Raw genomic sequence first — 60948 nt, 5'->3', positions numbered from 1 at the left:
CTATCCCCATAATAACTAATCTCCCATATAAAGGTCTGTTTTGATAGAATCATCAAATAATTTGATTGAAAGGGTTCTCTGGAGGTCCAGCCTCCTGCTCAAAGCAGATCTAACTTCAAAGCTCAATCAGGTGGGTCTGGGTCTGTCCATTTGAGTTTTTAAAATTTCCAGTGATGGAGAATTCACAATCTCTCCGAGTCCTGATCTAAGTCCTGGACCATTTTCATGGTGATTTTTTGGAGATTTTATTTCATGTATGCAGGTGGAATTTCTCTCAATGCAATTTGACTGTTCTTTCACTGGGCACCTCTAGGAAGAGTCCAGGTGTCTTCCATATGGCCCATCACGGGCATGGAAGTCCACAGCTTAACCACCCACCTTTACCTCCTCTTCTACAGGGAGAATAGTCCCAGCATTTCACAGATGACATGCTCCAGCCCCATCACCATCCTCCAGCCCCTCCACTGGACTCTATTTTGTTGGCATCTCTTGTACTGGGGGAGCCCAAGCTAAACACAATACTCCAGGAGGGGAACCAACCACTTCCCTCAGTCTACACACTGACTCATGATTCCAGGTTTTCACAGCTGCCCCCAGGCCCTTTTCTGCAAAGCTTCTTTTTATCCAGCCTATCTGCCCTCAATTTGGTTACATAGATGCTTTGAGAGACTTTGGCTAAAGCCAAAGAAAGTTACATCCACTGTTGTCCTCAGAGCCATGATAGAAGGTGATCACATTGGTCAGCCACAATCTGCCCTTCCTATGCTGGTTGTTCTGATTACCTTAATTTATCTCACATCATTAGAAATGGCTGCCATGAGGACTTGCATCAAATTTCCCAAGGACTGAGGTGAGACTGGCTGGCCTGTAGCATGCTGGACCCTCTTTTCTCACTTTTTTAAAAGCTAGACATAATATCAGGAATGTCCCTTGATCACCATGACCTTTCAAATAAGCCCGACAGCAGACCTTGCAGAAACAGAGGTGAAGAAGAAACAGTACCTCAAGTCTTTCTTTCTTTACCTGCATTACTGGGTCACCTACTCTGTTCAGCAGCAGACTCATGTATTATTTTTTCATGTTTCTTTACTGTTGCCGCACTTGTGCAAATCCTTCCTGCTGCCTTCACACCCATTGCTAGCTTCAGTTACAGCCAAGCTTCAATGTCCCCTGTACCATTCCTGTATTCCTGTGCAGTTCCACAGTAATCCCTTTACCCCATCCTCATTTCAACCTTCCATACAATTTTTTGAATATGAGCTCAGCCAGGAGTTCCTCAGCCAGCCATACGGTTCTGCTATGCTTATGCATTGCTTTGCACAGTGGAAGGAATTCTTTTGAAATGCAACCAGCTCTGTTAATAAAAAAGAGTATTTCTAACCAGACCTAGCTGGTACAGAACTACACAGAGCAATCGTAGATGCCCCTCTAAGACACTTGCTTCTCAGCTCACAGAAATGTTCCCATCTTTTATGACAGGGCTCTGGTTGTTAATTCTAACAGACATCTGAGGTGGGGTACTCAACTACATTAGGTCCTTCAGGGAGAAGCCTAATGTGAAATACTAAACACTATGGTTTGAATTGTACAGTGAAACAAGCATTCAAGAGAGCTTAACTTGTCAGTTATATTTAAATACCTCTAACAAGCATTTTTCATGACAACCCTCAAACCCCACAGAGTTTCCTGAATTCATCTAAATGTTAAGATTTTTGGTTCAAGAAGTCTCAAAGACACAATTTAGCCAGCATAATAGCTTTATTTTACAATTTGAATTATTATACACAATTCAATAAAAGCTCACAGGAGGAACAGCACGGAGACTTACCACTTTTTGGTATTTCCTTTAATTAGAGCCAAAGTGCAAGGCTTGCCATTAACTCCCAACGTAAGAGAACACACTCCTCTGCTAACAAAAGTCATGTTAACACTTAAAATATGTAATTAGTTTTTGAAAAGGCCACATCTTCAAATGTAATTAGAAATAATTTAATAAACTTTTTGCTTCTTTTGGTATGATAAATTGCCACATATCTTACAGCTAACAGGTAATGGAACATCGTGTTTTCTAAGACACTTAAAAAAACCAAACAACACTGCCTCTGCTTTATTCCACACACTTTAAAAATAAATGCCAGAAAACAATTGTTCCCAGGTGTTCATGTGGAATTTTATTTCCTTCAGATATGCTGTTGCTCCTAAAAAAAGAAAGAAAAAAGAAAAGGAAAAAAAAAAAAGGAAAAAGTAAAGAAAAAATACCAACCCAAACTTTTCATATATAGTATCTTGAGGCACAGGTTCCCCTATCCATAAAGGAATTTTTTACACAGGCTGTATCATATAACATTGTTGCTATTTGAAGTCTATGGCACATGGACTTTGTCGGTGAAAAAAATTCTCCTGTGTTCAGCTACTACAATATGGCACAAAGTTAAAAGTTAACAGCATGACCAAATATTCTGATGCTTTTTTGCTGGCTATTTTGGGGTGCACATAAATAAAAGGCACACTTTTTCTCTCCTCTCAAATCATTTATGTAATGTACAAGCCTAAGTTCCCAGCACTGCTCCAGGCCTGCTGGCCCAGTGCAAAAAAAGATTTAAGTCAGCTTCCAGTTATAGTAGCAGCTTTCTATGCTTAACCAATGGCTTTAGCTTAGCAAGCTACTTCCACTGTGGTGATCACTGATGACAGGCCAACAGTATTCCTGAAAAAAAAATTACAAAGTCTAAAAAAAGGAAAAAAAGTTAAAATTAAATTATTTATATTCACTTACATGTCTAGTTTCCAAATGTGTTCACAATGTTCAGAAAGTGCACATTTTGAAGTCTTGTTTCAGTATTACAAATGTCCATGACCTATATATTATAGCAGCGCCATGTACAGTATTGTTAAAGAACTGTCAACGTTTCCATTACTGACCCTGTTTTGCAAGAGTATATAGTGAAAATATAAGAATTTGCTCTTAGCTAGAACTTAGTGTCTGTAACATTTTCGGTATGGTATTTTTAAATATTTGCATTTAATTCTGTACAGCAGTCAGAATCTGAAAAACAGAGGGTTAAGTGGTTTCACTTTTTGGCGCTCATTTTTACTTAACAAGGATTTTCAAGAATGAAAGTAAGCTTACAGAACATGAAGAGCCCTCAATAATAAAAGCTCCACAAAGCATTACCACACTGTTAAAAACTTAAGAAAACCCATTAAAAACTTAAGAAAACCCAATAAGATTTAGTTAATGATTTGTGAATAAAATTACTTTTCGTGATTTAACAACAGATAACATTGATGAAATTATCATACATAAAAACAGCTTAGGTCTTAACATCAATGGTCTGACAAACATTTAAACAAGAATATTCTGAGTTAAGTCTAGTGCTAAATTTAGCTCCTAAATATGGCTAAATTTAGATTTAAGAGTTTAGATACTCTCAATTTGATATGCCTTTACAAAAGTTAAAGTCCAACTTTCAGAAGAGTCTGTAAAAGAGCAGTTTCAAGTAAGTTCGGAGTAATTAGGTATTGTGGCTAGAGTTACCATAAATATGTACTACATGCTGACTTGATAAAATTGTGTTAAAAGATGTGTAAGTTGAACCAGTACCTTTGAAGGTTCTTGCTTTGGTTATCTTTAAAAAAAAAACAAAAAACAAAAAACAGACTGTTAAAATAACAGTGCAAGTTCACTATAAAGCCACATGCCTCTTTCTTGATGTTCTCCTATCAACTGGTTTTTATTATGCCCACTGCCAGCAATGGACATTCGGCTTGGAAAATCCACCTCCTGCTGTAAAAGGTTTGGCTGAACCAAATGAAGAAAGTAATTCTGATATCAGACTCAAATGGGAACACACTATTTCATTTAGTTCTTGTAAAGAATATTTAAATGCCTTCTCCACCTACAGTCTTTTGAAACACAAGGCACAAGAGTAGGGAGTGGACATTCCAGCAAAAAGTGATTGTCTGAAATTAATAGTCCACAGCAGTCTTCTAGTCCAGCACAATGAAAGATATTTTGTTGTCCAATTCTATGCCACGTCTTCCAGATAATCTGCAACGTCACTTAACTGAGAAATGGTAAGGTCTTGTGTGATGCTTTCGAGCTAGAAAACAAATAAAATTGCAAACTCAGAAACCACAAAAACAGTATTATGTCATGCAGTCCTTCATATAGCAACCTATCCTTTCGGCCTCAAGCTCTTTCAGCGAGATTTCATAATCCTTTAGGAGATGCTCAGACAGATCTTGAGATAATGGGTTTAAGACTTTTGTATGCTGGGTACTAAACCAGCTTCAAATACATTTTATATGCCTAGAAAAAGACAGTGAATTGTGCTACTGAACAACTGTTGTGGGGTTGTGTTTTCCTTTAATCATTATATTATCTAACTTGGCAGGGAGACTAGGTGTAAAAATACAGAATGCAACAAATAATACAACCTTAGCATGTTACCTAGTAATGTAGGATTATAAAAATAATGCAGGCACATTATTTTTAACCTTCTGTGAAGTAAAGTCAAGATAAGATAAGAAGACTATCAAGAACAAAAATTTTGAAATAATCATACTTTATCACTGGCATTTGACTCTTCTGTTCCCACAGAAATTTCATCTATTTCTTCTCCGATACTGATATCACTTTTTTCTGAGCGGTGACTAGTACTAAAGAGAAAGAAAACCAAAATCATAGAAATAAGACTTCCTTTTCAAACACCCAGGTATGACATTCACTTTATACCTGACATTTGATTGGGATTTCATTTCCTAGCAAGTTAAATATGTAGTTACTTAAAACCCCATAACAACTAATGGCTTTCTACCTTGATGAAACCATGATAAATACTGAGAAGTACTTAGGCCTCTGTCATGCAGTTTACAACACCAATGCCTTCACATCATAAGGATGAGGTTGCTAAGTATTTATTACTGAGCACCCACAATGCTTTACTTTCCAGTTATATATTTCAGCATATAACAAAATCATTGACTAATAGCATTAATTAAAGTGTTAAAACACTGTTAAGTGCATGGTTCAGGAAAAAAATCTCAAATCCCTTTCCCAAAAAATGAACAAAATATTGCCTTAAAGTTAGCACTAGGTTTCTAAGGAACTCATTATCCCTATACAAAAAGTGACCTGTTCGTTGGTTTTTGAACTCGTAATTAAACCTATTAAAATAGCAAATTGAAGTTTAAAGGAATGCCGAAATACTGACAGACTCCAGCAATAGTGACTGCCTGAAATATTATGAAATAATTCAAATATGCTAGTGGGTATGCCGATAATGCTACTGAGGTATCATCCTTCTCTTACCTGTTGAAGTCATCAGCATATTCATCATCATCTCCGTTTCCTAAATAAGTTTTAAAAGCTATTAATCAAACAAGTTTTCTTTTTGGGAAATGCAAAAAAAAGAATCTATTCCTGCACCAAAATACATGGTTTGACGACCAGCAAAAGTGGGAGTAGATTAAATTACTTGTGCAGATTAGAAAGATATTTGTCCTTAATTAATCTCAATACTGTTAACACAAACTGTTTCAAAACTGAACATACATTTTCAGGATGCTGACTACATTGCTGAATACAAAACTTAAATACTTGGCAGCTCTATTTTGAAAGAATGTTGACTGTTCTTCTGTCACATCTTCTTCATATTGCACCTAAAGCTAACAAGGCAACTTTCAAAGATGTGGAGGGCAAATAAATATGCAGCTGAAAACCAGTAATACTTATCAGGCTATCTTTTACCACAAATATATACCCAATCTTTTTGTAGAAACCTAGACAACAAAATTCATCACTTGATATTAGCAAATGTTTGCACAGAATGAATCAAATTTTTTTCCATGTGTAGAACACTAATCCACAAGACACCAGTTATCCCTTTTCTGTATCCTTTAGATCACGTCTTGCTCTTAACTCCAGTCAGCTTCACAATGGTGCCAAACAGAATGTCAGAAGTAAAAGCTGAAGATTTTAGTTCAATGTGTATTTCAGTTTCTCAGATTGCTCTAAGAAGCTGGGCCAGAATTTACAATTAAAAATATCAGAGCTTCCTAACATCAGTTACTTACCTAATTCTAGTGATCCCAATTTTGCATTCACCAACCGCAGGTCTTTCAAAACAGAGTTTTTATTCAAATCTGTAAACAAAAGCATTTATATCAGAAATCTGACTTGCGACTCTTCAATAAGATCCCACTTAAACATACCAATCAACCATTTATAACAACTGTTTTTTTATAACAACCTTATATACTTTTATAGTATAGTATGGCAATATTATATTAAATTTTCAGGTCTGAACTCATAACATTTAAAAACACGAGTAGTAAACAGGGATAATTTCCCAGTACTCAGGATCAGGTTTTACAACATGAAAGCAAATACCCCTAAAGCACTGGTGCAAATAATGTAAGATAACAATACGAAGGAGTAAGTCAATTTTGCTTAAAAACAGAGCAGTAGAATTACATACTCATAAAAACTGCTTTATGTACACACAATAAAAGGAATGTAGATAAGTATTTCATGCTCCAAAACATAAAATGTCCCAATGTTAGCATAATATATCAAAACCAATATGCAATCAGTCAGTGAAGGAAGCACTACTTTAAAGCACATTACAACCAGAAGGGGGCCACATACTCTATCACATTTCCATCTGAATGTGTAGCTCACTCATTACAGGAAATATCTTCTACAATCATCAAAAGAAAAAAACACATGAAAACTTACTATCAGACTCCTTTATCAAAGGTGCACCAGTCAGGGAGCTTAACCCACTTTTTAGAGGCGGTGCATCAGAAAGGGATGCTAGACCTCCTGCTTTACTGGCTTCAGTTTTCCTAAAACAAACCAAATAAATAAGTACTCCACAGAGCTGTAAAATGTGCGCAGTTCATTTCTTTTCTATTATTAAATTTTCATAAAATAGAAAAGCAATATTACAGCAAAAAAGAGCAAGGGGACAGGACTATTCATTCTGCTATCTTAAAAACAGCAGGCAGTTTACTGACACAAGTGTCAAGCACAACATCCACTAAGAAAGTCACTTTCTCACCCATGCAAAGACTTCCTCCTGTCTTCTCCCACAGACAGAGCTCCTGCACCTTCATCAGCATCACTATTTTTATCAAGGGACCTTTCATTATCCCCACATGTAAATGCAGCCAAAAGAAGAAAGATTCAGGTATAAATCAGAACTTTAGTTTGTTTTACAACTAAAAGATATTATGTCTGATGAAGATATTAATTCTAAGAGCAGTCTCACTTACAGGAAGATAGATCTCATTATCACATGTTTAAGTTCACTTGGTTACTACCTAGTTCAAATCCTACTTGCAAGCAAAGGATGAAGAAACACAAATTAAAAGAGACCAAGACTTTCACATTTAGTATTGCCAGAACATTGCTGCTGTGATTCCATTCCTATAATAATGGACAACATTTGAATCACTCATTGTATCTAGATCACCAAAACATCACGTGTAACATCACACGTTAAAATGCTTCAAAATTTTGAACAACAGGTCAGAGATCTAGAGCCAATGAGTACTTGGATCATCTCTCATATTCTCCTTAGTAACTGCTTGCTCCCTTCCTCTCCAGTGCACTCATCTTAGAGGAACGGGTAAGGCTCCCATGAGGAAATTACCTTGTTGCAAACCAAGCGATGCCTCTCCTACTTATTTACCCCTTGGGACTCAGGCACACCAGCACAAGGTGCCACAGAGAAATTTCGCCTGAAGAGTATGTTCTTTTTTCTCCTCTAGAGGAGTTGTCAGGAGGGTAGAAGTGAAAGATTCAGGAGAGACAGCTCAGTTACAATCAGATTCTAGCTCATTTGCTATTAACATATTCAGCAGACCTTATTATGGGACCTTACTAGAGTACATACATCATAATAACATCATGCATTACAAATTACTACCTGGTGGACTGTGACTCTACTATAGACACACAAAATTCAGAAATTGTTCTTCCTGTAGGGAATTTCCCTACTAGGAAAAAAAGATGCTTACTTTAAAAAATAATTTAAGAGTCTCTTTCTTGGATGGTCTTTTAAAAGAAATACAGTTTACCTAGTTTCAATGTGAATTTTCTTTCTTGTCATATGAAAATTCAAACAATAAGAAATGAGTAAATATTATTATGCAGGAGTTTTTCCAGACTTTTCTAATTTTCCCAATTTATCATTTAAACTGCCTGCTATGATGCTTACTTTGGTTAAAGGCTAGTTAAATGAGCCCTTGAGTAAGGAGGAGTAAATGCAATCAGATACAGTTGTAATCTTGATATTAACAATAAGAAAAAGAGAAAATAAATACCAACAATATTTTCCAGAGAAAAATCACTGCTCTTTGAGGAAAAAAAATTTGCTTTGACTAAAGCTGTATTACAAATAATTTTTCTCAAAGAATCCATTTACTAGAAAGAGACCTAGTCTACCTGGCATGATTGCTTTGTGCTGTACCAGAAGGATCCCATTCTAAGATTAAGCATCTACTGAAGTAATAATACAAAAAAGCTTATGCTGGTCTGCCCACTATCAACATAGTTGGAGGGGAAAGCCAACATGAGGGGAGCTACTTCCAAACTGACTTACAAATGATTCTGTAATGTCTTCTTAATCTCTGCTAAGAGGGAGCAATTCTCTGATTATTTGAGCACAGCAAAAAGAACACCATGAAAAAATCCTGCATCATTACTCAAAAGTGATACCTAAACTAGGCTTCAAGATAACTCAACATGATAACACAAAGATAGGTTTTTCAGTTTTATAACAAAGTTGTTGTATAGCTCCTGTTTCAAATGATATTTTTCAGTCATCAGACTCCACAGATGAACAACAAAAAATGGGCTTCAGGTGCATCTGCAAAATTGGCATACGCAGAAGAAACAACACTTCACTGAAAATTTTACTGCACACAACAGGTGTTGTAACGTAAGAAGAAACCCTCAGCTGTGAGAAACTCTTATTATTATTACAGTTTATGGAGCCAGTTTATACTGATTTTTGTCCTCCTTACAAAGCCATACAGATATTTAAAGCACTATCCCTGTCACTGTCCACTTCTTTTAGTACAGATCACCACTGCAGCTCTGTTGCAAGAAGAAACACTGATGCCTGTGCTTCATACCTGTTCATTCCACCAAAGATATAGGCTGGGAACATTCTATAGCCTCACTGATGCACCTTGAAGTGATACAGGTTTTTCCACTCAAGGTACATCCCAAGAGATCCCAGAGGACACTCTTTGTGCATTTCAAAGAATAGTCAGAGAAATGCACATTTCAGAAAAAAATGTTACAGAATAGATCTAAACACTTCCACTTACATGTGCAAATAATCAAATAACAACTAGCTCTCAAAGGTTTGCGAATATCCTGAGGACAAAACAAGCCTGGTATTATGTAGAACATTCATGTTACCTACCAGCCATAAGTTCTTTCTGGTTTGGGTATAGGATCATCAAAGAAAGAGTCTCCTTCTTCATCATCTTCATCCACAACTGCATCACTTTTTTCTTTGGTATTCAAGTCTTTGTTTTCTAATTGAGGATCTAGTTTTGCTTCATTAGGCAGAAAATGAATGCTTCTTTTGCTTGCTTCCCCTGATGAGACACTGGTATCACTCTGAGTGTTTTCAGCAGCCTTGAAAGATAAAGAATGAAAGGAATAAGTATTTATGTCTGGTAATACTCTAAGTGGGAATATAAACAGAGAACATATAACTACCATCACTTTCTAAAATGTTAGCTCAAATTCCTGAGAAGTACTAATAAATTTATTAGTATCATCAAGAATCACACGGGAGAAAAAAATTGTTTTATCACTTTAGAAAGTGTTTAATGTTGCTGCCATAGAAAACTTCTGCTCCATCCTGTGCACTGCTATGCTATCTAGATCACTCCTACTATAAAAGCAAACAATTTTAAAAGATCTTGCTTATCAAATAAAGAAATCTACAGACACAGTACTTTCCTACCTAGCAAGGAATACTGCTATTTTATCTTCTCCTAGACTTATTAAAATTAAACCAGTAAAAAGATTTATTACATTAACTTCTTTTTTACACACTAATAACAGTACAGTTTTGAAACAAAACCAACAGTATTGTTTAATGCAGATACACAACAGGTATGTAGGTTGTGATGTCCCAAGTGTTTCTTTATCAGTCATCAACTTTCATTCAGAAGACTGAAGTAAAATTTTCAAATTATAGGCCATGAGAGTTAAAATTACCTTGGTAGGTCTTTTCCATACCAAGGCTATTTTATCTCAGTCACAGAATCACATTCAATTGTTGGCAGCATCTCAGGTCTTCTAGGGCAAGAAGAAATACTCAAACCCATAAGTGGTAGCAACAACAATATTTTAATTTCATATCCTAGAGGAACAGAATTGTTGTTGAAAATTAAGAGCTTAATGATAGCCTGACTAGAATAAAGGGGAAGCTACAGCTACTTCTCTGTTCTGGGCCCCGAGGCAGCAAGCTGCTACTATGTCATCTGAGAACCTGCAAGTACAACAGTTGGTCTTTGCTTGAATTCATATATAAAAGTTTTGCTAAAGTGAAATAAATACTTTCAAATTGCAGATGATTTAAGTGAATGCCATCATATCTGCAGTTTCATAGGAGTTCTCTCTTTTACCTCTCATGTATATCATGAAGCTTTTCATTATATATAAACAATCCTACCTTATTTGGTATAGAACGTGTACTTGACCTTCCATCAGATGATTTTGATGTGGGGCACTGGCTATCACTTAGAGCTGGAGCCACCTAAAATTTCACATAAACACTTATTAAAAAATATATTTAATTTTGTCATAATTCCATCCAACAAGAAACAAGGCTACCATCCTCACTTGCACAGTATGCAAACTGTGACATTGTCTGTGGGAAGATGACCTGGTGTAAAATAAGAGAAAACTGGGAAGTTATGTTCACATTCTAACAGAAGTTACAACAGAATGGAAATTATAGGGTGAAACACAGTTGGCATGCACGAAATACATTGCACAATGATTGCCCACACAACACAGCCTGCAACCCCAAATGCATGCTAAGAGGGATGAAACAGAGGGTGCAGAAGAGTGGATATACTGTGGTCAAGCTCTGTTGTAACCTTTGTAGGGAGGGGAACTCAATGGTACCATGTAGACGGTAAATCACATAGCAGCTGTCAACCAAGGGAGAGACGAGATGTCATCTTCCTGCTGAAGCAGCAACTGTGGCAAAATCTCTCTCCTTGGATGAACTTGGTTCATTATAATCTAATTGTAATACTAAGTCCATCTAAAAGTCACCCTCCTCCAAGGTACAACCACCCCTCACTGAGCATGCGCTCCATATTTTACTGACTATAAGTTAAAGAGCGAGAGAGAAAATCTTACACCCATCAGTAACAAAAGGGTGTATGACTAGAGTCACTCAAGCTCCACCTAAATGTAAAGTAATAGTATAAAAGTAAACTAAGAATGGGGAGAAGTTAGGGAAGACTCCACCATAACTTCTGGGATCAGTTGATGAGCTGAACCTGTGTTCTCCCCCACTGGGTAAGAACCATATTCTACGGGTGCTAAGTGATTATTTTGAGCTAGCTTTCGTTGGTGATTAGAGCTTGTTGGTGTCATGCTTTAAATATGTTTTTGCAGTCACTTGTTAACATGAGCAATCTTACAACATTAACCTGTCACAACTTTCTAATATTGGTGTTTTTATTAATAAAGTGTGTTATTCCACAAACTGTTTAGCACGAGTCCTTCAAGGGTGCTATCAGTCTCCAGCAGCAGATAACATATTTGACTAAGAGTGAGGAGATCCCAGAGAGTGTCTCCAAATTGTAAAAAAGGATTTGACTCCAATACACTGTTGGTATTGTCTCTGAACGAGTCAGTCAAACCGCCCTCTGATCCAGCAGCACTGTTCAGTGGAGCCCCGATAATGGGACAATGACAGACTGGTGGGGCACAAGGGTATCAGCTTTCCTGGGGTGCTGACAGACTGATCAAACACCAAGGGCTTGAGGAAACGCCCCTTTCACGTGACAGAAAATTGCTATATCAAGAACTCAATGACAACTACTTCTGAATTTAAGCTTTCATTGGGGTACTGAATGCATCTTGAGTGTAAAGAACTTCGTTCTGAGTCACAATCAAATGCTATTGGTTGGATTTCATTAATTTAATTAACAATATTAATTGTCATTGCCTTCATGTAGTTCAATACTTTGATATATTTAGTTTTAAATACATATTTTTCAGAAGAGCTTCAAAGTTTTTAACAAAACCCCTTGTAGGCTTTTCAGGTCATATTAAAATTAAAAGTATGCCAAAGAAAATAGGTACCGATAGAAGTGTTATCAAATCACACTAGCAACTAGAAAATAAGTGACACAGTGTTTTGTGTCATTTATCTGAATCACAGAATTACAGAATCAACTAGGTTGTAAAAGACCTCTGAGATCAAGTCCAACTTTTGACCCAACGTCACCTTGTCTACTAGACCATGGCACCAAGTGCCACATCCAGTCTCTTCTTAAATACCTCCAGGTGACTCCACAACCTCCCTGGGCAGCCCATTCCAATGTCCAATCACTCTCTCTGTAAAGAACTTCTTCCTAATGTCTAACTTAAACCTCCCCTGGAGCAGCTGAAGACTGTGCCCTCTTGTCCTACAGCTCGTTGCGGAGGAGAAGAAACTGATACCCACCTGGCTCCACTCTGCGCTACTATGTTTTAGCAGAATATTAGTAAAGAGTACTAGGGTGGCATTAAAAGTAGCAGAATCGTCATAATGTTTATCTCTTATCTCTCTGATAAGTTAAGTTGAAGGCATAATATAGTAACAACCTGAAACACTGTAATATAACAATAGCCAGGTGTTCTTAATTTCAGTTTTTCATCATTGAAATGAAAATTAATAAATAAAGAAAGAAATTACACGTTAATACTACTTACTTCTCCACTGCCTGAAATCTTTTTCTGCTGACACTTCCTAACAACCTCCAACAACAGGGGACCACCCACAGTACCTTCTGCTTCTGTAATTCCCAAATCTCGAGCTAAGTTTTCTCGACCATCAAGGCCATTTAGCTGAAGGAGAATTAAAAAAAGAATCACAACACAGAAATAACTGTCAGAAAACAAAATATATTGTAATATAAAAAAAGCTTTTTGGTCTTATTTAACACAGCTTATATTTTGACTAACACTGATTATTTAAGACTTCCTGTTGCATGTGGACTAAAGCAATAAAATCATAGAATCACTTAGGTTGGGAAAGACCCTTAAGATCATCAGGTCCACCACTAAACCATATCCCTAAGTGCCACATCTACACATCTTTTTAGATACCACCTATTGCATAATTTACTTCTGATCTATACCTGAACTTGTCACAGATCATGCAAAGTTGTTTTAAATATGCAAGAATCTGTCATTAGCATTGTGGTTCCTCACAACTGAACTATACTTTTTGTCAAGCATATCTGCACAAAGTCCTTTGTTTCACTGAAATTTCTCTTAGAGTACATTACTGACATTATTTTAATTTTCATGCAACAATACTAACTTATTATTATGACGTAGTAAAGTTAGTGGCAAAAAATGTTGCAGGAATGTTCTGTTGCATACGCTATTATATGATTCCACGAAAATTGTTAACTTGGTAATTCATAATTATCAAGCATTGATTCTTAATAAAGGGAAATACTCATATTAGCACACGTTTCTGAAAAAAGTGTCTTCATGACAATAAGTAACTTTTACAGACTAAACATAAAAAAAATTATTTCTTATAAAAAGAAGCAAGTGGCTTAAATAAATCTGCTACAGTTTTTCTATTTATTGCCATGCAGTCCAAACAGTCAGCATAGCATACAAATAAAACCAGTACATCTTACTGTGCTTGATTCAGGCTGAAAAACAGCCAATGTAAAATCAAGATTGAAAAACCGCAGAAATTCCGCCACAAGACCTGCTACCAAGCGACCTAAAAAGGAAATAAGAGTAAAAATACACCAGATAGAATTCTTACTTCAAAGATTTAACATTAATATGGTTTCAGTATAACATAATTTAGACATTCAGCAAACTAGTACCACATAGCAAATTTGTATACCAACTCAAAATTATCTAACCCAGCAACTACATCAAAATCATTTAAGTCAATAATACTTCAAGAGCATAGAGATTGCCTAAAAAATTCATGTGTAAGATTTTTTTTAAACTATTCAGCTGTTTAAAAAACATCATTTTGACATTTCTCCTATGTGTTTATTCACTCCTGCACCTCTACAGTCAGTTTTCACTGGTTACTGTTTCTATTGGTCTAGAATGTCTCAGAGTTAGCAAAACCATCGGTTATCATAAAATATTAATTTAAATGCATTAATCATCTTAGTTAAAAATACAATTTCAGCACTATTAAGTTCAAATATTATAGATTGAATTCTATTCTGAATGAATGGTAATTATGACATCTGAAAGGAATAAAAGTATGTCATGATGACTGTACTGTTAATAAGATTCAAGGATTTAATATTTTGTTTCCTATTTTTATTATTTTGACAAGTATATACTAAAAAAAGAACTTACCATCTTTTGTACCTAAAAAAGTTTTCAAGCTTTCATTTACCAGAGGTGTTTTGTTCTGTCGAAAAGCAAAAACCAAACAGTAATTAACATCATCTTTGTGCTAGAAAGAAATTGAAAACCACAGCAAGATAATGTTTTGTTGTACTCTGTTCCACAATGATGCCTCACGTATGTAATTCACTTCTTCAAAATCTACCTGTGTATTATTTCGACTACCTACATGTAAAAGAATATTTATTTAGAAAATTAAATCTGTCTCAGAGCTAAGATAATTTCACCAAAATTGTTATTAGCATACTGATTTTTATTTACTTACTGATTAAAAAGGTAAGGTAAGCAGTTAACTTCCCACGTTGCTCCTCTAATATAGTGTGAAGTTCGTTTAAAAAAACTCAGTCCAGCCTTTTAAAAAATGGAAATTTACAGATCTTCTAGACAGTGTGGACCATGCTAATAACTAGTGCACAAATGAATACTAATCTTCTATTAATTAAAAGATCTTCAAAGATATTATGAAAATGTTTTTTTCTCCCTTGTTAGATTTGCCCTCTTCAACTTTAATTTTTAAACTGAAATAAATCAATGTGCTATGCTTGGTTTGTCAAAACAGGGATTTTTCAAAACAAATTCTAAATGCCATTCTTGACATATCAAAATGTCCTGGGTAAGAAAAGGATTTGCTATATGTATTTATTACTATAGTTGTAAATACTAACATACACACACAAGAAAGTGCTGCCTGAAAAAAAGGAAATCTATCTTGCTTAATATTCAGGAATTCAGAGGAGTGGTAAGTATTAAGATACTTCCAGTGTCTACAGTGTAGATTTAAAATATCATGATAAGCTTTTGGAGAAATGGTGAGCAGAAATCTACTGCAGCAAATTTCTCTTCAGTGCTATTATTCTCCAGATAGTATGGGAGGTTGTTCTCTGGGCACTCCATAATATGCTGAAGCTTCCCATAAGAGATGGTTCTGTTCTCCTATATCACTCTTCCATCATGTCTCCTTCCACAATTTTACACTAAATTTCTGGAATATGGAATCTCATATCATAGAATAACTACTTCTCCTCCTTACTAATGTCACAATACTGTCTGTTTCAGTTAAGCAATTTTGCAGAAAGAGCACAACCATCTAACCAGTAGAGGAGGAATAGAACAGTTTTCCATTCCTCTCTTTTTGAAACAGAGGATGGACATACAGTACTTTCTACTCTCCAGTTCTAGAAAATGAAAAGACACAGGAAACGGAGCAATGTCGGCAGCAGAAGAGGTCACAAGACCAGTGTCTGTATACCACAGCAGTATTGCTATGTAATCTTGATAGTATCTCATTCCCTTAATATTATTATATTGTCAAAGTATCAATACATAGTCCATCTGCTAATTAAGAATTCACCCTTAAGTATTAAAGCAAATTATCCTGAAGCAAGCCTACAACATCCTTATGGCAAATACCAAAAGTATTGGCATTTTACTGCATTGCTTTCACAATACACTTGTCAAAAACCCCCACTATAATATTTTCAATTTCAAAAGACATTATTCTGATTTGAGAAAATCTTGATCAGTCAACTAGATATCTTTTTTAAAATAAGTATTTGATAGAGAATACATTTAGTTATTCTGGTCAATTGGACAGAAGCAATAAAAACCCAGCAGACACTGTCACTTAAAAGTACGATTTCAAAAGGCTATTTAAAAACATCAGGAAACACCCTGACAATCCTGTTTTGTGTTCTTTATGCATCATGCTCTTATGCAGAAATACATATTTTTATCTTCTTATATTTCACAAATAGAAAGTATTAAAGCAATTATATTTAATTCTACATGAAGAACTACCAGGATGTTTTTTTCTGAATTATTTTTTAAGGTTCTCTTACCTCTACTTTCTCTTGTTCTTCTAATGCCAAAAACACAGCCGCTCGTAACTCTGCCTGCCAGGTAAAAAACAAAACAAATAGCATTTCTATAAGCACTGTTTTCCCTATGCAAATAGAATGCAAAGAGCTAGCAAGTAGCTTAACAGCTATTTGTTTCTCCTCAAGCAACTTGGCATGAACTGTAATCTACATCAGCACAATCAAAACACATAAGATTACAGGCAATGTGACTTGAGGCAGAGAAATAATAGTTTCCAGTCTGAGAACAAGCCGGGAGGAAGGAGCATGGAGAGGGAAGCAGAATTTGATACAAGACTTCCTAAATTACTTCTTTGTACATAAAAAGATTCCAAAGCACCTACATTATCTCCTATTATATCTTCCAAAAGTTAAAGATCCAGTTGTTTCAGGTAGCTCTGAAACACCTATCCTTCATCTACAATTCATTCAGGAAACATGAACAAATAACTTATAATAGCCCATTTAAAAAGTTAACATTAAGATATACAAATTCCTATTATTTCTTGTCAGATTATGTGCAAAAACCAGAATTTCTCAAGGAAAAGAGCATCTCAGTCATTCAAACACTCCTGTAGTAACGTTTTACCTAATTCTAAATATATTACAATCAGTAATCAGAATTCTTCTACGGACTACTTTGAATATTTAAGTGTAAACCTTGCATACTTAATTTTTGTAAGTACTACAGTTTCCCTACTTCTTTCACTGAATGCATCAAATGGATAACATACATTTTATGAAGTAGTCTGCCACCTTAATCAACTCTTAATCTGACATTTTGATTAACTGAGTCATTAGACAACATTGCAGTAATAAACTATAAAAGACAGTGTATGAAAGTTTTCTCAAGAGCAAAAAAGAAATCAGGGTTTTAAAGAAAGATCTATTTCCATAACTAAGAATAAAAACAGTATGAAGAGTGTCTGGACTTTCTCATGTATATTACAAGAGATAACTAAACACGGATTACCCTGTAACTGCTCTGTCCCACCAACAAAAAAAAAAAATCCTTTCATGGGAAAAACAAACACTTCCTTTTTAAGCAAAACCCTCTTTCAACACCTTTTCAAACAGCAAAACCTCTTACACTGCATTCCTTTAAATATTATTCTTACAAAATCAGTTTACATATAACTTTCCCACCAACAGCTAAAAACTTGTTTATTTAGTTCTATGTCACTATGATAAACTTAACATGCTTGTGAGGCTTTCTTTGTCACTTATGCCACAGAAACCAAATATACTAACATAAGAAGACAATAAAAATAACAAAGAATTCCTGACTGGCTACTACAGCTGTTCAAAATAAAACACACCAGCCATTACATGTGGATAGGGGTAAACCCCCTTAAGGGTCTGGATCATGGGACTCTATAACAAAGTTGTCTGAAAGTAGTTGCCAATACATCAGTTGATACAGAGTCTGACCCGTTTGAGATTTTGGAACAATATCACAACTGTCTTTTTTTTTTTTCACATAACTAGGATTGTTTGCCTGCTCCACTCCTTTAGGTCCAATCCAGTGGCTTTTAATTACAAATTGAGGTGCTTTTCTTCTTATTTATTTAATGACACAGCGTCAGGTTCTCCCAGATGTTGCCATTCCCCACTAATAGCCGGTTCACCCTTATTTACTTTAGTGCCCAATTAATAACCTTAAGGTCAGGAGCTCATCACTAGAAGATAATGCCATCAGTATTTATGACATCTCCCTTTTTCTTACCTGCATTATCCAGAACATCCCCCTAAAGCCTTTCCACAGATATGCAGCCCCTCAATCGACCCTTCAATCCTGCAAGCATCACAGTATGCTTGAAGTTACACATTCCTGCACTATCTCCAGAAGGAAGATTTGCACCACTACAACACACTGATGTTCATCCTTTGAGGTGGGTACTGCTCAGATCATAGCAAGATATTCTCAAAATATCATCTCGATAAATTTAGACATGGAACCATACACTAGAATCTGTGCGAGATTAAGGCAAAAATTCTCAAGTTCATGCAGAAGGAAGTAGAAAGCAATATAATAAAAAAGCTGAGGACAGAGGAATAATCACCCTAATATAAGATGAATCATAATAACCAGTAGGATGGACAATGTCATATAGGTTTTTCAAGATTTGAGACCAGTCACAGAGAATTTGAACACCAGAGACTGAGATCAGGTATGGCCATAGCAATTTTCTCCCACCAGCAGATATAAGGCTTATATAACTGCACAGATTAATCCATTTACATCATTCTTCTCACACTCCTTGTTTTTAGCAAGTGTGAATGGTTTGTATTTGTCTTTGCTCTGGTTTCCTTCCGCACCAAGCCAAACTGCGTTCCATACATTGTTACAATCTGCTCTTGCAGATTATAACACATTGTAACAGATTGTAACACGTTTCCCACATGTCCCTATTCCACACTGCCTCATTGTGATAGCAGTTTTCAACATAATCCAAACACATCGCGAACAATTTTATTCACAGTCTAGTAGTAAAGCAGAGTAAAGCTTAATAATCAAATTCTCCACCCATATCCTTCCTAAGGCTTCAATAAAACAGGGTTATGTCAACCAAGACAGATGTTGATGAGTAAGGTAGGTGGCAGTGTCTACCATCCATCAAGCCTACAGACTTCTTTCTCATCCCCTGAAGATGCCCGTTCTAAGTAGTTTTATCAGGCAAGAGCTCATGTCAATGAGACAGCAATTTGATTTCACTGAACTTAGCTAAAATGAGGCAGGCTAACATTGTATATGACAACTACTGTCTGTATTGGAGAAATGTATGGGTCAGTGTTTTGAAACAAAAGAATGTTTCCCCTTTTCCTCCTGGGTATTTACAGCTCGTCAGACAACACTGCTTTTTACTGATTGCTGTTTACTATAAATCAGAAGCTTGTAGTCCATGAAAGAAAGTATCTTTTCTGCACTGAATTACAGTATCCCTCTTCAGAACCTGGACAAGTTTACCCCATTTTAAATACAGAGCCTTTTGCAGGTATCCTAAGTACTGTTCAGGAAAACAGCTCCCTCAACCCACAGTTCCCTGGAACAAGGGAAAACAGTTCTTAGTATCTCAAGAGCTCCCCAAACACGCTTTTGAGGTGACATCTCAAAAATGCCAATCCAATTTGGAAATATGCTCTTAATAGGAAGACAACAAGCACCCACCTTAACAAGGTTATTAGTCTGATTTAGTATGCTTATAAAAGCCATCCACAGCAACTTAAATAGCAGATACTGGACGAGAAGTAAAAAGATTAGAGACCATCCAGGAATGAAAGATGACCTGTAGCCTCTAACTACCTCTTGCTTGCAGACTCCAAAACATCTCTTGCATATATAAAAATGAGCAGCACATGGGTAGCTTCCTGCACAACTTTCAGCACCTCCACTTCCTAACTCCGAAATGGCTGTTATATACCTTGGTAGATACAGAGCAGATGCACTGCTCTGGAAAGAGCAATGGCAGAACACGAAGCTGTTTAACCTCTGCTGATCACTCCAGGCTAAAACCCTGTGTGCATCAGGCTAAAAAGCCTGCACCAGTCTGATACATACCAGATATGTATTACAAATCCAAAGCTGGTGCCAAACCATAATCAGCAACTTCACTATGAATATTACTCAGTATCCACCCTGTCCCTCTCCATCTGCAGTATCTGTGAGGTTCTCATCCTTGAGCACAAGGCGGTGTGCTCTCCCCACCACATGTTAAATTTTGAAATCTTGGCTAAGTGACATAAAGGACTGATTGTGCATACATAATCCTTTAGACATAAACTGGTGACCGAGTCTGGGACTAGCAGTGGAATCACATTGTACCTAGACTCCACTCAGAGGAATTTATAAAGACCTTTCTGAACCTCACGACTCAATGGGAGCATCTCCCTGACAGTTTTGTCTGACCCTGTCCTCTACGCAGAAAATAATCAACTGTAATTTGCCATCTCATCTTGCTAAACCACCGTCACATTTACCACTGAACTTTGCTAACTTAATACTTTATATCAGTAAAGTATATGTTGCTTCTCTCTTATGAGTGAAGTGCAGGACCACATCTGCGACAGAACAAGACCAGTCAAGCAGTTTGCATGACCATTTTTTGTCAGCAGCCTAAATCGGTTAAGAAAGTTAAACTTGCTGGCAATGTAATTGTAAAGACGAATGCCGGAAAAAGGAAGAATTCATAACACAAAGGAAGTAGTAAACACTTGAAATCATAAACTCTAAATATCCACAGCTACATTTATCAGGTGCATGTCACAAAAAGTTCCCGTTCTCATATTCCCAAAGCAGGATACACGCATGATATTATGAGGACCATACTGACATTTAGATGTTGAATTTCAGTTAGTTTACCTGAAATAATTATAGACGGTTATATTTTACTTAACTTATAAAACTAAAAAGAAATAGATGTTATATTTAAAAAAAAATTAATGATTCTCCTTGATTACAAGAAATGAGTTGACTCTCTGGTATGAATAACTTTAAAACAAGCAACCAATCACAACATGCAGAAAGATGACAATGTAGTGTAAAGCATGTTCATCATGACAGCTTGTAATTCTAAGACATTTAAAAGCACTGGTCATTATGATAAATAGAATGAAGATACAAAAGCAAATAGGACAATTTTAACTGACTTATATGTATGCAGTTAAAAGCTCATTTTAAAAAATAGTACTTTTATCTTATCTAGCATCAAATTATTTTCCAGTACCTCAGCTGTCCATGTTTTGAAGCAAATTAGTAAGAAATTAGCAGTATCAGCAGGCCAAAAGCTTTACTAGGCATATGAGATTTGTGATTCTAACCTTCCTCACATCTGTAACAACAGCAAGTTCCAGAGAAGATGCAAAATTCAGGTAATATAAACTTAATTTTTGCAAAACAAAAGAAATTGAACGATACAAACCGAACCAAAATAAGCTAACAAAGAAACACAGTAAAAAGCATAATGGCTCCTCTTGCTCTGATGATGACAGCATCCCTAGGAGAAAGATCACATTCTCTTCAAGACACAACACTCCTATTTGTACACTATCACATAGAATCATTATAATTTTCACTAAAGTACAAATATCCAAATATCCACAGTTATATTCTGTATGTTTACAGAATTCATTAGAAAGCTGTCTTATCCATCAGACTAATTCCAATGATTAACAAACAATATATATATTTTCATATATATATACACACACATATTGCATCTTAGAGAATACAGGAAATTCTTAACTGCAAGTGGCAAATACATTTATACATCTTCCAGTTCTCACAATATTACTTCATTAAGTACTCTAGTGCTCAAACTCTAATGTAAATTCAAAAATCCAAAACATATTTTTAAAATGTTGTACAAGTAACATTTTTTTCAGGTAAATAATTTACATCAACACCAATGCTCACCAGAAATTAATCTCAAAATAAGAATAAACTAATAAACTGGAATCCATTATAAAATCATGCTTTATTAGAGAACAAAGGTATCACAATAAGTTTCTTTCTAAAAATTACTCAGTCATTACGCTATAAAACGTATTACCTGACTGCCTGATACATTCCATCCCTCGAAATAATTCCCCTTAAATTCTAGTCCTTCCAGAGCTGTAATTACCTACAGTGCTTCATACCAATGCATACCACTGGCCACATTTTTCTCTTTAATATAGCTACTTCAATAAATCCCTCCCCCCCCAAATGGTCAATACGCATTTTGAAGTATAAAAAAAAAGATTGTTTTGATAACATGTAAACATTCGGTTCACCACATAATAAAGAGTATTAACACACAATAGATAAACAGTATTGATCACAATTTTGTTTAATTTATTTTAATGAAAGAATGCCTGCAATTTTTTTAATGGATTGTATAATCTAATTTCAATTAGAAGACGACAATTTAGAAGACTTGTTCAACCTTAATTCTTCCAGCAATGGGCTTTTTGTCAGATACTAGTAGAACAAATTCTGTAAGTCATTAACGCTATCAATTAACACAGTCATCAAACTTGCATGCCTGTTAAGGTTTACAGCTAAGAAAAAAACCACTATGAATTCCTCCAATCAACAGCCTTAGCCATAAGCATACCAGTTATTAAACAGTAACTCCTAGTAATAAAAAAAGGCATAATTCGGACTTGTATTTTTCTAAGTCATTTGCTAGTTTGCCTTAAGGATACCTTTCAGTATATTGTATGCCGCACACTTTTGGCATTATAGAATAGTGAACTACAATAAATATATTTACGCAAAACTCAATGAACTGGCAAGCGTAGTACAATAATTTACACGTTACACAAAGGCAGGAATTAAGAAACGACAGCTCAGGGGCTCAATGTGACCCAATTGCCTTGCAATTCTTTTTTTAATTACAATTTTATTACCACCATACTTTCATTGTTTAACACTATGTGAGTGGTTAACAGGTGGCCCAAAAGGCCTATATGACATTAGTTAGAAAAAGGTCTCCCTAGTCTAATTGCAGTTAGATGAGCTAGAATCTTCATCTACTTTGGAAGTTTAAATAAGATCCTCCATTTGAAAGGGAAGAACAATACTGTTTTTAATATTTTTGTTGAAAAGTAGGACTAGTCCAAAATGCGGGAGACTTCAAAGCACACGCACAAATATGCTCTCACGCCCATTAACCATTTTAATTATTGAACTGTTCCTCAAGTATCAGCAATGACCATCCACCTCTGAAGGCTTAAAACACAGCACTGTGGACAAACACCACTGTCCTTGATGTGAAATCTTCATCTCTCCTTTAGCATGGAAGGGAACCCATCTGTTTTTAGGCTTCCTTACCTATATTGCTGTCTACTATACACACTAGTTATTCATGGAAGCTTGTAATGGAAACCATTTTCATACCCTTTCGGACACAAGTTCAGGCTACACCATAGACTTGGAAGTAGTGTACACTCCACTATGTTCCGTATATTTTCTTAGCATGGCATTATTTGTTCGTTGTAGGCAGGTAGGATCTCCAGAGAGTTTCCAGATTTAGCAAGCCTTCAAGGCACAGTTCAAGCAACCCACACTCAAGAGAAAGTGTTTAAATAGCGACCCACAGTAACTCGCTTGAAATTTTCAATAGGGGCTTTTCGTATCGAAGCAGGGATAAACTCTATCCACCCCGTCCCGCACCACCCGGCAGCAGAATGCTCCCAGCCCCAAGTTTAGCGGCAGCAAGGGGGCTCTTGAGGCCACACGGTCCCTACGAGGGCAAACCCGCACAGGCGGGGGCGGGCTCCCCGCGCTCCCGTCCCTCTGCCCGCCCGGGGGATCCCGCATTCCCGCGGGGCACAGCCCGAGCGGCGGTCAGGCCCGGGGCCCTCGTACCAGCTCCACCACGAATGGCCAGGGAGCACCACGGGGAAAGCAAGCGCCACCGCCAGGCCGCGACGCCGAGGGAGCGCCCCAGCCGGGAACACCGGCTGGAAGCGGGAGCGAGAAGGGACGAAGCCCGGGAAGCCTCAGCCCCCCCAACACTCCGCAGGGACGCAAGCCACCGCCGGCGCCAGCCAGCGCTCCTCCCGCTGGCGGGAAGCTCTCCTTCCCCAACCTTAATCTTATTGAGCACCCGCTGCTCTCGCAGCGTCTGCACACAGCAGGTCCCGCCGCTCCGTGTCCTCCTCCGCCGCCGGCGGCGCCATCTTGCTTCTCGCTGACAACCGCCCAAAGCGCGCTACGCGGCGGAACGCTCGGCAGATTCGCCTCCGCCGCGCGGCGGCACTAGCCCAGAGCGGACCCCAGGGAGTGCGGCGGACCGGGCAGCGGCCCCCCTCAACACCAGCCCGAGAGGGGACGCAGAGAGGCCGCAGCCATCCAGCGCCTCCGCCGCCCGCAGAGTCTGGAAAGTGCGGCGGCGAACGCGCAGCGCGGCCGCGGGCGGCGGGCGGGAAGTTCAAAGGGGGGCGGCGGTAACGGCTGAACTGGGCAGCCGCCCAGCTCCGTCAGCGGCCCCTCAGACCCTCCCTCCTTCCCGCCGGGTTCGAACCCAAGGAGCCATACGAGGAGTGACTGAGCCTGCTCAGCCCGGAGGAGAGTGAAGGGAGACCTCATCGCAGTCTACAACTCCCTCACGAGGGGAAGAGGAGGGGCAGACACTGATCTCTCCTCTCTGGTGACCAGTGACAGGACCTGAGGGAATGGCCTGAAATTGTGTCAGGCGAAGTTTAGGTTGGATATTAGAAAAAAGGTTCTTCACTGGAACAGGCTCCCCAGGGAAGTGGTCAGAGCACCAAGCCTTCCAGAGTTCCAGACGCGTTTGGGTGATACTCTCGGGCACGTGGTGTGACTCTTGGGGTGTCCTGTGCAGGGGCGGGAGCCGGACACGATCCTTGTGGGTCTCTTCCAACTCTGAATGTTCTGTGATTCTGAACGCCAAACCAAGCCACCTTCACCCACACCCGCTGGCTACAGGTGCTCTGTATGTGGGTTTAAGGGGCGAACAGCTCCCGCTCCGGGGCAGAGGGCAGTCCCTGGGCTCTGTAGAGGGCAACTACCCCGGGCGGATCTCAGCCGCTGAGCCTGCCTGCTCCGCCACACGCAAGGGCACCCGGTGCCGAATAGCATCAAAAGGGGCTTCTGGAGCCCTGGAGCATGTTCGTTGTTGCTGCTTCAAATAAAAAGTATAAAGCTCTGTGAATTGTAATGCTTAATCTGCAGCTCTACGTGTTGCATTTTGTCACGCGGAACTGTCCACGATTTTTCTTGGAGTCCAACATATGATAAATAATTTCATAAGTTAGGAATGCTCTAAGGGAGCAGGTACAGCTCCTGGGTGGGGCAGGGCGCAGCTGGAGGCTGCTTTTAAAAAGTGTGCACCGACTCTTCAGGGATGCCCTAAATACTTTGCCTAGCCTGGGCAGACAGGTGTTCATTACTCTGCTCTGCTTCTGCTGAACCCACGGGAGGTACTGCTGGAGCTTTAAGTTCGTTCCCATAGCCACCCAAAGAATATAGCACTGCAATTTTGAAGTCATGAAGTTTGGAAACATTAGCGGTCTTTGACTTCAGTACAAAATTGTGTTAAAGTATTACAAAATTGCACTTCTTAAGACAGCAATCCTTTCAGTATAATTTTTCAAAACCGTGTCAGAAACAAATAATAAATGCATAAACATAATGTATGGCATTACAGTTATATTTTTTATTTGTCCACTAGATCTCCAAAATTAATGGAAAGACAAAACATACTTGACAAAATAATTGATATAGGTAAAGGAAAGCTAGAGCAAAGGGAAAAAAGTCAGTAGACTTAGATTATAATTTGTAAAATTCATTTCAGCATTTCAGTTACAGTGGCTTCAAGTTCTCAAATACATGTAGAATATTTTGAATCCAGTTAACAGATAACCTCTTTCAAGCTCTGCAAAATACCAGACTAATCCTTAGGTTAATATTCATCACCTTAAGGGCAGCAAACTACAGTTCAGCTTCCTATTGCGATGTAGCCTCAAGCTGTCTCATGTTTGAAGGAAGTGCTGCCATTTTAAATGTATGTAATTCCCAAGTCAACCCCTATGGAAATCATGGAAACACATTGCTACACGGGCTCTTAACACAATTTAAATGAAATTTAAGCTTTCAAAAAATCATGCATGCACTAAATCTATTGACTTAAAATTAGGACATGAGAATATACATATATTTTGAAATGTGTGTATCTGCTCAGAGTATCGTAAATGTTTTCTTAACACACTTTTAGGAAAAAAGTCTAACTGGATTTGTTTGTTCTATTTGTGCAATGGAAATAACCAAAGCAAAACAACACATTGTGTCAGGGAGACAAAATTTGAAAGTCTCTGTCTGGATTCTTAAACTCTAATCTAAATGTAAACCGCTGAAAGGTGGAAAAATGTATTCTTCTGAAGGGTTTAATATAAAATCTTTAAGAAAGATGAATCATGCCAACCTCATTTTGGGTTGTTTGGGTTTTTTTCAAGGCCACACATTTCAGCATATAAACATTCAGAAATCTAGGATACTACTACATTTATTGAGAATTTTTTTGAGGAAAATGTTATTTTCATGAAATTTAAAAGAAACTTTTCAAATATTCTGACATTTCCTCATTTTTTCCACCACCTTCTAGTCACAGCATCATGATTGTTAATAGCCATCAGGAGATAAGCCAATAAAGAAATAAAAGATCACAGTACACAAATGAATATTAAATGGAAAGTCTTGAGGAGACAGTTGTCCAAAACAGCTCTCCATCATCTTTCTCATACCTCTCAAAAACATTCTCTTTAATAACACGTGCACTATTTCATGATATTGTGACATAAAAATATGGTTTCCTTGTCCTAATACCTTAAGAGCATACAGTATTTTAGCGTAGCTTTGGATCTCTCTCTGAAACCACATTAATGGGAAACTTGTCTTTGGGCTTAGTTTTCACCAAGTGCAGTGTTAATTTGGCAACCTCAGAGAGCAAATTCCCTATTGCACCTTGAAACACAACACCGGAGTCCAAGACCTTGCAAGCTAGAATGCTCCTGCAGTACAGCCCACTCTTTTCACCTCCAGTCTGCAAAGATAAAATCAGGCTGAGTGTCCTTATCTACTGACTCTTCATGGGCAGTGACAAAGACTTCAGATGGAGCTGTAACGTCCTCAGCAGCAGGAAGAGCAGTGCTGCATACAAGGATCTGGAAAGCTTCACTATTTTTAACTCTTCAACAAAATTTCTGAAACTTTTGATACCTATTAGACACTGTCAGAGACAACAGCAGATGGATCACTCATTCCATCCAGCAAAACATTTTCATGTTTGCACAGAAAGGTGGGCAAAGAGATTATTTTTGCCTCATCCTTCTTCTTACGGTGTAAATGTGTAAACATAATTTAAAAATTTTACCAGTGAATCAACCTGAGACTTTGAACAAAGATTTTATTACAAAGACTGTAATTAATCTGTTTAAAACAAATGTTGTTTTGCTTGTGGAAGCAGATCTGCCCACATATTTCTCAAGTGCTTTAATAGAGGATGGCTGTGACATATCCCCCTTAGTCCAAAACTATACAAGTTGATTAACAATCACGCTTTTTATTTATGATTCACACATTGGCAGAGAAAGAGAGACCAGAATATGTTTCATAGTTTACCATAGCGCTGAGAAAACAGTAAACCAAGTCCTGCCTGGAACATTTGTGACTCATCCCTTGGGGCTCCTTCCTTAGAAACTTGCTACTGTTTTCAAACACGAGTGTTAGCTTTTCAAACTTCCCTCACTATTTTGGAGAAGCGCGCCACAGACGCCCGTGTCAGCATTTCTCTGTTCCCCTTACTGGGCTTGCATTAGTCAATAGAGTCCTCGTTGCACTCTCGAAGACCTCTGCGCCGCACAAATTCTCGGTAGGAAACCAATTACAACTAAAGCCTAGAATATGCTAAAGAAGAACCAACCAAAACAGCAAAACCACGCACACCGATTCTGTCTTTCCGCAGCCCCCCGACGCTCCTGACTTGCCCGCTCTCACATGGACCCGCTCGCCGGGGCGCCCGGCTGGCCACGAGGATGCCGCGGGAATGCCACCGCCCCCCGAGCGCTCAGGCTGGGGGTCTGGAGCAGCCGGCAATCCCCGCCAGGCCCGCAGGGAGCCGCCGCTGTGGCGGAGGGCGGTGCCCGCTCCCTCGCCCTCCCGCCCGCCTCGGGGGCGGGGCTGTGCGCGGCCCCGGCAGAGCGGCCCGGGCGGCCCAGGCGGGCCGGGCAGGGCAGGAGCGGCGGGCGGAAGGTAACGCGGGTGGGGGGCTCCGGGCAGGGACACGCAGCGGGGGCTGAGGTGTGGTGAGGTCTGAACGCGAGGCAGCGAAGGTCGGATTTGAGAGTCCCCTGCCCGCCGTGGGGTTGCGTGGCCGTGGCGGCAGCCGGGCAGGAGCAGGTTGTGTTCGGCCCGTCCGAGGTGTGTCTGTGGAAGCCAGTGAGATTCTTACTTGCGCCAGGTTAGGTGGGAGTTGCAGGCCTGGAACGGGCTCAAATCATGTTAGGTTTAGTTTTCTATGCCTTAAATTCCCTGTGTAGCACATCGGAAGTCAGCCAAAGGCGTGGTAGCATTTCTCAGAGCTGGGAAGACTGTTAATAGTTCTTTTTACACTTGGCATTAGCTTTGGCACGCACCCGTCGTTTGCGGGCATCCCGCTTCCGGTGCTCGGGTGATTTGCATTTCTTACAATTTGGGAAAACGCCTCTGTAATGACCTACAGCAAGCGCTTATGGTCTCGGGAAGTTACTTCTCGTATCAGAGCAGAGCAGTGTGTCAGTGTGCGAGGCAGGCGAGGTGGCGCCGCCCTCGGGACTTCCCCAGGAAGCCAGCCACTGAAACCTCTGCGGCTCGAGTTGTGCCTTGAACTGTACTTTGCAAGAACAGTAGCGAGGAAGTAATGCTAAAAAGCTTGCTGTGGCAGTGGACGTGAGTATTGCTTCTTTAAAGTGCTTTTTGTAGTTACTGAGGCTATCACTCGTGCTTGGGATGAATGGTTAGCTCGGAGTCGACTGTGGAAGTAAAACTTGCTGGAGCTAAGAGCATTGTTATAAATTAAATTAATGCTTCTGGTATACGGTGTTGTTACTCGGCTTGTCTGACTCGTTGTGGCAGAGGCAGTGCGGGTTGCCTTGTTTGGGATGCGACCAAAACCTTGGGTGTTCGTTTTTGGGCCTTTAGATTCTAGGTTAGCTGTCCTAGGTCTTATCGTGGACATTGTTGTCAACATTTAGCAGCGTCTGTGCTATCTGATAGCCATGGGAGTCCTCTGCTGATGCTTGAGTGCTCTTCTGCAATCTCTTCTCTATTCTGGTTCTGTGTGCTGAATTAAAGTGTAGAGCTGGAAATGTTGTATAAATCTGGGGTTTATTAGTCAAAATAGTTGCTAAAAGCAAAAAAAGAAAATACGGGAGCAGAATATAGGTGACTAATCGCTAGTGTCCCAAAGAAGCATGTGCTATGTCAGTAGTCCCCTCAATATGGTATATTAGAATTCAAACTGTGGTGAATGTGTTAAAGAAAGATTTCCTCTAGTTCACTCTAGTCTTCAATAAGTCTGGGGAGATAACTTTGATAACAGCATGGAACAATGCTCACATAGCTGAAAGTGACCTTATCCTGACTGATTAGCTAAGAGGCACACAGACGTTCTGTGCATTCCTATTCCAGGTATAGTGAACCAAGTGTCATCCCATAGCTATTCTTACTCTTTGGAATTTTATCCATAATGAACATGATTTAGTAACCTAGTTCCAAATAATAATTTTTTGTATGTGTACAGGTTTCATTTTGAAGTTTTAGGTTTTCTTCATTATGAAGTCTTTTGGAACATCATGAATTTTTTTTAACTTTCATATATGAAATCCCAGTTTCTTATTAGAGAGGAATTGGTGTTAGAGTTGTTAAATCGATTCTTTCTTGTATTTGTGCAATTAGTAACCTAGTGCAATTTTTAGCAAACAGAAGCAATTTTTATTAAAAACAGATGTGCTTCATACAGCTTAGCTGTTAAGATAGTTTTAATTTGGATGTGTATTTCCTCAAATGTGCTTTTCTGGTGAGATTGATGCACTTTTCACCTTTCACCATCAGTGTCACAGTCCAGTAAAAGGTCAGCTTGAGTAAATCATTCAGTTTGTCATGATAGTTGTGGTAGCTGCAGTATTGTCTTCTGAGCTAAAAGGTTAGAGTTTATTGCTTATCAGTGGAGAAAAAGGTAAAAGTTAGAGATTGGGGCTTTCAGCTTTGCTCACTGTCTCTGTAGTCCCTATGTTCTGGCTGCAGGGTACAGAGCAATATGCAGAATAAATCAGCACATTCCATTGTTCTGATAGCAGCATTTTTTGAAGCCCCCTTTGTTCCAGGTCGTTTTTTGATCGAATGTAAGAGTCCTATGAGAAAGAAGGGTAGTTGGCTTGATACTTTTTTCAGCTTAGTCACTGGAAAAAAAGTTTCTGCCTGTCTGCCAGCTTAACTCATACCAGTTTGCAAAAGAAATGGCATAATGCTTGCTGGTTTATTTTGCTTTCATAATTATTTCCTTAAGGTGTTTCCACGCCTATGTACAATGCAGCCTTTTTTGGTGATGTGTGGCATTACTGTCTGTTAAGTGGTACTTTCTGCTTTTTATAGGTAGGGCAGAGTCTTACATGAATCTCACAGAATCTTACACTCCTTACATCTCTCAGTGTTTTATCTTGGGTACATAATTTATCATGCAGAAACGTAGTCTTGCTTGGTTGGTTTTCAGTCAAAAATAATAGATGAAATCATTTAACAGGTCTATAAGGAAGAATCTCATGTCATTAATTCCTGCGGTTCAAGTGATGTGAGTGGAGATCACTTAAAATGCAGAACTCTTGGGGAAATTGGATACACAGCAGTTAATTACTTATTTGTGACTTTTTTTTATACACTGTGTGAGTATAGGAATCTCTTTAATACAACATATATGTCTTGCTTCAGTGAGCTTTTGATAAAGATCAGTTCTACATTATTGATTGCTTTGCTCTACAAGTAGCACACTCCAAATGATCAGAAGATTAAAAGTTGGCAACTAATATTTATCTTCTAATATCTTCTATTAGGCTAAGTACCTAGATAATGTATTCATTACAAATTAGAGAGGCATTAATATATGAAATAGAAGAATGTCTTAAAAAGTGTTAGTTTCTTCACAATTTAGCAAAACCTGCTGATAAATTTAGCTGGTTAGTCATTATTCCTTGTTGCCCAAACCCTTCACGGAGTTTTGAAATCTCCACACATTTTGCAAGCTGGGAGGCTGCCTCACTGATTTCAGCTCAGCCATGACTTTTGAGGAACTGCAGAGTGGGGCTTGTGAGGGGCCTGCAAGCTGGGTCCAGAGCCATGCAATAACAGTGAGAAAATGGACTCTTGTTTATAATGAGCTGTGGATCCAAATTACACTGAGTTTTCTTAAGTTAGCTTTAATGGCTGAATCAGCAATGTCTTTACTGGTGTCAAAACAGGCTTTATTTGACTATTACATGGATGAATTAAAAAAACCTTCATAGAAAAAAGAATATGACTTGTGTAGTGAGTGGTCTTAGAAGGGTCACCTAGATTACATGCAGTGTCTTGTAGTGCTTTATTTTAAGGTTCTTGTTCTGAGAAGGTTGAAAAGTAGGTTTGGTGAGGCTTTAATAACTGCATGTAAATACACACATGCACATCTGTTTCTAGGAGGTAGCATTGGAAATGCTGTGAAATATCTGGCAGATACAGGAGATGGTTGGGGTTTTTTGACCTGTGCCAAGTGAAAGTCCTTCTACTGGTGAAGATTAAGTTGATTTTTTTTTTATCCCCTGATTTTTAAGGTCCATTAGTAGGCAAACTGTGCATGGTTTCATAGAGGCTACATCAGATTTATAATAAGAACAGAAACTAATCTAGTTTTAGCAGAAATTTTTTTTAATACCAGTTTAGTAGTCAGCTGGCATTTGGAGAGAATTTGGACATCATCTTTGGGTTCCTGTATGTTTCTAAGATCAGCCTTTTTCAATCCAACATGAATATTCAATATTAAGTTCAAAATTTCTTTAATGAATCACTTCAGGCATTTAAGCTGACCACAAGTAGAGTCTTAAATTAAAATGCAGTTGTGTAAAAGATTTACGTATTTCTATTTATTGGAAGGTGGCTCTATTGGCACTGTGTGCAAGTAAAGGGAAAAAAAAGAAATTATGATCTCAACCTTGATGCCATTAGTTTATGAAAATTAGCATACAAGCTGGGGAATCAGGCACAACCTTCAAAGAGATACCCTCAGGTACATGGTGTGACTTGGTGATCCTGTACAGGGCTAGGAGTTGGACTTGATGATCCTTGTGGGTTCCTTCCAACTTGGCATATTCTGTGATTCTGTGTGAATCTGTGAGATCCTCATTTTACCCATGGTTGTAAATCTAGCCTAGAGTTACCCTGTTGCCTGGTGTTTCTGAGATAGTAGTGTTTTTCTGCATTTTGACTTGTAAGTGCATTGGATAAGTAACAGATTTCTTCTTTTAACACCTTTTTACAGCTCTCTGATTAACAAAATGAAACCTGCAAAGCTGCACTGTTGGATTCTGGGTTGGTTTTCTATGGCACTATGTTGTTGGTGTACTTCAGATAAATTCACTCAAAGGTAAGTTATGCTTTAAAAAGAAGTGTCTGACAGCTCATTCTTAAGTGCAGATCAGAATGGTTTAACTTCTAATGAGGTAAACTTTCTTATTATGTGCTATTTTTGATGCGTTATTCTTCTGCTAAGTGGCTGTTAAAATGAGGCGCCTGCATTAACTGGAGGAGCAGGGATCATGCCTAAGAAAACCTTTACATTTATTAATGTGCCAGCACGAAAAAAGAGGGAAACTTAAATTACATTTGTTGCACTTAAAACTTGTGCAATCTTGTTTTAAACAAGTCATTTAGACTTGTGGTGTAGTAATGGCAAAAATCGGAAATAATTTTGAAACCTATAACAAAAAAACTGTGATCATCCCTATGGCATGAACTGTTTCATTATATATCTTTTTTTCTTCCTTGCTCATTTCTCTGTTCCGGTAATTTAAAATTCCTTTTCATATGGCATCCCAACTGGGGCTGGATCAATGCTGCACAGCCTTTTGGTGGTTGCTGCACTTAGCAAAATCTGAGTTTTAATACCAGTGGACCACACCCCAAATCATAGCCTTCTATGGTAAAAGCTCAAATTCCTATTGCATTATATGAGGAAATAAACTTTTCGCCTTCTTTTCAAAGCTTTGGCAAAAGAATGGTTAAGGGTGACTAGATCAGTGCTAAACTTCATGTAATAGCTGCAATGCCCCTGATAGGTAGCTTAGACACTGTGCTGCTGTTTCCTGAATTGCCAGGGCTTAGGCTGTGCCTTGGCATCTTGGCGACAGGAGTAGTTCTAGAAGCACGTTCCTGAGCTGCACTGGATAACTCGGGTCAAAAGAAAGGGAAATACCTCTGAAGCTGGATAGGTATTGAAAATGGCTTTCCTTGCATTCCAGTTCTGAGCTTAAGTTTCCAAAACTTGCTTTGTTTAGTAAGTACAGTTTTCTGACCTATCCTTAGCCAAAATGTGTGTTCTAGGAGAACTTGTTTTGGCATGAGTAACATTGCAGAAGTTCAGCTGCTATTTCAAGGACAGATGAAAGATCTTTCCTAAGGAAGGATTTTTTTTGAGCAAGGAAGCAAACTGCTCTGCAATATAGAGGAATTCTTCTATTTGAGTTTGCACAGCAAGAGTAAAGACCCAGAGAGAATTGTTAATAGTTTTCATTGTGGCTCTGCCTGGTCAGAGCTATTCTCCTAAATTAAAAAACATAAATACATGTGAATGCTTAAGAGAAAATGTGTCCATTGCAAAGTAGAAAAAACAGACGAAAAAAATTGAGAAGTGATGGAATACAGGATGCTCCCTACTTTTTCAGGTTAAGAAGTAACCTCCCCATTTTTTATTTTTTTTTGTAATATAACCTCTGGCAAGAACTGATGACAGACATGTGACTATTAGCTTCCAGAGAATAACAATTTATTTTGACAGTTCTGCACATAATGCTGTCAGTTTGAACAATTTACAGTTCTGTTGATTTTTTTCTCATTTGATGTTTAATCACTTTGTGTGGTTGCTTAATAGCTAAATCTAGTGTCTGATGCAACAGGCTTTTTATTTACTTCTAGTTTAACCAGAATAAGTCTGCTCCAAACTGTTGGAAAATACCTCTGTAGAAGTGTCATGATAAAGGCTTCCAACACTCTTCGAACAAATTTTTGAAGGGTTTTTTTTTTACCTCTGCATAGGAATAAGATAGTACTGGTGCCTCTGTGAGTTACAGATCTCTTATTCTAAGAGGTTTTGAAACAGATATGCTCTTGTAAAATACACAATAATCCTTTGGTTCTTCCTCAGGCAACCTAACCTTAAGACTTTGTCATAGTTTGATCATTTGTTAAATGTTGAAAAATTACTTAATTTTTAGTAAGCATTTAAAAAAGGTACTGTTTGAATTAAGTATCTATAAACTGAGAAAGTCAACATTTTTGAGGTTTATGGTTTGTACTTTGCCTTTTATTCTGGGTTTTTTTGGATTTTTTTAATCTAAAAGTTGGGAGGTGCAAGACCCAGTTGCATCTCCTGTAGTGTCAACTGCATTATTTGTGGTTGGTTGTAATCTTTCTTTTCTAGAAGAGTAGTTACAGTTCCAAGAAGGCTGTACACTTTTTCCCCCAGATAATATGCTTATCAAGAAGAACTAGAAGATTCTTAACATCCTTAAAAAAGACACCTTTTTTAGAAAGTATTAATTATTGTTGTAAAAGTGTGCCAGTAAGTGCTCTCCTAAATATAAAACAGAACAATGTATTTCTTCTATATTTAGGAAATGGAAAACATATGGACATAGAGTGCCAGAAGGAGAATTTGTTTAACAATGGGGGGGTATTAGCAGGTTTCTAGTTACAATGTTTCTCTGTGCTTTGTTAGTTTTAAGTTCTTTTTAAAATGCTTGAGGAAGAATAAATTTGTCTTTCTCCAGTGACAACCACCCTCATACCTGGAAAAAACTTTATCTTGCTCATCATTGGCCAGTGACTGTATGTAAGGTGAGATTTTTTGTAGTTTTTTCTCTTTTATCCTAACAAAGGTAGCCTTGGACAATAAATGTGTGAAAATAGAATGAATAAAGCCCATTAAGCATTTAATCTTGTTTTTGCCCTTATATCTTTATAAAGGCTTTGGCTGATCTTGATGCAACTCTTACTACTTCCCCTGCACTCCAGAGCAACTCTAAACAGGACAAGGTTGTGGTGCATTACAGATACAGTAGTGAGTGTAGGACATACTGCACGCTAAGCTTGTTAAATAATTTGTTAGTCGTAAAGTTAATCCCAGATTTTCACCAGACCATAAGAAGACTTGCCTGACTTGTTTGACTGAAGACAACAGACCAGTACATGAACTGTCTGCTGCACAATAAGTTTTTTACCTTTGTAGTGCGGGCTCCAGTATGTCAGTGATTTCATCAAATACTGATTCGGTCAGGAAAAAGAGAACTATAAAGCTGTTGTGGCAGGTGTCTCTGAGTTTTTCTGTATTTGAGGGGTGGGAAGCAAAAATGAACTCAACCCTCCAAAATATGTCTGTCAAAAGCACTGCTTAAGAGGTCTACTACTTGTGTCCCTTCTGCTATTAAATGCCTATTACTATCTGGTAAGTAGAACACTTTTCCTGTGCTGGAAATACTCAGAGGCCTCTTCTCACACAGCAGAGTTAAAAATATGCAATACTTCTAAATGAAAGACATGATCAGATTTACTGATCACAGTAAATGACATAACGATAATGAACTTTGTGGATAATGGAGGTGCTTCAGTTTCAGACAAATGTCTCTGGAGCCAAAAAGGTGTCTTCAGCTTATTACTATATTAGAGTCTTATTTTTTTGTGGTACTTTTTGTACTTTTTTATTTCTCATACCTATTTCTGGAAATACGTATGACAGCAGTAGCAGCAAAAGTCACAAGCTGCCAAATATCTGAGGAGAAGTAGATGTACTTTACATTACTTAAATGTGGAGGGCAAGTATCAGCAACAAAACTCAGATGTGCATGATTGATTGAGGCCAAGGACCAAGACTAGTGTTCTTTTTATTTTTTGCTTACCTGTTTTTGAGGGGAAATAAGGACCGATTTGATGCAATATGTGTCTTATTTTCCATTGATTAAACATCATTTTTACTGACTTCAAGCAGAGATGTGTTCTAGAGTTTATAGTGCCTGGCACAAGTGGGTGTTCAGTCAGTAGCAGTGCAAACCCTAGCTTACATGAATGAGATGTGAACAATTAAAAAAAAAATCAAATTAAGACACAAGCCAACCAACGAATCAAACCTCTACCAACCAGTTTTCCCACTATATATTTATGCTGGCTACTCTTCTTAATTCCTGTGTGGTCCTATTGGTAAATTGACAAATAACGTTTATAGCCTTCCAGTGAATTTATAATGAATAATTAAAGATATTGAGCATCAGAAAGTGTCGGCATTCTTCCACTTGGTTGATTCCTTATGATCTTCTGTAGTAAGAGGTAAACAGAGCAATTCAAAGAAGTGAAGAAAAAGTGAAATTAAAATAATTGTGAGGTTCTTTCCCAGTTTCACGTCACTGAGTCTTATGAAGAAACAGAATCTCAACTGTAGTCCCATAACAACTTTTTTTGTTACATAAAAGCAGTTCCTAAATCCAGCTGTGGGCCTTTTTTTTTTTTTAGGAATGTAGATCCTTCTGCATATTTGGTGTATTTATATATGATAACTGTTTTGTTTCAGGGAGTAAATATTTTTACTGTCATTCTTCATATTAAAACTGTTGACATGAAGTTGAAAGGAAAAATAGCTGTGTGAAGCAAACTACAAAACTCATATCATTTATGTAAAAAACTTTTTAGGCACTCCTTTCTGAAAGTACTTATTAGTTTATTCTTCCTGTATAAAGGAATCTGACTATAGACTCTTTCCTACATACTGTGTACTTGAGAGGATGAACACATGAAAGGTTTTAACTTATCAACTTGTGCTAGAAATGTGTTCAACACGAAGTAAATTTGTTTTATTTCCCTCCTCCTAAACTTTTTCAGCAACCCTAGGTTCATTTGTTGGTTTGTTTTACTCCTGGGGGTGGGGAGAAGGGGGAAGGGGAATAATTACACGCTCTTTGGGGGAGAGGAATTGAAGAGGTAAGCTCTCTCCACAGTTTCAAAAGCAAGGATTTTTCATAGCAGTTGTGATGTATCATTACAAAACAACACTTAAAATTTATCTTCATTAAACAGATGGCTTAGTTAAGCAGGGTGGTTGGAAGGGAGAGCAGGATTAAATGTTTCACTTCCCAGAAGCTTACTTTTTATTTAAACTTGGTGTATCCACGTGATCCAGTAGCACTACTCTGTTGTCTGTACAAGGTTCTGTACCAAGGAACTTGTAACTGGGGCAGCTCAACAGGTAACACTTCTGTGACAGTTTGATGGGTTTTCACTTTTTTGGCATTCCAGAGGTGAAAAAAGCTTCCACGCTTGTGGCACATGCTGTTTGTGCAATGTCTTGCTGATACAAATAGGCTAAGCTCTCTGCTGCAACATTCCCTCTCAGCACGGTGGGTGCTTTAAAGTCTTACTGGCACTTTTCTCAGTTTTATAGATCATGTATAGTTAATTTGCATTTTTTTGGTTATCATACTATTTTAAAACAGGAGAAAACAATGTTCCTTTTTCAAATTAATCTAGATATATAAGGCTTTCTGGGGTCCAATATCTCTGTGAAAATACATATTTGTGCCCTTGTTTCAAGTCAACGGTTGCCTGAGTTTGAATTAATCCTCCAGCAATCAGTCCATGATAAACAGGAAGGCTGTCAAGAAGTGTTTTTGCAGAAGCAGGCAGTGGTAGCTAGCTTTTCAGACTAGCATTTGCTTGATTTATGATCTTGATTTAAAATTAACATTGGAAAAATACTAAGGCTAGAATTATCAAGAAGGATGAATGAAACTGGCCAAAGCATGTGATGTGTTTTAGGTTGCATTGAACTGATGTGTTCAATTATCAAGCAGGATGAATGAAGCTGGCCAATTATCAAGCAGGATGAATGAAGCTGGCCAAAGCACGTGAGGCATGAACTGATGTGTTTTAGGTTGCATTGACCGCTCAGTTCTGCCAACACACAGGGTAACACCAAGAGCCTGATGAAATGTGTTGGAGAAACTGCTAATGAGTGCCTGAATAGGGGAGAACTAATTCCAGAATTAAAATACTCTGAGTTTTCCATTAGCATGAAAGACCTGAGAAAGGCAGTTAAAGATTGGATAAGGAGTACAATTGAACTGTTCTTGTTGCCATCCTCAGCTGAGCAGGACACTGGCTATTAATGTGCTGTATTTTGGGCTAGATAGCCAAACTCTTTCAGCTCCACAAAGCTTGTGTCATGACAGGAGCAATATTGTTTAGGAGTTTGCAGTATGTGTTTGTTCAAAATACTTCTTTCAGGAAAAAAAGCTCTTGCTGGGTTTAATTGCTTCTGTTGTTGGTGGCAAGAGAGGAGAGGAAAGAAATGGACACAGAACAAGACAGTCTTGCAGAGCTTGCATATTTGCTGCCACTGGCCTCTGGCATGTGGAAGGCAATTAGTGAGATTACAGGCCTGTCTTTGCTCTTCACTGCACTTTACTCTTTCTCTGGCATCTCATAAAAGGCATTGTGGCATAATTAAGACAGGATGCAGAACCAAAAAGGAAACCTGTTATTATGGGGAAAGAAACTCTGAGGAGGTTGTTAGTTAATGGCAGAAAATGTTTACCAAAAAGAGCCATAATTACTAAGCAGAATAATCAGGGAAAATACAGTAATGGTATTTTATGATGTTTGAAGTTAAATTTTTTTGTTTTGTTTTGTTCAGGAATATGTCTCTGCTCTAAACAATATAATGTATAGGCTATTTCTCATATAATAATGTGTAGGCTATTTCTCATATATTATCAATAGTTTTGATTGGGGGCTTTTTGTTTGTTTTTATAGGACTGAATATAGTCTTTCCTCTTCTCTCTATTCTCTTGTCCCTGAAGTCAAAATATTTAAAAAATAAATTCTTGCCATTTTACTAGGAATAAACAACCTATTTAATCTATTTGTTGTATTTTTTCCTCTTAATATAAAAATAAAACTAATCCTGAATGCTTAAAGAAGGTTTTGTGCTTGTCTAATGTATTTTATTTTGGTAGTTTTTATTTTAATGGCTCTGCACTTCTTGAAAAGATCTGGTGATAAGAAAAATACAGGGAGCTGCCACCTGGAATATGATAAATGCTGATAAAGCTCCATTAATTTAGCATGGATCAACCTATTCTTTATTACCTCACAACTGTCCTTTGTCTTCTTTTTATACTGTGTGTTCAGGATATCTCCTGGTATTCACTTGATCTTCTTCAAAATTTTCATGCCAGTTTGTCTCTGCTAAGTGGCATAATCTATGACAGCTTCAAGTAACTGGGGTGCACCAGTTTCTTGTATGTAAAAGTTGTATAGTAAGAGTTCTCATGTCTCACTAGAACCTTGGACCATCAGTGAATGAGGTTTTGGTTTTTTCCCTCTAAACCAGTGGACATGTACAACAAATATTCTGTATTTTTGTTTTCTGCAGATGACTGCTAATGATTGTCAAGACCCTCCAAAGTACTGGACAATCCATGGACTGTGGTATGATCATAGGGTGTTTTTATTTCAGCTGGGAAAAGAAAAATCAAATCTTGTACCAGGATGTTTGGTGGCTTGGGGTTTTGGTTTGGTTTTGTTTGTTTGTTTTTGTCTTAATCTATCTGTTCTTATGATTCCTTGAAACAAAATCAAAACCCTGTGGTTTGACGTAAAACTGAAATACACTTCTGTATCTCATGACTTGCTGAGCTTCTGAAATCCTCTTGCCACGAGTATTTTATTTATACATCTCCTTATAAGATTGGTAGTATTCTCAACCAGAAAGGGAAGTATAGTTTACCCTTTTTTTTTTTTTCTGAGTACACAGAATTTGTAAATATCTCATGACTGCTTGTGGCTTTAATTGTCTTAACTCAGTACAAGTATTGCAAAAGTATAGGAAAAAACAATTTGTTTTAAAGGAATCAACTCACTGAAATTGGTGCCAATGGCAGCAATTCAAAAGTTTTCCTGACAAATACACGTAAAAAAGCAGCACAGAAGTTTGTTAAGCTATGCCTCCTGGAAAAGTGAACAGCATTTATGACTAGATTCCCTGTGGGAGTCTTAGTGATACTGCAGAAGCATCAGCTGGTGCAGCAGTTGAGGAGGTCAGTGCTGTTTGTGCCACCAGTGATGTCATGTGCAAGGTCCCTCCATATCATTGACACACCAATTTGACTTTTACACGGAATGAGAGGGACTGGAAGGCCAAAGAAAGAACTTCATCATGAGAAATCTTTTGGTCGTAATTAACATCCTGAATATAGATTCTGATGGGTTACTTGCATTTTTAAGTAAATTCTCCAGCTGTAATCCTGCATATTTAAAATTCCCGCCAATGATACAAAATAGAATCCTATTAGTTACATTTAGTGAGTAAGGAGACACCTTTTTCCACTTTTTTATTTTTTGCTTCCCCAGGCCTGACAAAGGTGAAGACTGTAATAGGACATGGCATTTCAATGTCACTGAGATTAAGGTATGTATTTAAAACAAAAAGACATACCAAGCAGAGCTGACTGCAATTACTTTTGCACATCCTACATGCAAAATCTGTAGCTTATAACATTTCACTCTTAATGTTTGCTGAGAGGTATGTTTTTTTTTAAGGACTCCAGAAATTCATTGGGTGCTTCTGGTACAACTTGAAGTTGCAGTGCTTGTGATTATTAGCAGCTGTGCCTACTTGGATTTTGTGGACATGTGGTTTGACTCATTCAACCATATCCTCTTATCCACATACACAGTGGATCTACAGTGGCAAAAAGTACCTGTGAAAGAGATTACAGTCAGTTGATGATCTCTCTTTACATTTTCTATGGCGCAGCCAGAACTCAGAAAATAAAAGAGTTAAGAGTACAGTGTTCTGTGTGTTTTCTCCTAGGGCATTAGTCCTTTTAGGTTCTTTTTCTGATTAAAAAAATCCATATTTCACTCACATGTTGTAAACAGGGATAAGAGATTTGAGCTGACAAATGTGAAAAGCTGCATGTTTGAACAACTTCTGCAGGGACAGTTGAAGGAAAATCTCTACTTTGAGGCACTGTGTCAGTATAAGTGCATTCAGATATTTAGGTAGGTGTATCAATCTGTTGTTTCCCCCAACAGCATTTTCAGAATACTGGGGAAAAGGACCTTTTTCTGCACTAAATGTTTCAGTTGGGGATGTCAAAAGATGAGGCTTCAGTTATAGAAAATGTATTAATGTGTGTAGATTGTGTGAGACGTAGCTGTTCAACACTGTAGGTGCATTTATTAATTGTGATTATTTTTTTAGGATCTTATGTCAGACATGAGACACTATTGGCCCGATGTGCTTCATTCGTCTCTGAATCGCACCCAGTTCTGGTGAGTATAAAAAAAACAAACCTACAAAACATTTTGGATATTATTTTATAAAAAATCCATTTGAGTAGTTCTTCAGGTGAGATGTGTGTGAGAAACAGTGTCCAGGAGGCAGTGTGTCTTGTCAGTCTCATTTAGTATATAAATCTTTTTTCTTGTAAAATGCAGCTGTTGAAGAGAGGGCTCTGGCAGAGGTTTTGGAGAAATGAAACTTAGTGAGGAAATATTTCCTCCCTTCGTCCCCAGGGAAGAGAAACAGGTGCTGTCAACACAATAAATCTGAATAGCAGTAACACTCTAGGATGTCACAGCTAGCTGCAGGAGAAGCTTCCAGGTCTCTTTTCCTAGCTAGATTCACTGTGTTGCTAGCCTTGAGAGAGCTTTCCTTTTAGGCTTCCTCACAGAGGAGGAAATAGAAAAGTAGAATGCACTGAATCATCCTAGCCACATCCCTACAGAATTCTCTCTTTTTACTTACTTTCCTAGCAGCCTAAAATCAGAGCTCGGGATTTATTTAGAGATAACCTGCTTGACTCATGGGAAGGGAGAAGGAGATTTTGATCTCCTTTGACAACAGTACTCTTTTCCTTTTCTGCTGTTTTTCTCTTGACTTCTGAATAATCAGGCACTTGGACCAGAGAGTAGTATTGGTGTATTTTAGTTGGCACAGGCTTTGGTTCGAGCGCATTGTTTTAAACTAAAATCATCAGCCATGCAAGTGAATTTGCTGAGCCATGAGCTGCACCAGCCAAGGTATAGATGTGCAATTTGTTTTTCCAGATCTACAGTGAAAGCGGTAACATCAGATGAGAAGCAGAGCGAATAGCTAGAGGTAATAGCATTTAAAACCATCTCAACCAGAAGTGCCTGTAAGTTTTCCTTTTAATTGGATGACTGCTTTTTCCCTGTGTCACTAGGGAAAAGCTTTGAAGGGAACATGCAATTCTTCTAGTGTTGTCTTTGCTCTACAGAAGACACTTGTCCTCAGAGTCTTAAACTAGTCCTAGAAGTGTCTTATGGCAACCTAAAGTTGCAGCTGTCAAAAGTGGTGGTCTCACTTTTTCCTCCCTGCAGTCCTCTCTTCTTACACTGTGCTGGGGAGAGAATGACTCCTGGGTGGTAGCACAGATTTATGCCACTTTAAACTGTTCCTGGAATTAGAATAAGAAAAATGTGTTGTAAATCTAGCACCTCCTGTGCCCGGACCACCTATCTGTTCATAAAACTGTGTGCATAGCAGTCCTTATTTTATTATCAAAGTACATTGGTAGGCACAGCAGAAAGACTCCTTAGGTGGTATATTCTGCAAGACATGATTCATTCTGTGTTGTCTTTTGTCCTCGAGAGTGATCCTGCGTGCGTTCTCAAAGGGAACAGCAGCGTTATAGATGGTGTGTCTTCAGGCCTCCCGATTTGAGGCCAGAGTAGACCAGTTATGTTGAGCCTTTTGCAATCGGACATGTCTATCTCGTATTGGCCTCATTAGACACCAACGTGCTAGTAACAAATGTGGATAGAGCCTTCCTAAATCTTCGTTTGCGAAGCCTAGCCATGATGAACATTGGTAGGCAGCTACTGTGAACAGGCACAGTCAAAACTTTTTCCCTTTCAGTTCAAGGCTAGCAAATAACACTTATTTCAATACCTGGAAGTAGAATTAGAAATACAGAAGTCGGGTTCTAACACTGTAACTAATATTTTGATTGACAGAGTAATTCACTCCCTATCAGAAGTGCATTGCAATTGGAAGCTGTAACTGCAGATTTTCTAAATGCAAGCTTTTAAGACAACTGAAAGCCAGTAAGGGCCCACTGTACATCTCTCTTCAGTTAAAATACTATATTTACTTAGAAATTAAAATAAAAAAAGAACTAAAACAACTTTGTAGTGTAAACTGTAGTATATACTGTAGTCAGCACTGGTGAGGCCACCCCTGGAGTACTGTGTCCAGTTCTGGGCCCCTCAGTTCAGGAAGGATATTGAGGTGCTGGAGCAGGTCCAGAGAAGAGCAACGAGGCTGGTGAAGGAACTCGAACACAAGTCCTATGAGGAGAGGCTGAGGGAGCCTGGAGGAGGCTCAGGGGAGACCTCATCACTCTCTACAACTCCCTGAAAGGAGGTTGTAGCCAGGTGGGGGTTGGTCTCTTCTCCCAGCCAACTATCAGTAAGACAAGAGGGCATGGTCTTAAGCTCTGCCAGGGGAGGTTTAGGTTAGATATTAGGAAGAAATTCTTTACAGAGAGGGTAATCGGGCATTGGAATGGGCTGCCCATGGAAGTGGTGGATTCTCCGTCCGTGGAGGTTTTTAAGACAAGACTGGATGTGGCACTTAGTGCCATGGCCTAGTAACCACGGTGGTAGTGGATCAAGGGTTGGACTTGATGATCTCGGAGGTCCCTTCCAACCCAGCTGATTCTATGATTCTATGATACCTGCTACAGTAGAAATGAGAATCAGAAAGTAAAACTGACTATTCATGATTTTCATTATTGTAAACTAAAGTCATCTTAATTGGGTAAAGGCCATGAGCAGTGACAAGCAAAAGGGTATTGAATATCTTAGCGTATCATATCAGGGTTTTCCCATGACTGCTGTAATTGTGTAATATGTTTCTTCCTGACTCTTTGCCTCTAACTGCAACCATGGCTTAAAAGGGTGATTTGAGGATGGCTGTGGGTACTTCTGTAAGGGTAATGACACATGTCTGTTCACCTTATTAACTTACAAACTGTGAAAATTGTCATCCAAGAGTTTGAATTGGACAGGATAAAATACCTTAATATAGGACAAAGACTAATATGTGCTTTGTATCTCAGAAGTAATTAACTGAAACCATCCCTTATATGGTAGTTAATATTTTTTGGACCAAATAAAAATTTCTAGTGCAAGAGAATTCCTTTCAGGATGGTTTATATTTATACATATGGTATAGAAGAAGGAATCTGTGTTTAACCTATAGGACAGCTGGGTGTCCCCAGTCTTTTAGATTTTGTGGGCAGCACTTGTAGCTGTGTTTTACACACCTTCTTTGTTTCTACCCTAATAATGAGCCAGTCTTCAAGCTGGATGGTTTCTCTAATCCTTGGACCCACCTGATATGCTCCTGACTTTGTCCCATCTGCATGACTTTGTTCTTTGGGAAGCTCTGTCCTTGTTGTACAAAACAGGAAACAAAATCTCTTTGAAGTTTGTCTTCTTTTCCACACAGCTGAGTTATACCAGTTTCATTCCTTTGTACTTCTGCAGCTCTCTGAGACTTAATTTGTAGGACTTTTTCTCCGAGGTATGCAAGTGTAACATTTATTCTTAGCAGCACCATAGAGAAAATATGGTAACAGTGGAACCCAATCTAGTGCTGTAAGCCCCACTGCTGTGTACCTGCCATAGCACCTGTGTCCTACAGGGAGGAAAAATGTTCCATGAAGTTACTCACAGTAGGCATATGTACTCTGTACGACTGCCTATCTCACAGGCACAAGAGTTGTGGAAGGATAGTGGCCTTTGTGAACACTGGTAGCTGTGTTCTGTGTCCATATGCCGCCCCGCCATGAGCTGAGGCTCAAGTAGAATTAGCTTGTCTTACTGTGGTCTAGGTGCATCTCAGTGAGTAACATTGAGACATCAATTCTTCTGATTTCTAAACAAACTATTTTATGTTATTCCCTGGTACCTGTAGCTCCTTCATATCCTAACTGCTTCAGTTTGCATTTACAAGGAAGAGGTGAGGATGGAATTTGATATGCCTGTGCTGAATGGTCAGAATTAGCTGCATCTGCATAATTATTTCTATGCTTTTTTTACATGGCTGTACTGCAAAATAAAGTAGCACTGTGAAGAGTGATTTGAAATTTGAAAAGAAAGAATTGAAAAAAAAAAAGACTCCCACCTGAAATCCATAGGCAATCTTATTAAAGATCATGCTGTTTAGTCTTTCAGTAGACTTTAGAATTGATAGAAATATATGATTAGCTTTTACCCATTTTTTGTCCTATTTGAATTTGTTTGCCATAAAGTTGTAAGAAGTTCTTTCTTTTGCACTGTGTTCCTTGCTATTAGAGGAATTGATGATGGACTAGGAGCAAGACTTGAGAGCAGCCCTATGAAAATACTGCCACAGACCAAAGTAAAAGTTAATACTAAAGTCTTGTTTTTAGCAGCTTGTGCAGTTTCTCTGTTCCACCCAGAGTAAGGCTTAATCCTTTGAGTTCTGAAAAACTTTTAGTGCTTTGAAAGTGCATTTGACATAAAAGACTCACAGAATCACAGAATATGTCAAATTGGAAGGGACCCACAAAGGTCATCAAGTCCAACCCTTAGCTCTGCATAGGACCATCCCTAAGAGTCACACCATCATTCAAACGCTTCTTGAACTATGTCAGGCTTGGTGCTGTGACCACTTTCCTGGGGAAACTGTTTCAGCAAAGAACCTTTTTCTCATATCCAACCTAAACTTCCACTGACACCACTTCAGGCCATTTCCTCAGGTCCTATCACTGGTCACCAGAGAGATCAGAGTCTGACCCTCCTCTTCCTCTTAAGAGAAAGTTGTAGACTGTGATGAGGTCTCCTTTCAGTCTCCCCTTCTCCAGTATGAACAAACAAAGTGACCTCAGTCTCGACTGAAACATAAAACGTTTAGAGATATTTGTTTTCTAGGCAAATTCTTGCCATTCTGACCTCCAAACATCTCTTTGCCATACACTGGGAGATTGCTGTATCATAAGAGCATGATACATATTTACTTCATAAATATTTGGATGTTGCTATAATTGAAATGGTGGGAGTGATCTTTCTTGGTTTTGCTTTTTATATGTGTGCAGTGTCTACTTCACATGTGTAGCCTTTCAGATACTTGATTTAAATATAATGAATAGCTTGCACAGCATATATGTATGCAAATAATATTTTCTAAAATTTGAGTTTTGCTTTTGTCTTATAGGAAACATGAGTGGGACAAACATGGCACTTGTGCAGCCACACTTGAGGTCCTCAATTCTCAGAAAAAATACTTTGGTAAAGCCTTGGAACTCTACCAGCATGTTGATCTCAACAGGTACATAAATGAACTTGGTGGTCTGCCTTTTATTTCAAACAGTTTCTAAAAGTTTCAAATCTAGCCTAAAATGAAAGTCTAAATCTGATGGCAGAAGGAAAATTACTGTAAATTATTTTTAATATTGACATTCAGAAGAAGGGTTGTGTACTCTGAGAAGCATGTCTCTGGTCATATCAGAGTCTGGTAAGCCAACACTGTCTTCACAGCATCATTGTAGGCAGTGTGAGCCAGTAGATTTTTGAGAAGCTGTGTTGGCTATATCTCTCTACCAAAAGCTGAGGTACCTGTAAAATTCTAAATTAAGTGACGAAGCTGCCCACACTTCTGAGTCATACTGAGGCCCAAACACTTGTTTTTAAGACAGTGCTCTGCTCAGAGAAAAGCTGCAGGCAAAATTGTGCAGAACATCCTGGGAAAAGGCTGAGAGGTGACAGCAAGACAGGATGTTCTGAAGGGCAGTGTTCAGCTGCTGCAAGCAACCCTCTGCTGTCCTTTCCAACAACCCCAATATGACACTCTTGCTTTGTCCTAGGGACTGATTCCTCCTCATGGTTCCAAAGTACTGGCCATTCCAGATTCAAAATCTTGATGGGGGATGTTGTGGCTTGTCCAAGCACTGTAGGTATGCATTCTGACTGCAGGTGAATGCCAGAAAGAGTCCTTTCCTGATCAGTGCTTGGTATGGACGAGAGAATGTTTGACTTAAATTTTTTGGTCATGGATTGTCTATCTGTATTAGTAGACAGTATCTGAGAAAGGAAATTGTTTCGTATCTAAAAACATACCTTAAAAAAAGCCCAACAAAACAACCCAACAAAAGGGAAAAATCCTGTTTATGTTCTGTCAGTGTCTTGTCCAAGAAATCTCCTAATCAAAGTCTCGTTTAGTTTGCATATGCACAAAGGAAATAAGTCTTTCTTCCCTCCTGCCTCCATTTTTGTAGGTGTGTTTTAAAAACAGGTTTCTGTAGACATGATGCTTAAGAGCATGTCATATGTAGTGTTAAAATTAATAATGCCTGATAAGCCAGTTGCCTAAGTAGCTGTGATGGTGTGACTAAAACATGTACAGATGGTGCAGTGACCGTTTATTTGACTCTGCATCAGCATGTGCAACATTGCAAAAGAATAGACTGAAGCATGTCGAAATTAATTGCTCAGAGCTTATTATCCATCGTAAAAATTAATATAATTAATGTTATCTTTACTGAAAAGAATGAAGACTGTCAGTGTTCTCACTGTATTTCATTTATACTTAAATGAGAAAATTTAATGTTAGTGATTTAAAAAATTGTTTCCTAAAAGCAAATTATTAAAAAGAGGACATGATGCAGAGTTCTGTAAGAATTAACAGAACACTGTCTATTTTATTGACCTCCTTATATCCAGTGTAAAATGACTATGTAAAGCAGCTTGTCCTTTCATCTGTTGAGTAAAGTCTTCCCTGTGCTGAACCTGACCTTTGAAGGATTGAGCATTATCAGCACTTATGAATTAAATTCTGCAAGATACTGACCATAGCCACTCCTTAGAGAAGAAGCTGGGACACAGAGACTCATCACATGTTGGGTCCTGAGTCTAGTCAGCTTGGAAATGTGGACTCCTCTCAGGACTGAATCCAAAGGAAGGGGTATCCAGGCTAGAGGTTCTTGAGTGTTACCTCGTTTCTCTTATGTGAACAACTTTTCTTTTCAAAGACATATTTATTAGGAATCATTTCTGCCCTGACATTAATGTTGATTCAGATTCACCCACCATATCCTTCTCCCAGCGTGCTCTGTGCCTCCCACCCCAGCAAGCCCACTCAGTGTTCAATTATGAGAGTGCCCAGAGCAGCCTCACGAGTCTGCCTCTGTCTCCTCCTGGTGGCAGGAACACAGAGTTGTTTCAAGGCAAGGGAAAGGAGGCAATTAAACTGCATGCCCTACCTGGCACTGAACAGAGCACTCTGCAAGTCCCTTTCCCCTAGTGATACCTGAAGGCTCAGCTATCCCAGCTCCTCAGATTCAGGTGGGTGAGAGGGTTCTTCCTGACCCTACTGAGTTAGATGGGAAATGGCCCTTTAGAAAAGGGGAACCTTTCCTAGGCTTGGCAAAGAATGGAAGACAAGTTGCCCTTGCTCCCCATCACTGTAATGCCAAATTCTCCTTGAGATTATCTGATTTACCTAATGATTATGAAGGTATGTTTGCAGGAAACATGGAAAAATGTTTTATCTTTGTTTCAGTTGTCTCTTGAAAGCTGGGATAAAGCCAAGCAGTTCCTATTACAAGGTAAGAGGTGATCTTTTACAAAACAAAATCATGTGCATGCACTTTTTTCGGCAGGAGTCAACTAATTTCTATAGAACAAGTGATCTTTCTAAAATTGGATTGTTTTTTAAGGTTGTACTTTTTCTAAAAGTTTGTGTGAGCTTAGCAGGTGTGGGAGCTGTTGGAAGATGTGCTTGTGACATTAGTCTCTATAAGCTTTTTAATTTTTCAGATGACTGCCATAAAGGAAGCTCTTACAAGGTTTTATGGTGTAATGCCCAAGATCCAATGCCTTCCTCCAGAAGAGGTAAAAACCCCAAACAAACAAACACTCCCTAAACTTTCCAAAATGGAAAAAAAACCCAAAAATTTTTTTTAAAGCATTTTTATTAAAAGGAAAAAGGCAAAAATAGAGTAAAAAAAAATCTTCAGTATGGTGAAATTTAGTTCTAGGTGTTCCTTGTGTATGCACCTCTTTGCAGTTTAGATATTGCTTGATTCTTGGAGTTGAGTTTATAAAAACATTGCTTACATACTGGCACCACTGAGTTCGATTTATGTTATTGTTACCACAGTCTTAATGCAGAAATATTGTTACTGCAGGAAGTGTCCATTCTTTACTTACTACCTTTGCTCCCAGAAAGTGGGAGCACTGGGTTTTAAAGGTCTCTTTGTCTTAAAAAACTTAGACATCTCTTGTGTGAATGCTGAAACCACCATGCTAGAGGTGTTGCTGTAGCTGAGCACTTTTCACTCCCCCTGCTAAAGCTTAATAGCAAATTACTAAAGCCAACAAGAGTGAGTTACTTGAAGCAACAAAGGAATATTAGTTGAATATCACCCACCTATTGATGTTAAAGAAGTACAGAGCTAACGCCAAGCCCAGTTTCTAGCTCTGTTCACTGTAGTTCTGCCGTTTCTTTTAGTACAGTTGGGATACTGCCCCAATTATGTGAAAGTAATTTACAGCTTGGGTCTCCTGTGCTTAACAGCTGAAGGTAATGGGTAAGAGAAATTAAAAAGTACATTCCAGTTATTTAAAGATTATCCTTTTCAGAGTTTCAGCCTTGTCCATGCCTAAAGTGCAGGATGGAGGTACTTTGATGTTTGAAACATATTGCACCCTTGCTGTTCTTGAGTTTCTTAAAAAAAAAAAACCAACACACAAAAACCCTCCAAAACAAGCAAACCCAGCCAACAACACTACCCCAAACTAACAACAAAAAAACCCTCACCACGGTTAGTTTTATCTTGTACATATGTTTTGTCCTGCTTAGTTGTTTCAAAACCAGTCTTTTTCCACATAATCTTTGTTAGACCTGAGCATTTAGGGGGATTTTAATGTAATCTTTTTGCCACATGAGAGGCCACTGTGCCTGCCTGCTTTATTCATGGACAATATTTTTCTTCCTAGCCTGTTCTTTAGTCCAAAAATGACATTTCTGCTCCTTTTAACAGCTTGCTTTTGTATTCTTTTCAGTAAAAGCTATTATAAAATTGAGTTTCTTTTCTCACTTCTGGAGAATTTTATTTGTTTCAATTCTTGTCCTGCTCTGTACCCTTCAATATTCACAGAGTTCAACCAGAACTCATCATTAAGGTGAATAGCTTCTCTACACTTCTCCCCATAAAGCTGATCTTATCCCTCATGTTTCTAGGGTGAAGAAGCACAGACAATTGGCCAGATTGAATTCTGCTTCACCAAAGAACTGCAACTAAGAAACTGTACAGCACTGAAGGGTGGATCCAACGCAATGCAGGCTCCCTTGAAGCTTGGAACTGAGGAGTTGTCTGTCTGCAATGATACTCTCCCAACCTATTATCCTTCAGAGGTCCAAGATCACAAATGAAGCCATATGAGTTCGAAAACCTTTTTAAACAGCAACAAAAAATTGTAATTATTGTAATATTACAAGCCCTTGTCCATATCACAGGCATACTGTGAAGATTTCTGCTGGAAAACACAGTTCTTTTGCCATTAAAGGAGAATGGTCGACATGATGGGATTGGAATATGATTTGTAGCTTTGTCTGGCTTTTTTTACCTGCTTATGGTTTGAATCAATGTTCAAAAGAGAACTGTGACTTAATTTCTCTTACAGTTAAGTCTGACACTTTAGCCATTTTTGGTTTTTACCAATGACTCAGGGAAATTATGTAATTCTTTGTTTTGAAAGGATGATTGTCTCTCTGAGCTGAGATGACAATTACTTGAGAAGAAAGTACTGTGAACAAAAAGAACTTTGAGACCTGTCTGGAGGTCCATTCCCAGACATAATACCTGCTGCCTTGCATAAATTTGCTCTCCAGAAGTGCAGAGCAGAGACACTGTCCTCTGAGGTGTTAAACCTTTCCTCACTCAGGGATCACAGCTGACCAAAGACAACTTTCGTATAACTTCTTAGTGAAGTGAAGTTCTCCAGGGTTGGGCTTTTCTGCCTAAAAGACCCCAGGAAGACTGTATTTGTAGCCTTACCTATTCTTTGATTATTGTTGTAAAGTAGCTCCATACAGTCTTGAGGAACAACTGATCTTAGAACTTAATGCTAGTATAGGAAAATTTTAGGCCCTAGAAATGTGTTGTTATTAATTTTTTGTTGTATTTGAACATTTAGCATTATACAGAAGTGTGAGTGTCTGTACTTCTATATAAAACTGAGATTGTCGTGTAGTCACTTTATTCCAAGAAACAGCTTTTTATAGTTGAAACAATAAATGCTACAGGATTTTCAGTAAAAAGTGCAAATGTTGGCAGTAGTGCATCTGTACTCCATAATAATCAGTAACATGACACAAAGTTGGATGTTTCCAAAGGGGACCAAACTTGGATGACGTCCTCTACACAGTGCTGTGTTGTTCTGTGTGTCTCAAATTGTCTTTCAAAGACAGACACTTATGGCTCAGGGAACCATCTGTGAGAAGAATATTACTGTGAAAACATGAAATGCAGTCTTAGAAATAAATTTGCTATTTTTGGGGGGTTTAGAAACTATTCATGTTTACTTTCATTTTTTACTGTCACCGTTTCTCTACCACATTTCATTTAACTCTATTACCTTCCCATTACAGAATGCTGTCAGTTTTTTAGTCCTTTGTTTTTGCAGTATAAAATATATTTTCTTTTATAATGCCAAATAATTCCTAGGGAGATAAAATATACAGTATGAGTTCTCTGCAGTTGAAGTGTAGTGCATTAATTTAAATTGAGGAAAGCCAGTAACTTCAAGGGCAGACTTTAAAAGGAAGTGACACAGACACTAACAGCCTGCACAGTGAGAGGCTCAAAGGTAAAGCTGATTCTTGCCAAAGGGAGACAGCAGATTCACACAAGACTCAGAAATGACCTACCTCTGCAGCAGAGTAGATAGTATGGCTTCCATGCATTTTTTTAAGCCTTATTTTCAAATGCAAGAAATGTGATAGAACTGATAAGTTTTAAAACTTTGAGGAGAAAAGAACGTAATCCAAAATGAGGGAGGGAGACAGCATGCTAAACAGCAGCCTGAAACTGAGTAAGTGACTGATAAAAAGTAAGGGTTGGCTAAAAATAACCTCACAGACTCTAAAGTTCTGTTTAAAGGGACATACCTGAAGTACTGCATTTGCCTTAAAAAAACCACACCCACATACTTTTTATTTTGCCAACATTATTACACATAAAATATTTAAATTTGCTATGGTTAATTTATTAGTAGTAGCAGTAAAACACTGTATATGACTGTCATTGCTTAGTTTTTAACAATCTCACCAGCCTAACTTCTAGGAAGATGTAAATGTCTTTTAAAAGCTAATGATTGATTTTTTTATACAGGGATGTGCCAAGACACTGTAATGTTTCATGTGATGTATTTAAGGGATGCTTCAAGGGCTATGTCTCTATGTGGGCAACCAGGAGAGCAGATGAATGAATCCTAATACCACTTCAGACCAAAGATCATGTCCAGCTCTTTACGTTCTCTCTAGCAATGGCTCACAGCCAGTTACAAGCCTTGTAAATTGCTTTCCATCAAAATGTATATAGTTTCAAAGTTGGATTAACACAGTTTAAATACAAGAAGTAAACAAAGTTATATTGGGAGCCTTAAAAATCACTTCGGCTCTGAAAAGTGTCATTCACTTCCTTAAATAATGTTGTCAGACTTGAAAATTCAGCACAGCCTGGGGGTGATGGGGCCTATATTCTGCATCATTAAATAAATTGACTAAATTCCAGCAGAAAGGTTGTTCGTGCAGTCTTGGTGGTTTAAAACACTAGTCAGCTCCACAATAGGACTTAGCTTGTTTATACCCTTTGTCCATCTGTTCTCTCATGCAAAATATTAAGCATCCCTTGGCATGTAGATTAGAGGATTCCAAGGACAGCTCCTCTTCCTGGAGCTTGGGCAGGTTCTTTTCTCTGTTCTCTCTCTCTGTCCTCATGGCCTCACTGAGCCTTTCTCAGCTGCACAGGAGCCCAGCTTCAGCCAAGTTAAGGTGGGGGGGAAACAGACTGGAAAATTCAGCTTCTACTGAGTTTCATTAGGTAGCTACCCACATGCATGTATATTCTGCTTAAGGGCACATCTGTCTCTCCCTACCAGCAGCCACCTCATCTGCCACTGCCAACTGCAACAGGAGATGGGAGAAGCCTGGGGGACTTCTCCCCATCACTCCTGCGCTTAGTGAGGGCAGCAGCTGGTTGCTGTTGCCCAGCTGATAGGCAAAGCTACCTCTGCAGGCCGAAGTAGAGGTGGCACAGGCCTCTGGCTGTGTCCCTGTTCTGCACCTTCAGTGGCTGGAGTGTGCTGGGCTATGCTGCTGGCCCCAGCTGCTACCCATCGGAAGGAAGAAAGTGTTGGCAGGATTGCAGTGCCCACTCAGCACATCAATACACTGCAAATCAAGTTCCACAAATGGGGACAGGCCAGGTATCTACAGCAGCATGTGCTTTACTTTTATAGTGGGGAAGGAACGAGTTCTTGAATTTGGGCACCTCTATTCTGGTGTGGTGGTGCTTCATTCAGCCGTGTTCTGGATCTGGCTCTAAGCACCATTAAGCCAAGGCTGTAGAAGGTTAATGATGCTGCTAGCAGTGTTATTGATGCCTGATGATGGTACCGATGATGCAAAGGAAAATTGTCAGGACTTTGCAAGTCACTTTCCTAGGAATGGAGCAATCGATGATGAGGAATGTTGTACTTATTCTAAATTCAGATTGTCTTGCTGCTAAGGCAGCTTTCTTCACAAGGGTCACTGCATGCCTCCCATCCTTGTAAGTATTCCCTGCTCCACAAAGTTGCTCTAGATCACCCAGAGTTGATACAAATAATTTGTTTAGAAGGGATTTAAATTTCTTGTGCTTTGAAGAGTAAGAGCTCTAGTATACAGGCTAAGTGAGAGCTGACGTGGGAGATGGGCAGAGTATTTTATGTTTGTGTGCTGTGATTTTCAGTATTCCTTACCCCAAAGTACCCTGGAGCATCACAGACTGGACAAGGATTAGATAGACCTCAAGGGCAGCCAAGCCCAGCCATGCTCACAGATTGGTGGTACAAAATCTATCAATATACTCAGCATGAAAATCACAGTGCTGACATTAATACACAATGCTCAGTCTGAAAGACTGGTATTTCAGTAATCTTCTATAAAAAAAGGCAAAAATTACCCCATTTGATAAGAATTTTAAGGCGGTGTCATAAAATTCTTAAGCAAGCTGAAGCATACCAGGGTGCTAGCTATAAGAAATACTTTTCTGAGTACAGCCTCATCTACCAGAGAAGAGGCTGTTCACTTAAGTTTTTTCTGTAACTCACACAATTGTTTGCCTTAGAGACCCCAGTCTGCACGTAAATCAGAGGAGACGAGCCAAAACAAAATTAGCAAGAGCTAAGAGCACAGCAGTTACCTTGTAATTACAATCTCTATAAACAAGCATGATGCATCCCAGCAGTTAACCGACATTAGATCACTTCTGCTTAGTATTGTTGAGTAAGGCTTCCTGCTGTCAGCCTTGAAGAGGCTTCTGTCTTTCCAAAGTACTCAGCTGAGGTTGGAGAAGCTACACATACTTGTAACAGAGATTGGAAGAGCTGTCATGTCACCTGGCTGCTGTCATTTCAGCCCATCAGCCTTCCACAGATCCAACTCCCTTACCGAGATTTCACAGGTTATGATCATGTCTAGATGACTTGCGCTATCAGTTTCCAGTCCCAGCTGTTGTGGGCTTGTGTTGAAAAGAACATTGTGAATGGGCTGTCCTACCTCATAAACCATGATTTGTAGATATTTGCCAGATGCCTGGGGTATGCATTTGTCAAGGATTTATTAGCTAGGAGGCTGGCTGACTGATGCGTGAAGTGGGAACCACTTTGTTGTCTGCCAGGCTCTCAGGTGTTATAGGCTTAGAATACTGTTATCCTACTGAGGCAGTTGTTTTATGCATAAGTCAGCTGGCCCTGACTTATTTTTTATCCTTCAGCCCCTGGATATCTTCAGAGATTTCAGTCTTGCAGTTTCTGTGGGATTCAGTGAGCAGCTTGTCATTTCTGAAGCCTACTGCATGATAATCACTGTAACAAAATAGCTCTGGGATGCAAACTATCCTTTCATCTATAATACCTCATGCTGTTTTCTCTTTGATTCCCTTCATTATCCTCAGTGACTTGAAGGATGAATGGACCAGCTCTTTGATTTCACAGGGTAACCAAACTATTTACGCATAGATATTGTACCCCTCTATGATTTTGAGGGATTCTGACTGCAATGATCACTGGAGGTCTGGAGGAAGGTAGGCATATTGAGGGACAGCTTTTAATCTTTTATGCCTTCGGCACCTTTTTTTTGGCCTATCTGGCTGATAAACAGGCTTGCTGTCACACTCACGCCTGACCAAGAACAATGTCTCAAAACTTATTAAATCAGTCATTAAATGAGTCTGGGGCCTCCACAATTACTTAAACAGAAATATGGCACGGATAGGTTGGTCTGTCTGGCAGACGGGAGAACAGGGAAATCGGGGTATGTTTTCTTAGCTCTGCAACTATCCTTCTGCAAGTGAAATTCAACTTGAAATCTGATGACAATTTTAAGTCCCACACAAGACTTCCATGCACTTGTTGTCTGCAGAGGGGCATTTCATCCTTCCTAGCCCTGGACAAGTAATTAAAGTCTAAATGCTTAAAAATATCATGGCTTTTGGAGATAATTAGAACATTTGGTCCCTACGGTGGAAATAAAACCCTGGTTTAAGCAGCTGAGCTCCATGTGCTTACATGGTGGGAAGTATGTGGCACTGCAGAGAGATGGCTAATGTAATAGCTGGACTGTTTTAAATCCATCTTCTTTCCAGGTTGGTTAGGGGGGATGTCTGGCTGCTCTGGTGCAACCCTCCCTAAGCCTTTTGAGATAAACCAGGTATGGCATTCCTGGCAGGAACCCAACAGCACTGGTTAGTGTAAACATGCACTGCTGAGTCATATGGCACAGTCACGCTCTTCCAGTCACTCTGGAGAGGTTTCTGGTCCTACAAAAGGCCTCTGGAGAAAATGCTGAAGCAGGTTTTGTAGCAGAAATGAGGGGGTCTTTATGATTTTCATACCTAAATTCCCTCAAATCTCACAAGAAGCATATGTGCTTTTTCACATCCATCTCTTAAAATTTGATAAGCAGTGTTCTGCATGTTTTCCCCTTCTCCAGCTGAATCCTGCTGGAAGCCACTAGTGGTCAGTGGTGGCAATTTTAATTACTGGCAGCTTATTTTACAAGCCACCAAGAGCCAGACAGAGCTAATTCCACAATCCTGAAATATAAATAATATATTACCTAATAGAGATTCTGAAGTCCCTTCAGGCTTGCAAATCAGCGAGTTAATAATTTTTTAGTTTAGATGTACTGAACACTGTAATAACCTGATGTCATTTTGAACACAGCAATTAAGTATTCAGTTTACAAGACAAATGGAGACTCATTACAGTCAATCAGGGAGAATTACACAAACTTAAATTGCTGGTATTTATCACAGTTTCTCAAAAGTATATTTTATTAGCTATTTTGAAAGAAAAAGCTGCTACTCGGTTATTCTGTAAAAGTACTGCCTTCTTTATAAAGAACTTCTAATGAGATCATTTTCCAATCCTAATGTTTTATGGTAATCGGATGGGATATGTCATCATAGGTCACTGTGAAATTAGAGGGAGCATGACAAATACATCTTATACTGGCAATTTCTTAGCAATTTATGTTAGGTTATTACCTTTGTGATGACTAGAATGAGAGAAAATATTATTCTAGATAATAGCAATAGGAATTGTTTCAGAAGCCAGTGACTTCCACTACACTGGACAGAACAAAAACTCCCACAAACAAACAAACAAACAAAAAGGAGGAAATAGTAAGATTTGATATGCTTAGTTTGTCATGTTTGCTTAATTTGGAAAATGCTAGGAATTTTCCAGTACTTTGGAGCTCAGTAACATAAGTAATACAAAGAGCACTCTGTTAAATACACGACACACAGATTCAATTATTTATGATTGGAATTTTTAATGATTTTCATTCCACCCATCTCTGTAAGCTTTGTACTATATTTATCTTTTTTACAAGATTGACTAAGCTGTAATAAAGCTGCTAAAAGCCAATTACCAATATTGGGGTAATTCTAATAGTTTGTAGCAGAGGAATTAGAACAAAATTATTTCCGTTTAGCCAAGGATTTCAGATGAAATAGCAAGTAGCACTGAGACTAGATTTAGAGAAAGAAACCAGGCTGAGGCTGCTTTTCAGAAACTTGCTTAACAATTTTCCCCCCTTAATTTCTTTACAGCACAGGAGCCCACTGGTATTGGCTCCACCTAGGAGGTCCTATTGCTTTAAGGTAAATTTTTAAGATCAGTTGAACAAATCGCAGTCAGACTCTGTTAATCAATAACCTTTGCATCATGAATGACTTACAGTTAAGGTCCTGTTTTAACTCTCTGCTTTTGGTAGCAGCATGTTTCTCTTCTAGGTTATTTGGCATTAATCATGTCTAGACTGAGATTTTGTGTTTCATAGTCACTCTTTTTGAAGATAAAATTTACATGAACATGTCCTGAAATGTTACAGTCAACTTCAGTTTCATTAAGAGACATTGGTATTACAAGACAACTGAAATTTGTATTCAAGTAACGGAGCAGAAAAGTTTGCAGAGAAAACCACCTTAATGAAGTGGTTTTGGCTTAGAAAAGTAGTTACGTTTCCACAGGAAGAAGGGAGAAGTTTTGTCTTCATTTTCTTTATTCCATGCAGAGAAATATATATAAAGACTCTGAGATAGTGAGCGTGCTGTGATGCAACCTGACTGCACCAGAGAGTTTATTACTAAATTTTGTTCTGGACTATATATTTACTGGAATTAGCTACCGTGTGACTTGGTCTCAGAAGTGTTTCAGGGTAGTTTATAAAATAGAGAAAACTGTACAGTTGGTGTCATTTATATGAGACAATAAGCAGTTCCAGATTCAATTAGTTGGGATTTTTTGGGGAAACAGTTTTGAGAAAAAGTGGGATTTGGTCAGAAGAGAAGGCCATCAGTCCAGTTGATATGCTAGCCTTGTCCAGGTTGGCCAAACAGCCAATTTGTTCCAGGATCCATCCAGAACAACTCTGAATCTCAGTTATTTACTACATTTTAATTTCTGTCTTGGGAGAATAACTTCCCAAGTCAACCATTTTCTACAAGTCTGAATTTTATTTCCCAGTGAGCCTTTCCTAGACTTCAGCAACCACCAGAAAGCATCCCTGATGCAGCCAAGATATTTGCAGTTCCAAGAGTATCACAGTGCAGATCTGTGCTTTATTCTGTATCTGGATCAAAACATCAGCATTTCAGACAATTCAGTTCTGAAATTCTGGGTCTACTTGTACTTGTGATCTGAATTTCTGCCTTGTTTACATTAGCCTTCCTATTTTGCATTTTACAGAAGAGGGAAAGAAACCGAAAGACTAAGTGACTTGCTGCAGATTACACAGAGAAGTAAATCAGCCATGACCAGAACCTCATTTAGTGCTGCACGTATTAGCTTAAATTAGATTTGCAGCATTATTTGCTCTGTTTTGTTGCACAGTGTTGTAAGGGATTTGGCAGAAGATTTGTTTAATAAAATGACTGCAGGAGAAATAGAGTCTGAAAATAATGTGCCATGTATCTGAGTTCAAAATGTACTAATTCATAACACTAAGGCAAGCCAGCATGCATTTTGAAACACTTCTTATAAGAATTTCAATTCTCCCAGACAACATGCATTGTCCATGTGGAGATGAATAGTTGCTGTCCTTGAAAGCCTGTACACTAGAGCTGGTGGAAAGCTGTGCTGTCAGTTGTCCCAAAGGATGTGTTTCTATGAAGTACTCACCAATTAAGAACACTGACTCCTCACAAAACTTTCCTAAACTTCACAAACAGTGCTGCCCTGTGGGAGACACTGCTGCAAATTTCCCTTCTGCTTGATTTGGGTTATTCAGAATTGAAAAGTTCTCCTCCTCAGCAAGCAAAATAAGCTGTTTCATCAGGCTTTTCCAAAAACTGAGATCCTTCCTGCAGCCTCTGGATGCAGATCCTGATGCACATGTGGGCCATTTTCCCTAGAGTTTTGCAAGAGGGTTGAAGTTTCTTTTGAAATAAATTCTGCACTTTGGGAGCTACTGTGAGGCAGAGGAATGCTTTGAGACTGGGAAGAAGCAGTCTTCCTGGTGGATGTTTTCCTCCTGATTCTAGGTCTCTGAGTGTCAGAGGTTTGAAAACAGGTAGCAGATTCCCAGGGATTTGTCCAGTCTATTACGTCCATAGAGAAACAAGTAAATAAACTGTAGAAATTTTTAATAGCTATTTGCTTATGTAGTGAAATAGGCATGACCAGAACGAATAGGGTGGGCAAAACCTAAAGTAGTTACTTGACTCCACCGGTGATCTATGGTGGACCTTGTATGTTTTTATCAGGAACAGATTTCTCTGGCTTGAAGCAAGCAAAGCAGGAGACAAAGGAAGAAAATTGTCTCTGTTAAAACTGTTTGGAGGATGCTGTCTGAGAGGTCTAGTAATTAGATATACATGTAAGTCAGGGCAGCTGTTTGCCTGGGGTTTTTTTTAGCTATGTGACTTAGCTACTGGGTCATGTTATATTGCAAGATAATACAGTCACAGAAATAGTTTAAATTGCTTTACGTAGGAAATTTCTAGTCAACCATGTCACAGTGATGTCTCAGGTAAATTGCAGCAAAGCTTGTAAGAACATTTTCCAAATTATGCAGGATGTCATAAACAACCTTTTTCTGGTTTTAGTGATATTGAGAAATCATAATTACTCAAGTAAGCCTTTACCTCTCCAGTGATAACAGACAGGTGATTAAGACACTGTTTGAAAATAATACTATATCTCATACGCCACTCAACAAGGATAATTTTTTTTCCTTTCAGCAGGCTATTGTGAAGCTTTATTATTGCTTATAATGAGGTTTGTGATATTGCAGTGGAAATTGTACCAGTAATTACTCAAGTCAGAATATCCTGACATGAGAAAATAATATTTTTCAAACCCCAATTAACTGAGCTGAGTGAAGATTCAGAGCTACATGCAGGTTAGTATTGGTGACCTATAGAAATGATAAATGTATAATTATTTCTCAAACATTCAAGCTAGCAGTTACTTAAGCCATTTAAGCAGTAGAAACATGTTTAGGAATACTTTTAGTAGAAGTAGTAAAAGAAAGTATTTAAAACAGTAGGTTTCAAATGTGAGGTGGGAACCTAGGGATTTGAAAACCAGCAAAATTCTAAGATAAAACTGCTATTTGCAAAAAATTTAAAAGTTGAGATTATACAAATTATACAAATTTCTGATTACAGAGTGTTAGGGTCTGTATGAAGTCAAGCATGCCATTAAAACTAACTGCATTTTCCTTGCTGTATTTCTGTCTGACACCGAAAATGTATACCATGTGATAAAAGAACTTCTGACCCTCAGTTTCAAGTCCTGTCTGTAGAGTCTTCAGGCAAGTAATTAGATTC

At 38.5% G+C, this 60948-nt stretch overlaps 2 protein-coding genes across 3 annotated transcripts; one reads left to right on the top strand and one right to left on the bottom strand.

Annotated features, from left to right (window-relative positions):
- Positions 1–1739: 1739 nt before the first annotated feature.
- On the bottom strand, positions 1740–24183 carry FGFR1OP (FGFR1 oncogene partner). Its single transcript, XM_029961618.1, is given in 13 exon segments — positions 1740–4103; positions 4569–4662; positions 5315–5354; positions 6079–6147; positions 6743–6852; positions 9444–9661; positions 10710–10793; positions 12974–13108; positions 13918–14006; positions 14612–14666; positions 16501–16554; positions 24093–24134; positions 24136–24183. Coding segments are annotated over 13 exon segments (1113 nt in total). The 3' UTR covers positions 1740–4028.
- A 4046-nt stretch (positions 24184–28229) lies between these two features.
- On the top strand, positions 28230–50944 carry RNASET2 (ribonuclease T2). 2 transcript variants are annotated; one of them, XM_018077454.2, is made up of 10 exons: positions 28230–28273; positions 32565–32669; positions 35071–35137; positions 39720–39775; positions 40697–40754; positions 41553–41623; positions 46560–46673; positions 48903–48948; positions 49160–49234; positions 50586–50944. In XM_018077454.2, the coding sequence occupies exons 2-10, from the start codon at positions 32581–32583 to the stop codon at positions 50775–50777; spliced, it is 768 nt and encodes a 255-aa protein (XP_017932943.1). In that variant the 5' UTR covers positions 28230–28273; positions 32565–32580; the 3' UTR covers positions 50778–50944. The 2 variants fall into 2 exon arrangements, with proteins under 2 accessions (XP_017932943.1, XP_017932942.1); XM_018077453.3 differs by lacking the exon at positions 28230–28273 and adding an exon at positions 28854–28948.
- Positions 50945–60948: the final 10004 nt, after the last annotated feature.

This window comes from Manacus vitellinus, unplaced genomic scaffold (genome assembly GCF_001715985.3).
Source record: "Manacus vitellinus isolate BGI_N305 unplaced genomic scaffold, ASM171598v3 scaffold_37_pilon, whole genome shotgun sequence".
Taxonomy (NCBI): domain Eukaryota; kingdom Metazoa; phylum Chordata; class Aves; order Passeriformes; family Pipridae; genus Manacus; species Manacus vitellinus.
Note: the sequence above shows the minus strand (reverse complement) of the source record. Positions and strands in the feature narration are given on the sequence as shown.

Coding starts and splice junctions, on each gene's coding strand:
- RNASET2 (XM_018077453.3), top strand. CDS start 28,920: ATGCTAAAAAGCTTGCTGTGGCAGTGGAC. Junction 35,138..39,719: donor GGCCAGTGACTGTATGTAAG/GTGAGATTTTTT, acceptor TGTTTTCTGCAG/ATGACTGCTAATGATTGTCA. Junction 49,235..50,585: donor AATGCCTTCCTCCAGAAGAG/GTAAAAACCCCA, acceptor TCATGTTTCTAG/GGTGAAGAAGCACAGACAAT.